Genomic DNA, 55,348 nt, shown 5'->3' with positions numbered 1-55,348 from the left:
TTAGGCATTTCTTTTCGACATGAGATTTAAGAAAGTTGTGTTTAGTAAATTAAATAAAATAGAAGAGAGAATAAAGTAAGAGAGAGGAGAGAGGGTTAAGAGAGAATAAAGTAAGAGAGAGGAGAGAGGATTAAGTAAAAGAAAGAATAAAGTAAGTGATTAGATGTTTTATTTTTAGTCAAAAGGAGAAATGATTCAAGTAAGTTGGGACAACCCAAAATGGAATACGACTCAAATAACTTGAGACGGAGTGGGTAATAAAATGTAAGTAAGGATGATTTAGTAAAATGTGTGATCCATTGTCACAAATAATAATAGTGAAAGGTGACAAAATTTTAGAAATGGATAAAAATGAAAATAATTGATGAATTTTCAGGTATTGAGGGAGTTTTCATTTATTACTTATTTTCATTTTCATCCATCTCTAAAAATTTATCACCTTTTATTTTTATTTATGCATTTATTTATTTATTTTTATAGTAGATCACGCATTTCACTAAAAATTGGTCAATTTTCCAAGAATGGAGGGAGTATTTTTTTTCAATATTTTTTATATTCAAAATCCGAATATCTGATGTTATTTCCCAATACGTGTCAACTGTTAATGAATTGACACAGACAATTGAAGGAAAGTGATGAAGGAAAAACAAAGTTGAAATGAATGAAGACGGCTCCGAAGATTCGGGGTTGATTAAAGCGTGGAGTGGAAGGACCAGCTATCTTTGAATCGAATCGAATCGAATCGAATTGAATTGAATTGAATTGAATTGAATTGAATTGAATTGAATTGAATTATCACGTTTTGAAATTTCCTTGAGCTTTACTCATGCCTATCATGTTTCACAATATTCCCATGCATCCCATTATATAAAAAAATGTAATAAAGTCCATTTAATTAATTGGATAGTTTCTACTTACCAAATAATTTAACTCGGGTTATTTTCTTAACATATTTAGAACACATCTCAATATTTAATGCAGAATAAAAATTAATTACAAAATGATACATGAGAATCTAATTCACGCATAGTAAACACAATAAGATCAAAATTACGAATCACGGCTAACATTTATTCGTAAATGTGACGAAAAGAAAGATTTTTATGTATGGTACAAATATATAAGTGAGTTATAATTACTCATAGACTTACTAATTGCATATTATAAAGCAATGTAAAAAAATTTTAAACCCGTAATCCGACCAACCGATTTGTCTTGCTCAATTTAATTTATTACCAAAAAAATTAATATAAATAAAATACCTAATTTAGCATTTTCCGTTGGCTGCCTACATTGGTAATAGGTTTATAGCCAATGTTGGCGTCGAAAAGTAGGCATTCCCATGTCCATGTGCAATGTATGATCATCTCCTCTCCTCTTTGCATAAACCCTACAAATATTTATATATACACGTATTTATAAGCATACATTTTGTATTAGCACCTTCGAAGAATACATACGGACACACATATAGCTGATCTGCCTTCGCCTAGTAGATCTAACTAATTGTGTGTTTTAGTGTGTGCGTTTCTGGCTTATTGTTTCGTTTATCTGACTGTTTTAGTCGATTAGATTGCTACATCTGAGAAATCATAGATACTAGTATATGTTTTACTCGCAGATCATAACTAGTTTTGTATTTTCTTGAGCAATCCTCTGTTGATGTGTAGATGAAATTGGTTTTGAATTAGTCTTTCTGCTAGAAACAAAAAGGATTGAAATTATAAAGAGATTGACAGCATTTTGTATTTGTCTTTTTAGATCATTGTCTTTACTTCTCCACATTCTTTGGAGATTAGTATTATCATTTGGTTTTCTTCCCTTTTATTAATTGGTTCTTAAACATTTTGTGCAGTGAAAACTTGTACAGATTTCTGTTCCACTTCAATTAACAGCATTAGTCTTTGCCCTCCAAAATGGCATTGGCGAGAATTGCTAGAAACGGTTGCCAACAATCTGGAGGTGCCACGGGTAGATATGCTAGAATACGGGACATGATCCGTGAGGAATCATCATCTGTGAACAAGTCTCACTCACCGTTCAATGGGAGCTTCACAGCTTTCCAGCAACATGTTAAACCACGCAGCAATCTTCCGTTTTTCTCGAGCATTGGCAGGTTTCCTGCAGCAAGTTTTGGCAGTAGGGGGGTGAGGATGACCCCTCATTATGAATATGCTCATGCACAAGCGGCAGTCGAGGAATCTGATTCAGAATATGAGAATCTAAAGTATCCTACTCTTGAAGCAACAAAGCCCGGTGAAAAGCCTCGAGTTGTTGTTATTGGCAGTGGGTGGGCTGCATGTAGGTTTCTTAAAGGCCTCAACACCAAGCTATATGACGTTGTTTGTATATCGCCAAGGAACCATATGGTGTTTACACCTTTGCTTGCCTCAACTTGTGTTGGAACCTTGGAATTCCGCTCGGTACCAGAGCCCGTTAGTCAGATACAGACAGCATTGGCGAAGGATCCGAATTCTTATTTTTTCCTTGCTTCGTGCAATGGTCTAGACACGGACAAACGTGAAGTAAGTAGCTTCAAATATTCATGTTATTTTCATTCAAGATATTCTGTCCTTTTTATGTCTTCTACATCACATCCACATTTACATAGGATTCATTATTTATAGCAATCACAGGCTAATAGTTATCAATGAGATGATGCTTCAGTATTGTTGTCATTGTTATTTGAATTGATTCAGAAGTACCATGTTGGGACATTCAATTTCCATTGTTATATCAGGTGTTCTGTGAGACTACCATTTCAAAGTTGCATATGACAAACTGGTAATTGCTTCTGGAGCTGAACCATTGACCTTCGGCATCAAGGGAGTCCACGAACATGCTTTTTTCCTGCGAGAGGTATCTCATGCCCAAGAAATAAGGAAGAGGCTTCTCCTAAACCTGATGCTCTCTGAAAATCCAGGTGATCTTTTACGTAAAATATATCCATGTGCAAGTGCAAGTGCAGGTTCAAGTGTACAACATTGCAGATGCTACAAAATGATAGGATAGGAAAAATAAGTTCCACATACAGTAGCTGAGTAGCCTATACGTTATATTCTACAAGATCATTTTTTTCTCAACTCTTAGTAAATCTCTATGTTACTCAACCCTCAGTTATAAATGATAATTTTGGTATTCCTATTGCTCTTGCACTAACTTGAAACGATTAGGGTTGAAAGACTCTAGAAGTTATGATCAATTTTTCTTTCTGTAAAAGAGAGACTATATTCACAGAATTAATGGTATCAGTGTCCCTCTCTCTCTCTCGTCCTCAGTCTCCGACTTACTTTCATGGACGTTTGTGCAGGCATGTCTGAGGAAGAAAAGGAGAGGCTACTGCACTGTGTTGTTATCGGTGGTGGACCTACCTGCGTGGAATTCAGTGGAGAATTGAGTGATTTTATTATGAGAGATGTCCGCCAGAGGTATGCTCATGTCAAGAACTACATAAAAGTGACCCTCATTGAGGTATGCCACTCTTTTCTCAGCTCATTAAATTTGGCGTGGATCATATTGTTTATAACCATTTTCTATGCTTATTACACTTCCTTTACCCGAAGAATGAGATTCTATCATCATTTGATGTGGGATTAAGGCAATAACATCCCAAAAAAAAAAAATTTTTGACCTTTATTTAATATATGTCTTTTGGAAATTTTATTTATGAGTTTTAAATTTATTTGCTACGTGATTGAGTTTGATTATGTGGAATAAATCGTCATAGGGGAATTGGAATAAAGTGCTATTTATATTTAATGTGGGGAAGATCGACTCTTTAGTGTTGTTTTTCGTATCTAATCTCTTTTACCTCGCGTTGTGATCGAGTGTTATGTTTAAAGTAAGTATCATGTAGTTCTTTTAGCATTGAAGAACTAATAGCTAGTTTGTGAGGTTCTTTTTGCACATAAAAGTCCAAAAGCGTTTTTACAACGAGTTCGATACTAGAATAGAATAAGAACACGATTTCGGACATCACAAGAGTCGTGCCGGGACGGACTCGCGCCGGGCAGCCGTGCCAAGTGCCGGGCAGCCCGGGACAGCCGTCTTCCGTCCTTCGGGTCTTGCTCGATCACCACTTTTTGCACTCCCGATACCTACACGAAAGAATAGACCACGTATCAAATACACTTTCGACATCAAATCAAGACGAAAAGTGGATAAGAACCGCATCACATCAAGCACGTTTTCCTAACAACGGCCGCATTAATTAGTTGTCGTATCGAAACGAAAAGACGTGAATTTTTGTCTTTTGTGAAAAATAATTTTCATTTCCATTTTTTTTACAATCTCTTTTGTCAAACACCTCTTAACCAAATAACTAGAGAACAAATCATAGCCACAAGATCAAAAAAATCAATGGCTAGTATTAATTTTCGAATTTAATGAGATCTTAGCTCCCTCAATCACAAATTTACTCAATAATAACAAGGCAGGGGTATTATGGTCTTTGCACATACAAAATTAAGTTACGTCATTGGCAAATTCAATTCATTTGAAAAAGAAACATTGTTCTCCTTCGTCTACGCCGTTGTTGTCGGTTTTCCTCCAGGATTCCGCCTCCTCCTTCGTCTACGCCGCTTTCGGACTGCTCTCAGCCGCTGAATTCATGCTTTGGATTCGCCGGAGACTCATCGAGGAGGATGCTGCCGCTGAGCGTTAGATTCGGAGATGGCGGATACTCCGTTTCTTCAACACTGTCTATGGAGATTTGGGGGGCAAAGGATTTTGCCGAGATTGCCAGTTTGAACGTGTATGGCAGTAGAAACAGATTTTGTTATTTTTTTTAGTATAGTTTATAACTCTTACGTTCTGATTAAATAAATATTCCACTGAATTTTATTTTATTTTCTTGTAAGTCTTACTACTATAGTTAATGATGTGTTGTGTACTCCATTTTATCTTGTAAATCATGCTAAGAGTGATGTGTTTTGTAAACAAGAGTGAAGTAAAATCAGAATAAGAGTGATTGTTTTGTGAACAACACTGAAGTAAAATCAAAGTAAGAGTGATGTGTTCTGTGAATAAGAGTGAAGTAAAATCAGAATAAGAGTGATGTGTTCTGTGAACAAGAGTGAAGTAAAATCACAGTAAGAGTGATGTGTTTTGTGAATAAGAGTGAAGTAAAATCAGAATAAGAAGAGTGATGTGTTTTGTGAACAAGAGTGAAGTAAAATCAGAATAAGAGTGATGTGTTTTGTAAACGAGAGTGAAGTAAAATAATGCTTTTGTGGGGCAGAAAAATGAATTTAAAAAAATGAAACGGCATCTTCGCCAATTCCTCCACATCATTTCCGAGTACACTTCACTCTTATTCAGAAAACACTTCACTCTTGTTCACAAAACACATCACTCTTATTCTGATTTTACTTCACTCTTGTTCACAAAACACATCACTCTTATTCTAATTTTACTTTACTCTTGTTCACAAAACACATCACTCTTATTCTGATTTTACTTCACTCTTGTTCACAAAACACATCACTCTTATTCTGATTTTACTTCACTCTTGTTCACAAAACACATCACTCTTATTCTGATTTTACTTTACTCTTGTTCACAAAACACTTCACTCTTGTTCAGAAAACACTTCACTCTTGTTCACAAAACACATCACTCTTATTCTGATTTTACTCCACTCTTGTTCACAAAACACATCACTCTTATTCTGATTTTACTTCACTCTTGTTCAGAAAACACTTCACTCTTGTTCACAAAACACATCACTCTTATTCTGATTTTACTTCACTCTTGTTCACAAAACACATCACTCTTATTCTGATTTTACTTCACTCTTGTTCACAAAACACTTCACTCTTGTTCAGAAAACACTTCACTCTTGTTCACAAAACACATCACTCTTATTCTGATTTTACTTCACTCTTGTTCACAAAACACTTCACTCTTATTCTGATTTTACTTCACTCTTGTTCATAAAACGCTTCACTCTTGTTCACAAAACACATCACTCTTATTCTGATTTTACTTCACTCTTGTTCACAAAACACATCACTCTTATTCTGATTTTACTTCACTCTTGTTCACAAAACACATCACTCTTATTCTGATTTTACTTCACTCTTGTTCACAAAACGCTTCACTCTTGTTCACAAAACACATCACTCTTATTCTGATTTTACTTCACTCTTGTTCACAAAACACATCACTCTTATTCTGATTTTACTTCACTCTTGTTCACAAAACACATCACTCTTATTCTGATTTTACTTTACTCTTGTTCACAAAACACTTCACTCTTGTTCAGAAAACACTCCACTCTTGTTCACAAAACACATCACTCTTATTCTGATTTTACTTCACTCTTGTTCACAAAACACATCACTCTTATTCTGATTTTACTTCACTCTTGTTCAGAAAACGCTTCACCCTTGTTCACAAAACACATCACTCTTATTCTGATTTTACTTCACTCTTGTTCACAAAACACATCACTCTTATTCTGATTTTACTTCACTTTTGTTCACAAAACGCTTCACTCTTGTTCACAAAACGCACCACTCTTATTTTTTGAAAATCTCTTCAAACTAAACAATTTACATTTCATAAAATGAATAATTGATCAAGCTTGGGACCAAGGGCCACCTACCAATATACATACATGATACATCCCCTTTCATCACCACATTCTGATACCACAAACCTTACTTCCAACAATGCCATCCAAAAAACACAAGCCCAAGAAATCATCCATCACTAACACACCGCAGCCGCTGCCGTATCGCTCTCAACAACAGTGTCCTTGGACGGAGTTTCTCTCAACTAACATCACCGCCGCACACAATCCGTGGCGCACCAACGCAGCTCCGCTCCCGCTGTCACCAAATCACGGCTACCACCACCAACATCAACACGATGCGACGCCCATCACAACCAACCGCCCTAACTCTGCCACGTCGCCAGTGCCTGCATCAGCGCCGCCCCAAATCGAAGGAGATTTGATCGCAGATTTGGAAGGAGAAAGAAAGGAAATCACGTAAATTTGAATTTGATAATGTAATTTCCAAAAATACCCTTGGCCTATTTTATATTATTAAAATAAATAATATTTGTTCCATTAAGATGTGTGGCTGAGATTTGTTCTCTAGTTATACACTTAAGATTAGTTATATCTTGATCACTCCCCTATATATATATATAGGGATGTATTCATTTCCTTTTCCTATATTTCCTCCTTTTTCCTTCTTAATATAAGCCATTAGATTAGAGAAATGGACGGTCAAGATCAACATTGGGTAATTAATCTCGTGTTGCATTATTTGTCCTATTTTGTGCATTATGAGGGTACAATAGTAATCTAATAATGGCTGGAAACCGCTACGAATAATGCACCACATGGTCACGAGTAATGCATATAATTGTCTATATAATGCACAATATGTGAACTGCAATGCATACGAACAAGATGTGTTGTGTTATGATGTTTGACACACGTTTCTTGTTTCCCCTAAGGGTTTAATAAGCTTAGGGGCTAGGGTATAGTACGTAGACATGTATGTAATCTTCACATGGTAACGAGTAATGGATATAATTGACTATATAATGCACAATTTGTGAACTGCAATGCATACGAACAAGATGTGCGGTGTTATGATGTTTGACACACGTTTCTTGTTTCCCCTAAGGGTTTAATAAGCTTAGGGGCTAGGGTATAGTACGTACGCATTAATAACAAATTATAAAACGATACGAATAATTCACCAAATTGTCACGAGTAATGGATGTTATTAACTATATAATGCACAATATGTGAACTGCAATGCATACGAATAAGATGTACCATGTTATGATGTTTGACACACGTTTCTTGTTCCCCCTAAGGGTTTAATAAGCTTAGGGGCTAGGGTATAGTACGTAGACATTACTAAATGCACGTATGTAATCTTCAATCCGTTGATTAACTCATATACACAATACCTCTAATAATGCATAATATACTGAGATAATGACAATTAACAGCTACATAATGCACTACCTAAACCAAATAATGCACATACGTATATTCCAATAGCAACAATTTGTTAGTAATGTCTACGTACTATACCCTAGCCCCTAAGCTTATTAAACCCTTAGGGGAAACAAGAAACGTGTGTCAAACATCATAACATGGTACATCTTATTCGTATGCATTGCAGTTCACATCTTGTGCATTATATAGTTAATAACATCCATTACTCGTGACAATTTGGTGAATTATTCGTATCGTTTTATAATTTGTTATTAATGCGTACGTACTATACCCTAGCCCCTAAGCTTATTAAACCCTTAGGAGAAACAAGAAACGTGTGTCAAACATCATAACACATCACATCTTGTTCGTATGCATTGCAGTTCACAAATTGTGCATTATATAGTCAATTATATCCATTACTCGTTACCATGTGAAGATTACATACGTGTCTACGTATTATACCCTAGCCCCTAAGCTTATTAAACCCTTAGGGGAAACAAGAAACGTGTGTCCAAACATCCTAACATGGTACATCTTATTCGTATGCATTGCAGTTCACATATTGTGCATTATATAGTCAATTATATGCATTACTCGTGACCACGTGGTGCATTATTCGCAGATACCAAAATGCGGCAGTTACTTTTCCGTCAAATGTCAATAATAACCCTGTAATGCATACAAACACCTTCTATAATGCAACACGGAACCAGTTTTATAGAATCAATCTGATCCGTTGATACCTTAGATCTAACGCGTAATATTAAGAAGGAAAAAAGATCTAAGATGTGAAAAGGAGAATAACGCTCCCCTATATATATATATATATATATATAACTTCCATCCTCTCCCTCTCTTCATCCTCTCCAAAAAATTTCTACCATCCTTGTTCTTGCATCCATTGGAGTTGGATTTTCAAGAGTTCCCGACGAATTGCATCAATCCTTGCTTCTACCGTTTGATTTTTGATTCGAGAAGGTATAACTAAAATCTTTTCCTCGTCTTCACCATTGAAAACCTTGTTCTTGATTCCTTCATGCATATAGTGAGTGTAGGAATCTTAGATCGCATAATTAATCGGTGGGAATTTGTGTTTGTATGAGAACAATTGTGAATATGCGATTTTGAATGAATATGTGTGAAGTTTGAATGAATCATTGGTGAATGATGTGTGAATATATGAGAACATGATTGTGAGAACCTTTTAAAGCATGATTGTGTGTTGGAAGCATGAAAAAATTGTGTTTGGATGAATGAGGAAGAAACCCTGATCTCGAAATTGTGAAATCTCAAAACTGTGGTGTTCGGACAGTGGATTCCGACGTGTATTTGACTGACCAAACGATCTTATTTTGGTGCGAATTTTTGACTGAGTAAACTTCAAGGTGGTTTCTGTGTTTTGAGTGAATTTCAGCCCCTTTCGACGAAAGATGAGTTTTTAATAAATTTTTGAAGTCGACTGCGCAATTCTGTCGGCCAGAAAGTTTCGTATTCTGTTTGACCGACCAAATGACCTCCGTTTGATGTGATTCTTGAACTAGATGAAAATTTAAAGTGTCTTCTGAGTCTTGTAAAAATTTCAGCCTTATTAAAAATTGGATGAATGTTTGGCGAATTTTTTAAATGAACTGCGCAGTGCTGCCAGGATTTTTATGTTCCGATCAGAGAGTTGCATAAATGTTTTGACTGACCAAATGATATGATTTTGGTGTGAAATTTTAACTGGGTGAACTTGAATGTGTCTAATGTGTTGTGACCAAATTTTAGCGTCATATGAGGACGGATGGATTTTTGGTGATTTTTACAAACCAACCGCGCAGTTCTGCCATATTCGTTGTTTTGTGGAAATATCACTTGTTGTCAAGTTGAGTGAATTATACGATGCATGTATGTTTTAGAAATGTATCCTATGACGTGATGCATGTGTGATTTGAGAAAAGTATTATGACATGTCTGTCTTGTGTTGGTGAAAGTTGGGATGGGTAAGAGAACGATAAAAAAAATGGAACAATAGGACATGCATGATAATATAAGTTTACGAAAGGCTGATTTGTGTTGTCGTTGGCAAGGTTGATTGGGTATACGTGAGTTCAAAGAACGAGGGTTGCCTTAAATGGATATTGAATGGTTTAAGCAAACGAGGTGGGCTTTCTTTTACTAAACTCTTTTACGCTTTCAAAAGTATGATTATGGAGAAATAAGGGTGGTTTAAAGTGTTATGTCATGCCATGATGTTTTGTTTATGAGATTGTTGCCTGATGCCTAGTTCGTCTGAGCTTGCTCCGTTAGGCTATATGGCTGTAATGAATGAATGAAACGAATTCGGGTCTGAGTAGGGCCGCAAACCCTATCAGGCTGTGTACACAGGTGGGATCGTGAGCCGTCCTTGTTAGTCGGCCGGTCTCGTGGGCGAATAGTGTGGCCACACTTTCGTCGCACTATGGAAAGAGAATGTGATTGAATGATTGATGAGAAAGTGGGGAGATTGATTGTCTGGCCAGACTTTGAAATGTTTTTGTGTTCTCGTGATATTTCTTAACTACACATAAAACTCGAGATCACTGGTATGTATGACTAGGGATGTCAATCGGGCCAACCCGTTCGGGTTCGGGCCAACCCGTTCTGGTTGTCGGGCCATTCGGGTACGGGCTATTCGGGTTATGATTTTTTCGGGTTATAAAAGTTCGACCCTAACCCTAACCCTTCGGGTTTCGGGCTAACCCACCGGGTTATTCGGGCCAATGCGTATTTTTAATTCTTTTAATATTTTCAAAAAATAATCCGTATTTTAGATTTTCTTTATTTATATACATATTTTTAATTAATCATTCAACAATGAAATACATATTTTTAATTTTCTTTAATATTTTTAAAAAAGATTAAGTTATTTAAATTTAAATAACTTATTCATTACATAATTATTTACAAAATATCTATCAATAGTATGTTTATGTTTATGTATTTAAAACATAAATCAACACTTTGTTTCAAAATTCAAACATAAATCAATTCGTAGAAAATTAAATAAAATTTTCATAACGTGAGAGGTGCATCGTAAATGTAACAAAAATATTTTGAATTGTTAAAGAGTGAATTATCAAGATGCTAGCTAATTGGAGTAACTCTAAGTTTTCTTGAATTATGATTGGTCAAATTTAATTTATTCCAGCTGTAAATAAGTCAAATAATAATTTATCTTTGTTTTAAGAATCATCAAAGTACGCATAATTCAATGACGAAGTGGCGTCAAAACACTTTGCACTATTATATTGGAAATATACTAAAAGAAAGCTTTTATATACGAGTATTTATGAATCCATGAACCACAAGGTGATTTTTTTCGTGATCTTATATAGTCGGTTGGCGTATTTGGATTTTGCATGGTTTTAGAGGGTTGTCTTGGATGATTTTGATTATATTTCTATATTTTGGTATGTTTACATGTTTGTTGAGAAATGATAGAAAATTGATTAGAAAATGTACACAAAATATGTGGATGTGCAGCAGCCTTGTTTGAGTCAATGTTTCTCGCGATTTTGAAGTCTGATAAACCTCTAATACATATCATTCTCTTCGTCTTCGAAAGAGCTTCGCGTGGATATATTGCACGCCTCAATCAGAGCTTTGTAGAGAAAGTTATGACCGTTACAAAAACTACTCGCTGTGCAGAAGCCTTCAACCCGACGGGCCGACCCGTAACCCGAACGGGTCAGCCCGCCTAACCCGACAACCCGAACGGGTAAATTCGGGTTGCGAAATTACAACCCTAACCCTGTATTTTTATCGGGTTATTCGGGCCGGCCCGCGGGTTCGGGTTACATTGACATCCCTATGTATGACATAACTGTTTTTATTAAAATGTTTTCGGCATGAGCCCATTGAGTACAACAAGTACTCAGCCCTGCATGTGTTTTCCCTATGTGCAGGTTGAGCGGGATGTTGCTGTGGATGTTGAGTCGGCATAGGGAATATGGATGCATTGTGTCTTCATACATAGACGTCATCCTTGACTCTCTTTGAAACCTAATTTCCGCTGCTATATATTTTTTTGAACTAAAATACTATACTTTTAAGCTAATTGAGTCTTTCTTATGAACTGTTATCCTTAAATGCTATTCTTAAATGTTTGTCCCTTGGTCACGATCGCCTCGTTTGTAACACCCCTAGTATGGGCGTTCGTGACAGAGTGGTATCAGAGCTTCGTTCTTTCACTCTGGTCCGAGAGTCTTCTTTTACCTTAAGTCTAGATTAGTGAACCTTAGACTGTAAGTGTCACGAAGGCTCAACATCCAAAGCATCACGCTCAACCAAAGAAAGTGAGGTATGTTTTAAGTTGTTGAAAGAATGTGAGATCGATGTATGAAATTGATGATGATATGATGAGGATGTTTTGGCAAGTGTACGCATGTAAATGAATGTTATACGTGAAGATGAATTGTGATGATATGATTATGTGGAATATGAGTACGATTGACATGATAATTTAAGCACGTGTTATATATGTGAACACGATGTTGTGATAGTATGATTATGTGAAGTATGCGCATGATTGACAAGATGATCTAAGAAATGTTGATCATGATATTGTTATGATGTGATTATATGGAGCATGAGCAAGACTAGTATGATGACTAAAAATGTTTTATATGTGTGAAAGTACTACGACGTGAGCATGTGAACATAAGATGATGGAGTGTTTTACATGAAGGACGAAAGTTGATGAGTTGTTTTGAGAATGTTAAAACTTTTTAGAAAATAAATGAGTAATCTAAGAATGGTGTTTCAAACATATATGTGAAGTGCATGAGTGTTTTGTTTGGAATACAAATGTGTTGAGTTTTGAAAGATTTGCATGGTTTGATATGTAAAAAAAAATATCTTTGAACTTTAAATGAAAACATGTTAGTTCTTTCTTTTGGGAAAATTAATTGATCAATGGAAAATGTTGTGTTTATGATTTGTTAAAAAAAATAAAAAATAAATAAAAATTTAATTTACCTTTTCGATTGGAAAATTGAGCCATGGAAATATGATGTTATATATGTTATGAGGTGCGAAGTATGAAGCGTTATTCTATGGAGTGTTTTATACGAGTGATGAAAGTTGATGTGAAAGTACGTTTTAGTTTGAGTCAAAACTTTTACTTTAAAAATGAGATGTGGAAATTTTTTTTTTGGAAGGTGTGAAAGTGTAAAGAAATTTTGTTTCAAAAGTTTTGAATATAATTGTGAAGTTCGAAAGTGTTTTGCTATGGATGTGAAAATGTTGTGTGTTTATCTTGAGGTCTGAATGACGTAAATTGTGGTAGATGATGATGATTGAGATGACGAATTGTGTTGTGAACTTAGAGTACCTAAAATATAAGCCTAGTTGACCGCGCGAATCGTAGTTCTAAGTTGAAAACTTAACTATTGCTTCTCTGAGCAATGAAACATACGAGAACATGAAAGTTGAGGCAAACTCTTAAGTCAAGATGCGAGACAAGAAGAGCTGAAGCTAAGTGATATTTTCATGCAACGACAAGCGGTCATACTCGCGATTTAAATTAGTATAGTGTAATCTTGCGTAAGTGGCAAAACGATGGAGATGATCTTCATACCATGCTAAGGAGCACGAGGATGACAACAATATCCTACGAGGATAATCATTATGACATGCAGAGAATTTTATTAAGATATGGATTCCGACTATCATTATTAGAGGCATTGACACGAAGAATCTCAGCGTGGAATCCGCAGTTTCGTAGAACGATGTTACCATGTTCTGCCTCAGAAAGATGAACGTGAGAGCGATACCCTCGTAGCTAGAATGAATGATTTTAATCAACTGTACTTACTTGGATTATAAGAAATTCTTTTTGGAATCTTTCAATTAACGGTGAGCCACTTGTCTATTTACGACCATGGTTGACTCACAATTCGCAATTATTGCACTTTATTTCTTTTCCTATATCGAGTCATGACTCACTTTCAGTTCTTGAAAATTGTGTTTGCCTTCGTCATTTTTGGACATCTTGATTAGAAGTCTTCTTTGATTCATCTTTTGTAAGGACAATTTTTGACTTTATGAACTTCCGCCTTTGAACTTCATTTCTAAAGTTGTTTGTAGTTATGACCTTCAGTACGATCTCATTCCCAAGCATGTTTCTTCAAAGGAGGGAATATTCTTCTTGGAACTTTTGTACACCTTTTTATTTCGTAACTATGCATGCGGCAAGTTCTTCCTTGCAGAAGTGAAATTTTTAGCTCAGTTTCACTACATATATTGTTTCATGCTCAATGATTTTCTTTCTGCAACACCAAGTTAAGGCTATTGTGTCTCTTTTTCCTTAACGTGGTTGATCTAGCTGATCTTCCTAAAAAGTTCACTTCACGTTGGTTGCAACCCTGTGAATCTATTGATGTGACATCATTATTCAGTAACATGATGTCGTCGAACCATGATCAGTGCTACCTCATGACATTTGTCTATGCTTCTAAATCCTCCCATGATTGATCATCTCATGTCATGACATGTTTGAACCATCATTCATTGATGCCAAAATTTTGCAAATTTTATTTGACAATTGAAATATCTTATTTGGCAGTCTACTATGGAATTTGAGACCTGATTCAGTTTCATCCTGTTTTCAAGGCCTATCTCATATTCTTTCGAGCTCTCGTCAAAAGTAAAGTCTCAACCTTTATGAGTTTATTTGAAACCTTAACTTCCAGAATGAACATGATCAAGATCAATGAAACTTAGACCCTGCCTTATTTTTTTTCAAACCAATTTATGCAAGTTGGTAATGAGATCTAAAAGAGTCGAACTAGAAGTGTTGTTCTTGTTTTCTTGATTAATTCTATAACCTTTATGATTAAGACACCTTCAGCAGTGTTGCTACAATTTTGAATTCAGTTCATATCCAAGTAAGACTGCTTGATCAATTTTCGAGTTCTTGATACTAGACTTGGAGAAAAGGGTGGGGTTGAGCTTTTCGAATACACACGGGGGAATAAGTTTCTATACTAAGACATGCGTAAAAGTGATGCACCAGCTAGAGGTAAATTTCTTTTCAAACCCCTGGCGACGAGCCGACCATTTTGTATGGGATTTCTTTAAATAGACAAACCTCTATAATCTCCGCATTGCAAGCAACCATGATGATAAGGAAAGGGCGTCCGGCGTATCTTGTGTACGTGAACGGAGAGGAAAAGAAGGATTTGAGAGTGGAAGACGTGGCAGTAGTACGAGTTTTTCTCGAAGTGTTTTCCCGAAGCTTTGCCTGGACCGCCACCCGATAGACAATTAGAGTTCACTATTGATTTGGAACCATGGTCTGCGCCAGTATCGTAGGCGCCATACCGAATGGCCCCTAAAGAGTTGGCAGAGTTGAAGATTCAGTTGCAAGAATTGTTAGACTTGGGTTTTATCCGATCTAGTGTGACACCGTGGGGAGCGCCGGTGTTGTCCTTAAAGAAAAAGGATGGAACGATGAGGATGTGCATCGACTACCGTGAGCTCAACAAGATGACCTTGAAGAATAAGTACCCACTGCCGAGGATTGATGATTTGTTTGACCAACTTCGAGGAGCGGGCATATTTTCAAAAATGGACTTGAGGTCGGGATATCATCAACTAAAGGTCCGACGAGAGGATGTACTTAAGACTGCTTTTCGCACTCATTATGGCCATTATGAATTCGTCGTGATGCCATTTGGGCTGACCAACGCCCCGGCCGTCTTCATGGACTTGATGAACCGAGTTTTCCACGAGCATCTCGACAAGTTCGTGTTAGTCTTCATCGACGATGTTTTAGTATACTCGAAGAACGAGGAGGAACATGGAGGGCATCTGTAAACTGTGTTGGAAACGTTACGAAGGGAGAAGCTTTATGCCAAGTTTAGTAAGTGTGAATTTTGGTTGACTCGAGTGAACTTTCTTGGTCATATCGTGACGGAAAATGGGATTCAAGTAGATTCCGCAAGGGTCGAGGCTATGCAAAATTGGAAATCGCCGAAAACGCCGAGTGAAATCTGCAGTTTCTTGGGATTGGCGGGATACTACCGACGCTTCATCGAGGGATTCTCTAAAATCGCGAGACCAATGACACAATTGTTGAAGAAAGGAATCAAAGTGGTTTGGACGCCGGAATGCGAGGCGAGTTTCCAACTGTTGAAAGAAAAGTTGACCACAACACTTGTTCTAGCGGTGCCGGCAGCCGACAAGGACTTCGCCGGCTATACTGATGCATCAAAAGTAGGACTTGGATGCGTGTTAATGCAAGATGGGAAGGTGATAGCATATGCTTCCCGACAGTTGAGACCGAATGAGCTGAATTTTCCGACCCATGATTTGGAACTAGCAGCAGTAGTGCACGCACTGAAAATTTGGAGACACCATCTCTATGGAGTGTGATGTGAGATTTATACGGATCATAAGAGTCTCAAGTACTTCGAGCAGAAGAAGCTAAACATGCGACAACGACGTTGGTTAGAAGTCGTGAAAGACTATGACTGTGGTATTCACTATCATCCAGGCAAGGCGAACGTAGTGGCAGATGCTTTGAGTAGGAAGGACCAACCTCAATTGGCTTTGTTGCTAACTCAGGAGGAAGCATTGATCCGTGAGTTCGATAAGATGCAGTTGGAAGTAGTAAAAGCGTCCGAGACAGTAGGAGGAAGAATAACGACGCTAGTGATCGAGCCAGACTTAAGAACCAAGATCATAGAAGCTCAGCGACGTGATGAGAAATTGGAAGAGACACGCGTGAAGGTGAGAACCGAGAAACATGACCATTTTCGTGAAGAGGCGGACAATGCTTTGACTTTCGATGGACGATTATGTGTGCCGAACGACGAGGCACTGAAAAATGAGATTTTGAGTGAAGCACATGACACACCTTACACTGCTCACACTGGAAGCACGAAGATGTACCTAGATTTGAAGCAACATTTTTGGTGGAACGCAATGAAAGGAGACGTGGTATCGTTCGTGGAACGATGTCTAGCTTGTCAACAAGTGAAAGCCTTACACCAAAGGCCATATGGGAAATTGCAACCGCTCGAGATTCCCGAATGGAAGTGGGAGCATATAGCCATGGACTTCGTGATGAGTTTGCCAAAGTCACAAAAGGGCAACACTGCGATTTGGGTGATTATCGATCGACTGACTAAAAGCGCGCACTTCTTACCGATTAAGATTTCTTATGGATCGGACAAATTAGCTAAGATCTACGTGAGTGAGATTGTACGTTTGCATGGAGTGCCAAAAACTATTGTATCCGACCGCGATATGAAGTTCACATCAAAGTTTTTGATGAGTTTGCAACGAGATTTGGGCACGCAATTGAACTTCAGCACTGCTTATACTTCAGTCAGAGAGGACGATTCAAAAACTTGAGGATATACTTCGAGCCGTTGTCTTAGATCAAGGGGAAAGTTGGGATACTGTTCTGCCGCTGGTTAAATTCACCTACAACAATAGCTACCAAGCGACGATCGATATGGCTCCGTATGAAGCTCTATATGGCAGGAAGTGTCAATCCCCACTATATTGGGATGAAGTTGGCGAGAGAAAGATGTTAGGACCCGACGCTATAAAGGAAATGACCGAAATTGTGCATCAAATCCGCGCAAGGATCAAGGAAGCTCAAGATAGGCAGAAGTCGTATGCTGACGTGCGTCGAACGGAAATCAAATTCGACGTTGGTGACAAAGTGTTCTTGAAAGTATCCCCGATGAAAGGAGTTGTGAGATTTGGAGTGAAGGGCATGCTGAAACCGCGCTTTGTAGGACCGTACGAGATTATCGATGAAGTAGGTCCTGTAGCGTATCGTTTGGCGTTACCTCCCAGTTTTGGGAACGTGCACAACGTGTTCCATGTGTCGCAGTTGCGCAAGTACGTGTTCGACCCCAAACATGTGAATCATCAAGAGGAAGTGATCCTAACCCTCGACATGAGCTACGAGGAAATGCCAGAGGCAATCCTAGATCTGAAGGTGCAAGAGTTTCGAAATAAGTCGATAGCATTCGTGAAAGTGCTGTGGAAACGCCATGGTTCCGAGGAAGCCACGTGGGAGTTAGAAGATAGAATGAAAGAAAAGTAGCCCGGGATGTTAAGAAGGGAAGAATGTAACATCCCAAAAAAAAAAAAATTTGTGACCTTTATTTAATATATGTCTTTTGGAAATTTCATTTATGAGTTTTAAATTTATTTGCTACGTGATTGAGTTTGATTATGTGGAATAAATCATCATGGGGGAATTGGAATAAAGTGCTATTTATATTTAATGTGGGGAAGATCGACTCTTTAGTGTTGTTTTTCGTATCTAATCTCTTTTACCTCTCGTTGTGATCGAGTGTTATGTTTAAAGTAAGTATCATGTAGTTCTTTTAGCATTGAAGAACGAATAGCTAGTTTGTGAGGTTCTTTTTACACATAAAAGTCCAAAAGCGTTTTTACAACGAGTTCGATACTAGAATAGAATAAGAACACGATTTCGGACATCACAAGAGTCGTGCCGGGACGGACTCGCGCCGGGCAGCCGTGCCAAGTGCCGGGAAGCCCGGGACAGCCGTCTTCCGTCCTCCGGGTCTTGCTCGATCACCACTTTTTGCACTCCCGATACCTACACGAAAGAATAGACCACGTATCAAATACACTTTCGACATCAAATCAAGACGAAAAGTGGATAAGAACCGCATCACATCAAGCACGTTTTCCTAACAACGGCCGCATTAATTAGTTGTCGTATCGAAACGAAAAGACGTGAATTTTTGTCTTTTGTGAAAAATAATTTTCATTTCCATTTTTTTTTACTATCTCTTTTGTCTATATATATATATATATATATATATATATATATATATATAACTTCCATCCTCTCCCTCTCTTCATCCTCTCCAAAAAATTTCTTCCATCCTTGTTCTTGCATCCATTGGAGTTGGATTTTCAAGAGTTCCCGACGAATTGCATCAATCCTTGCTTCTACCGTTTGATTCTTGATTCGAGAAGGTATAACTAAAATCTTTTCCTCGTCTTCACCATTGAAAACCTTGTTCTTGATTCCTTCATGCATATAGTGAGTGTAGGAATCTTAGATCGCATAATTAATCGGTGGGAATTTGTGTTTGTATGAGAACAATTGTGAATATGCGATTTTGAATGAATATGTGTGAAGTTTGAATGAATCATTGGTGAATGATGTGTGAATATATGAGAACATGATTGTGAGAACCTTTTAAAGCATGATTGTGTGTTGGAAGCATGAAAAAATTGTGTTTGGATGAATGAGGAAGAAACCCTGATCTCGAAATTGTGAAATCTCAAAACTGTGGTGTTCGGACAGTGGATTCCGACGTGTATTTGACTGACCAAACGATCTTATTTTGGTGCGAAATTTTGACTGAGTAAACTTCAAGGTGGTTTCTCTGTTTTGAGTGAATTTCAGCCCCTTTCGACGAAAGATGAATTTTTAATAAATTTTTGAAGTCGACTGCGCAATTCTGTCGGCCAGAAAGTTTCGTATTCTGTTTGACCGACCAAATGACCTCCGTTTGATGTGATTCTTGAACTAGATGAAAATTTGAAGTGTCTTCTGAGTCTTGTAAAAATTTCAGCCTTATTAGACATCGGATGAATGTTTGGCGAATTTTTCAAATGAAATGCGCAGTGCTGCCAGAATTTTTATGTTCCGATCAGAGAGTTGCATAAATGTTTTGACTGACCAAATGATATGATTTCGGTGTGAAATTTTAACTGGGTGAACTTGAATGTGTCTACTGTGTTGTGACCAAATTTTAGCGACATATGAGGACGGATGGATTTTTGATGATTTTTACAAACCAACCGCGCAGTTCTGCCATATTCGTTGTTTTGTGGAAATATCACTTGTTGCCAAGTTGAGTGAATTATACGATGCATGTATGTTTTAGAAATGTATCCTATGACGTGATGCATGTGTGATTTGAGAAAAGTATTATGACATGTCTGTCTTGTGTTGGTGAAAGTTGGGATGGGTAAGAGAACGATAAAAAAATGGAACAATAGGACATGCATGATAATATAAGTTTACGAAAGGCTGATTTGTGTTGTCGTTGGCAAGGTTGATTGGGTATACGTGAGTTCGAAGAACGAGGGTTGCCTTAAATGGATATTGAATGGTTTAAGCAAACGAGGTGGGCTTTCTTTTACTAAACTCTTTTACGCTTTCAAAAGTATGATTATGGAGAAATAAGGGTGGTTTAAAGTGTTATGTCATGCCATGGTGTTTTGTTTATGAGATTGTTGTCTGATGCCTAGTTCGTTTGAGTTTGCTCCGTTAGGCTATATGGCTGTAATGAATGAATGAAACGAATTCGGGTCTGAGGAGGCCCGCAAACCCTATCAGGCTGTGTACACAGGTGGGATCGTGAGCCGTCCTTGCTAGTCGGCCGGTCTCGTGGGTGAATAGTGTGGCCACACTTTCGTCGCACTATGGAAAGAGAATGTGATTGAATGATTGATGAGAAAGTGGGGAGATTGATTGTCTGGCCAGACTTTGAAATGTTTTTATGTTCTCGTGATATTTCTTAACTACACATAAAACTCAAGATCACTGGTATGGATGACATAACTGTTTTTATTAAAATGTTTCGGCATCCCATTGAGTACAACAAGTACTCAGCCCTGCATGTGTTTTCCCTATGTGCAGGTTGAGCGGGATGTTGTTGTGGATGTTGAGTCGGCATAGAGAATATGGATGCGTTGTGTCTTCATACATAGGCGTCATCCTTGACTCTCTTTGAAACCTTATTCCTGCTTCTATATATTTTTTTGAACTAAAATACTATTCTTTTAAGCTAATTGAGTCTTTCTTATGAACTGTTATCCTTAAATGCTATTCTTAAATGTTTGTCCCTTGGTCACGATCGCCTCGTTTGTAACACCCCTAGTATGGGCGGTCGTGACAAAGGCAATATGCAACAAAGCACTTGACTAAGGTATTTTTCAAGCACTTTCCCCTTTTGGATGGCAGAGGCTTTCCTTGTCGGAATTGTACTGATACATTACGGTTGTTTCTCAAATCAGTGTGGAGTGCGCCTTGTGCGTGGTGTCGTTAAAGAGGTGCACCCGAACGAGATAGTTCTTAGTGATGGAAGTGATGTCCCATATGGCCTCCTTGTTTGGTCTACCGGAGTCGGTCCCTCAAAATTTGTAAACTCATTATCCATCCCAAAGGCTCTCGGCGGCAGGTATAACACTGAACCAAACCCTTTGTTCTGAATTCGTCGTGGACCAAACCAGATTGAATGTATTGCAGGATCGGCATTGATGAATGGCTTCGAGTCTCATCTGTGGAAGATGTGTTTGCCATTGGTGACTGCGCTGGATTTGTTGAAGGGGTAGGGCGGCCAGTGCTTCCCGCTTTAGCTCAGGTGAGACTTCAGCTTCATGTCCTCGTCTTCATTTGCTTCTTTGGTTTCAAGCGCAACAAAACCAAACTATACTATCTAATCTTGATCAGGTTGCGGAGCGGCAAGGGAAGTATCTAGTTGAGCTGTTCAACAGAATGGGGAAAGAGGGAGGTGGTAAGGCCTCATTCGGTAAAGATGATCCTCTAGGTGACCCGTTCGTCTACAAGCATCTTGGAAGCATGGCATCTGTAGGCCGCTACAAGGCCTTGGTCGATCTCCGCCAGTCCAAGGTATAACTCCACTCCGATCTATTTCAAGAAATGAGCACATAATAATTACTCTATTATCTTGGTGTGGTGGCAGGATGCAAAGGGTTTATCACTAGCTGGCTTCTTAGAGCATCCGCAGCGGTGCTCGCTGGGACAGACGGCGTCCGTGACGCTGGCGCGGCACCGCTGTCGCCGCTGGCACGGCGCTGCTCGATGCATCGAGCACGTCCCTGCCGCTGAGCAGGCTACGTGGCGCGTTTCTATTGGCCAACAGATTATCCGTTGGAAATTCATTTTGTTTTAAATCGAAAATAATACCAAAAATTAAAAAAATATATTTTCAGATTCCCAAAAATATGGCCGTTTTATTACCGTTTTTTTGAAATTTTTTTGATTTTTTTATAATTTTTTATTCCCAAAATCATCTATAAATACACACATTCATCATCCATTTTTCACATCAAATCATCTCTTATTCATATTTTTTCATATAACTCATCTACATCTTCCTCTCTCACTCAAACCCTCTCTAAAAAATGGATTTCACCGATATCATTGCGGAACCGGAGCGCGAAAAACAAGAATACTATCAACAATATCGTGGCGCCTATGAAGCTTATGTCGCCGCCACTATCCCCGCCCCTCCTCCTCGACCAACTAGATCAAGACGCCGCTACATCCCTCGTGACCGGGAGGGAGCCAACGAAAGGCTCCTTGCCGACTATTTTTCCGACAACTTGCTACTGGGCAAACAGCTAACCTCTTCGACGAGTATTTGCATGTCGGTGAGTCAACCAGAATCCTATGCCTTAAAAATTTGTGCGACGACGTTCGTTCTTCTTTCGGTGAGGAATTCCTTCGGGCACCCACCACCGATGATTGTCAACGGTTGCTTCGTCTTCACGAAACAGTCCACGGTTTTCCCGGTATGCTTGGCAGCATTGACTGCATGCATTGGAAGTGGAAGAATTGTCCGACTGCTTGGAAGGGGCAACACTTAACCGGCCACAAAGGCGGCGTGGAAGTGGAAGAATTGTCCGACTGCTTGGAAGGGGCAACACTTAACCGGCCACAAAGGCGGCGGCCCAACATTTATCCTTGAAGCTTGGCATGCATAGTTCGGTATTGCCGGATCCAACGACGAGGTGTGCACACGATGGTGGGCGAGAGGATCGAAACAAGAAACACAATGCGCGATACCCGAGCCCACACTGAGCTACAAGAAGACCTAATCAAACACATTTGGGCGAAATTCAGCCACGAGTAGTGGTTTTTTTTTTAATTTTATGAATTTAATTATGTAATTTTTAATTTTTAGGATTTTAATTATGTAATTTGTAATAGTATTACGAGTATTTTTAATACATTTTAATATTTTGGAAATATTTTATTTAAATTGAATAATAGAATGATGGGACCCTTGAGCATGTCCTTGCGGAAGAGTATGGATGTGGGTGTTGTGCTCTTGTCTAAGAGCATAGAGTAAAAAAGTAATAAAAGTGGGTCCGAGCCCACATCCGTGCTCTTTTGCAAGAGAGCAGATGGGGATGCTCTTAATCTGGTTCATCTGGCGCTCGGCCTATCCCACACGAGTAATCAGCTGGAGAAACAGATTTTATGTTGCTATCAACTGGGCGACCACACTTGTTTTTGGCAGAGACAATTCCAGGATCTAATGTTACAGCAACAACTACTACTACAGCTTGCCCTATCAGGAATAACTCTTTACCCTAATGTAAGTTGTAGAGACATATGCTACATGAATTAATTTAATGTTTCTTCTCTCTATACTATGTGCACAAGAAAACACATTGAGCATCCGAAACATAGCAGGTCATATTAACTAAATATTCACAAGTCTCATCACAGACATAGTAGATTAATTTCATTATGCCGTCACAATCTCAAATTACTGAGAATACCTCAAACTATACACGAATTTACAAATTACCAGACAACATAGGTACCATCCTCCTCTTCTTTTCTAAACCTTAAACCTCCGCCAACAATAAATCAAGGCTGGGTTGTTCCTAAACATAGCTTGAATATGGATTTTCTAAGTCTAATTCAAAAGACTCATACCATAATCCAGCACAGATGACACGACGACTTTAAATATGCATTACCTGACATGGGAATCATAGGGATCAAATAGGTTATCAGGGATAATCACTGGCAACTTATCTATATACATAAACAGCATCTTCAAATTCTCCCTTGTTATAGCAGCCATGTCTACCACGTCCTTGTTATCCAGAAGCACCCATAGATCACCAGAGTTTACCCTCTTTAAGCTGTCACGACAGAAAGGGCACGATTGTGATCTTGAATGCCTGCAATAGACAATGTTAAGTTGTTTAGTGGGGAGAAATCAAAACCTTCGACATTATACAGCTATGGATGTTGCACAGTCTCACATCATTGCATATGTTCCTCTCCATATAGGGCCAACATAAAGAATATACAAATCTTTAAACCTGCCTAGTTTCACCTAGAAGAAACCCCGAGCAGACGAGCGCAACTCAACCTAACAGAAGACTGATAGCAACATGCAACGCATAGAGAAACAAAAGCACCTTAACAGAAGATCCAAGCATACATTATAAATTAGGAATCCACACTTCAATGTATGCGTAACCAAACTTAAAAGAAAGGACGTGAACGACAGAGAATCTCATAAGATACAAGAGAAGGATAAAATACTTCTACCAATAAAACAGCTGAATAATGTATGGAATATTTCAGACAAAGATCAATAATGGGCCACAAAAGCAACAATCACAGCCAGCAATTTTATAAAGAACTTAAGAAAATGTTTAAAAAGGAGCAATAGCATACCATTCTCTGTAGCATTTGAGGCAAATGGCATGATTACAGTTGGGCAAGACAATCTTGCTATTCGTCTCCATGCAAATACCACATTCTTCCTCCCTCTCGACATCCAGTTCCGAGCAATGCCTGAGATCATCGTCATCCTTCCTTCTGTATCTCTCCAGACACACAGCTTTCTGTTTCTTATCTTCTGAATCCAGAACACCTTTCTCAAGTTGCATTAAAGATGGATATATAACAGCTGGCCACAAGATATATTTCTTTTTCAGAAAAAGAGTTGATTATTAACCACCTTAGAAGAAATGTGATGAAACTAGGAAGTTTACCGTAGAACTCTCGAATGCTCGCTTTTCTCTCATGAGTGGACATAGTGGTGGTGCCATCAATATACACCTGTGCAGTGATAAAATTTCAATATCCAGCATTTATCAGTTCCACAAACAAGGTAGTCACATTATACAGAACAATATAAGACAGACCGACCGACCTTATAAATTAAGATCCGCAACAGTCCAAGAGCTCCGGCAAGGTGGCAATCAGTCCATTGAACTAGAAAGAGTAAAAAGTGAGCAGCTGGACTATATGACATTCTCATTTGTAGACACACCCCATCATACTCCCTTGGAAAATCGGATGCCCTGGAAGGATGTTACCACATTAATTATACTTATCCAACAGATGAAATGGATAATCTTCAATTAACAAATTCACCTAATTGAGGGGGGAAATCTAGCTCAGAGAGTCAAAATCCAAATGCACCATAAATTTGTGTAGATCATTTCGAAATTAATGATATTTTTGGCATTTGCAGGGCAGAGTTCCTCATATGTTTTAACATACTCACTGAGTTACTGTATTTTGTAACCCTTGAAAATCCAATCAATATGAATCGAATTTACCCAAATTTTAACCTAAAAGAGGGGAAAAACAATTCAATTTTTAGTACTCCACTTCAAGAGAAATTACTTTATTTTGAGAAGTTGAATAAAAGGTTTAGCATTCACTTGAAACCTGAAAATTATATCTTTACGACAAACTGAAGCAGCAGATAAAGTGAAGGCCAAACTATCATCAATTACAAAAATTTCCAGATCAATATGCAGAATCTGGATTCTCATCATGATACCAGCACAAAGAGCGACTTGGATAAAAATAAATAAATAAAATAAAATAAAAGTAAAGGACACAGAAACCGCTACTAACAATTTTCCGATGAAAAAGTTTAACCAAAAAAAATCGAAAAAATCGCGGTAATTGAAAAAAACAGAGAAAAAACAAAAAGAAAATAGCTATACTCGATCGATCAACGAGAAGCTCCAGAAAAATCTAAACTATAAAAACTAAAAAAAAATGGTGGAGAAAAAGGAGTTAAAACTCACAGAGTATTAGCATGCTGAATATCGGCTTCAAGAACTTTGAGCGAGTCTCGGAAAGACTTCCGTATTGGACTTCCGCCGCTTACATACATCTCTCTTTAGAAAAATTTCCTTTTCCCCAAATATTTTTGGAGGATCAAACAATCATAAATGGAAACTTTCAACTCCGTCGAGAATTGAAGATTAAACTCCGAAAATTGGACTTGGATAGGATGGATTAGATATTTCTGGAGATGTTGATTTTGTTGTGATGAATTTGAAAAGAAATTTCTCTGACTAAAACTGACACTCTCTCCCTCAAATTTAGAGTTGTCTACTTTGGATATTGAAAAGAGATGAGATAAAGGTGACACGTGGAGGGGGAGCAGGTGAGGTGAGTTAAAGCATCCACGACAGGAATAGCTCAACAATAATTCAGCCATAGATTAACCACAAACTCCTCCTACAACATCATCAATACTAAAAATCCACCTGTCACATCATAAATAGCCCAGCAATAGCCTAGTCACATCATAAATAGCCCAGCAATAGCCTAGCCACATCACTAATAACAATTATATAAAAATGAAATAATTACCAATCACACAATACACGGAATTTAATTTACGAGACATATACGGGAAACATTACTAATACTATTAAAATTTTAAAAAGTACAATAATTTAAAAAAAAGTACAATAATTTAAAAAAATTGCAATAATTAACAAAAAAGTACAATAATTCACTCCTCTGCCCCGTCGTCGTCTCCTCCGTCATTGTCGGCACCATCGCCTCCGCCTCCGTTGCCACCATCGCCTCCACCTCCGTTGCCACCATCGCCTCCGCCTCCGTCGCCGCCGCCGCCTCTACTCCCGGCGGCTTCCCTACGTGCCGCCTCCAAATCCTCTTGCATGCTCAGGAGCAATGTTTGAAGCAAACTCTTCTCCACGGGGTCCACCGCCGCCCGCCATGGCCATCGTCTTGACCATCTGAGTGCGCGTTTGTTGACGCGCGAAGAATTTGAGATCCGCTGTGGATTGGCCAAGGGGGATGCCGACTGGACCTCCTGGGAACCCCCGGCGACCCCCCTCGCCTCCCGTTAGACGAGCGAACGAACGAGGGGTCGGGACCTCCTGGGCCGTCTCGGGGAGGTCGTGGGAACCACCGCTGCTGCCGTTAAAATCAACGGTATAGTTCAGTCGTTGCTTCTTCGGCCAACCAGCGTCGACACCTACTCAGAACTTCTCGGAGTCGTTCAGCACAAGATAGCAGTTCCAGTAGGTGAAGTCCTTATACACCCCCTTTAGGGGAAGGCTTTCTCCGCTATCCTCCTGCAGTCTTCCTCCGTTTGGCCACTGCTCATCATGCGGAGGGCGTTGGTGTACAAGCCCGAAAATCGGGAGACCGCAGCCCTGATTCGGTCCCAACCCTTCCGGCAATCCTCCCCGGTGCATCGCCTCCCCTCCGGGCAAAACCTCTGGTAGGCTGCTGCTATCTTTCCCCACAAGTTGACGATTCTCTGGTTGTTCGAAACGAGAGGATCGTCGCAAACACTCACCCACGCCTTGGCCAGCGCGACGTTCTCCGCGTCCGTCCACCTCCTCCGTACCGAGCTGTCGTCCTCACCCGGCTGCGAGGACTCGCCAACCCTCTTCCCCTTGTTTTTCTTCTTTGGGGCGCCACGCCCCCGCCCTGCGCCCCCCGTTTGAACGGAAGCATCCGGAACACCGAGAAGATCTAACCCCAATTCATCGAAGGAGAAAGTGTCAAATTGGGGCAACGGCTGCGCCTCCGTTGGGGTCGATGTGTGCGACGAACCAGTCGAAAAATCAAAACTGGGGCGATAGACGTCCCCCGGCATCCCCTGTGTCGCCGGGGATCCCCCCGTCGCCGGTACCCCCCCGGCGCCCCCTGCGTCGGGCATCATCTGCATCCCGTGTGCCCACCCCGGCATCATCTGGGCACTGGGTGCCCACCCCGGCATCGCCTGAAACCCCCCCGGCGGACTCCCCCCGGTTGGCATCCCGGACATCATCTGCTGCCACTGGTACATGTTGTAGTATGGTGGCATCTGACTCCATCCACTTCCCACGGGGACCGGGGGAGTTTGAGCTTGAGACCCGCTACTCCCTGAAGTAGGCTCATTGTTGAGATCCATTTACCGTTGTTGATCTTATACAGAAATTTAGATAGAGAGAATACTCGTTAAAACAAGTGGTGCGAATGAAAATGACGTGCAAGGCGCGTATATATAGTGTTTCGGAAAAAAAAATTCGCGCTAGGCGGTGCGCTAGGCGATCCAGACGCTGCAATAGCGCCGAGCGGATCGCCCAGCGCACCGCCTAGCGCCACGGAACCGCCGAGCGCTAGGCAGTTTTTAATCCGGAAACCGCTAGGCGGTTGCAATAGATCGCCTAGCGCACCGCCTAGCGCCGGCGCTCGGCTAAGCGGTGCGCTAGGCGCTATTGTGGATGCTCTTAGAGCATGAATAATGTTAATTATGGAGCCTAATTTATCTCCTACCATGTTTAGGATTTGTTTCCTTCAAGTATTTTTTCCTTGTGATATATGTTTCCTAGTTTGACTAGAATTAGGGCTATCTAGTTGCTTATAAATAGAGGTGCTCCCTCTCCATCTCAAATCAACCCAAACTAATTGATCCTTTTGAGCAAATGCGTCAAATAATGGAACAATCACTTGAAGAATATCGACGACGGGGGGCGGAGGAAGCCGCGCCACCCCCACGACGCTCCCGCACGTACATCCATCGTAACCGGGAGGAAGCCACCGCAAGGTTAGTACGCGACTACTTCTGCGATAACCCAATTTGGGGAGATACCTACTTCCGTCTCCGTTTCCGCATGAGTAAACCGCTATTTCTCCACATCGCGAATATTTTGGCGGCCCGGGAAGAGTTCTTCCGAGAAGGGTTCGACGCGGTCGGCCGTCCTAGCCACACGACGCTGCAGAAATGTACTGTAGCAATCCGTCCGCTTGCGACTGGACAAACGGCCGACATGTTCGACGAATACCTCCACATCGGAGACACCACTGAGCGCAAGTGCTTGCTCAAATTCTGCAAAGGCGTTCGGGCAGCCTTCACCGACGAATTTATCCGGAGGCCAAGCACGACCGACTGTCAGTTCCTCCTCAACCTGCACGAACAAGTGCACGGATTCCCCGGGATGCTTGACAGTGTCGATTGCATGCACTGGCAATGGAAGAATTGTCCGGTGGCTTGGAGGGGGTCCTACACGAGCGGCCACAAAGGCACCCACCCAACTGTTGTACTCGAGGCCGTTGCCGACTACCGGCTTTGGATCTGGCACGCGTACTTCGGGGTCCCTGGCTCGAACAACGACGTAAACGTGCTCCACCAGTCCGACCTCTTTACCGAAGTTTTGGATGGTAAAGCGCCGGCCATCAACTTCGTCGCCAACAACCGGCTGTATAAAATGGGGTACTATCTCGCCGACGGCATATACCCGAAGTGGCCGACCTTCGTGAAGACGTGCAGCAGGCATGCGAACCCAAAGCAGGCTCTTTTTGCGCAGAAGCAGGAGGCTGCTCGCAAGGATGTGGAGAGGGCGTTCGGGGTTCTCCAAGCGCACTTCAACATCATCAAAGCCCCGGCTCGTTCGTGGTTCATGGAGAGCATGGTCGACATCATGTATACGTGCATAATCTTGCACAACATGATTGTCCGAGATGAAGGACCCGAGGCGGGAAATTGGTTCGACCCCGAATCCCCCGAAAGCTCAACCGCAAGTAGTCTGCCGCGAAGTGGAGCGCATCCGTCTATACAAGAACGTTTGGCTATTCGGGCAAGGACACGCGACTCTAGCGCTCACGCCCAACTCCAAGAGGATCTAATTGAGCACATTTGGGAAAACTTTGGCGGAGAAGATTAAATTATGTCATTTTTATTTTTTTAGGATTTTAATTATGTCTTTTTTCTATTTTTTTAAATTTTAAGTTGTAATGTTGTTTTAATTTTAATGAAGTGTGTTTTTAAATTGAATTGGGTTGGAAATAAAAATAAAAAATGATATTGAATGAATAGTAATTTAAGGGACGGAGCGTTGCAGGTTACGTCCCTTAGTTAAGGGGTGGAGTAAAAAAGTACAGTGGGGCCCTCAAATAGTAGTTTAAGGGACGGTATGGAGACAGCGTAATAGATGCTCTTATGCTCCATTAGTGATAAACAGGGGCGTAGCCACCTTATGAGGATATGGGGCAATTGCCCCTCTTCATCCACTCATTCTCTTATATATTTATACATAAATTTTTAATTATGTACTTTAACTACACTAAATGTCACTTCTCAAAAACATAAAATTTTCCTATGTATTATATTTTTGCCCCTTCTCCAATAAAATCCTGGCTCCGGCTCTGGTGATAAATATATTTACAAAAATATCCACCAAAATATTAAAGTGATATGTTTGGTCAATACGCAAAACTGCAATTAGCTGTCTATTACCCTTTGTCACTATGTATGTACTAAATCTTTTTTTCCCTGTCTAAGGATACAAACAATTCTACGTAGATAAAATTAATAAGATTCCAATTCATAATCATTCAATGATTAAATTTTTATTCACCAATCATTCCCTTTTATAAGCATATACTATAACTTATCCAATTAGGATTTAAAATATGTGCCAAGTTGACAATGTATTGGCATACACTAACCGAACAAAAATATAGATTAGAACTTAGAAGTCAACAGAAGAGTACTTAGAAAACAAGAGGACAATGCATATTGTATAATTGCATGATAGAGGAGCATTAGGGTATCATCATATTTAGAGTGCCAATGTATCATCAATCTCGTGCAGCCACGTGGCACGTTATCCAGCAATATTAGGGGTGTATCCAGCAATATCATAGTAAACATTTTAGATGAATTTCTACAGATTGCATGATAGTACTACGTGGATTGATGTGTGGAGTGTTGAGTATTGTTGTATTAGCTATACAGCAAAATAACGGTATAAAAAAGCAATCTGTCTATATATATACTGCAACTGAATTATTCTATGCCTATACAACAATACTCAACAATCTACACAGCAATCCACCTATTACTATCATGCAATCTATAAACGCATACTAAATGAATATTGTTGGATATGCCTCTAATATTATTGTATAGTGTGTCACGTGGCAACACGAGATTGGTGGTACATTGTCACTTTAAAAAGGGTCGTCATCTTAACATAATCATTGTATGATATAAGCAACTTGTAGATGGATTCTTACAATATTATTAAAAGTACCACCCAATCCACTCCAACCACTTATGTTTTTAAGTTTAAAAAACCAATTCGAATATTGTTGATATCAATTTGCAAAATGATAAGTTGTATTGTTGACATAAGATATTCGAACAATTACATTTAGTCAATAGCCAATAATAATGGACATGATAGTACTAGTGGTGAAATCATAAATTGAATGATTGTAGTTTGTTCCAAATGAAATGTCAGAAAAAGAAAATTGAATGATTGTAGTTTGTTCCAAATGAAATGTCAGAAAAAGAAAGTGTCATAGAAATAAATCATATCCAAATTCCAAGGGAACAAATGATAGTAATCAATTGAATTAATAAAGTAATTTTTACACCTGTTAATACACTTGTGCCAATAGACAAGTCCACGATATTATTACTAATAAGTTAAATTGTTAAACCAAACGGATAGGGATATGCGTAGCGCTTATGGATATGTTTAGCATTTGATTAAACTTTAAAATTGGAATTAATCAAATAAACATTCTTATTCCCGAATTCCTTACTGTAACTGAAACACAAGTAATAACTAATTAAAATTTCAAGTTTAAAAGGATGAAAGGGATAATTATACTAATATTTTTAATTGATATTCAATTTGTGGGCAGAGGTAATATGTTTGGTGGGTGGGCGTGGGACCTAAGAAAATGACTAAAATAAATGAGCCATTAGGTAAGAAGACCGACGTTGACCCCTCCTACATTAAAACTGTAGTTTAGTAAGATATTTAATTTATCTAAAAATAGTAGTATTCAACTTTTTATAAAATAATTTAATTTGTTTTATAACCTTACTATTTGCATCAAAAAAACACAAGTGATACATATTTAGATTAATACCAGAACAAAATCCAAACATATTTAGAAGGGGCTTTTTAAAGAAAACTAATAACGGCATGTGCTAGAGTAATGTATTTTTATAATAATTTGTTATAATACGTATTATAACATTAAAATTTTATAAGATCGTAAAGTGGAAAACGAAGCCATTTCAAATTTCAAACACATTTTAATGCAACTTAGGTGCATATTCAAATTTATAGATGCAAGCAACTTTTGTTGCCTACATCTTATCTTCTCTTTAATTTTTATGGTTTTTACTTTATAGCAGCAGTTGCACAGCTGTGTTCGCCGCCATATTTATTTCATACAGTAGTATTTAATTCTAGAAAATAAATATAGTATTTAATTCTAGAAAATAAATATAGTATTATCAGCAAGGACGCCTGACGTGATGAGTAAATGTATAACACATTATCATCTCTAGCATGATCATTTTTTAAGTACAGTATTAATTTATAGTAAAAAAATATAAAATGAGAGATAGGTGTATACTATGCATAAGCATAAAATAGAAAACTTTCATAATGGGCCATTCTTTTAAAAAACATTTATTTCATAAATAAGACATGTTGAAATTCCCAATTTTGTTTGCTAAACGAAAAAAAAATCGTAAAAGAGAAACCTTAAGAATATTAATGTAGATTGTGAAGTGTGTTGGGTTTATCATTGTTTACCAAAGTGCGAATATGTTGGGATTAAAGTTAAGAGGTTAAGAGGACCCAGGCCCAATTCAAATACTAGCTACACTACTTTTGGGGGAGAGGAAATTCTATTCTCAAGCCCAGTTCTTTCCTTTCGTTTTATTTTAATAATATGATGATTTTTTTTATATATTTTAATAATATGATGATATCTCCAACCTAATTGTTTTTGTTCGATTTCATATGACATCTTAGAAGATATACAAACAGAAGATAGAATTCATAAAATGATTGCTTAATTCTCAATTCTATTTTAAAAATGCTAGTAATAATTTTTGAAGTATAACTTACTTAAAGAGATACTCATACTTTTTACTTCAGTTAACTTTGTAGTTACACTTTTAATAGGACACTGTATACAGTCTATTTAATTAATTTTAGCTTCGATTAAAATGTTGAGATTATGTCCAAAACCAATGTTTATGCCCATATTGGTAGGTACTATACACACTTGCCTTATGTCCCTCTTGATTTGAAGTGTCTTCATGTTGCTATTCTATAGAGCAACCTAAAACCCACTTCATCAACTAGGAAAAACTTACACAGTTTTTACTTGTTCCTTTAAAATTACTCTGCACATCCCCGACTACGACAAGCCCTGTCGTCGTTGGGCTATTCGTATTTAAGTATCCTTGAACATGAAGGTATGGACATTGAAATATGAGGGCAATGAATATGGTCCGTTAATATCATTTTTGTGCAAACTCTGTGCTCCTCCTTCTGTTATACGTTGCTTTCATCAAAGAATAACAAATGCCAACAAAATAAATTTTAGTGGACCACATTATGTAATTCAAATTTTTCTATATTTTTGAATCATATTACCCCCTAAGAGGACCCTCTTTCGAGTTTTCTGGTAACCCATTATTATTCACATTTCGGTGAATATTGTGATTTCTCAATATTTGTTGGTTCACTTTTAGGTGAATACTGTCATTTCTCCATATTTGTTGATTCACATTTAGGTGAATACTGTGATTTCTCAATATTTGTTCAATTGTTGTATAGTCTTCTCATAGGCCGTGTCTGTTTCTGTTTCCCAGGAATCTTTTTTTTTTTGGTACTATACTATGCAAAATATCAAACTGATATTTGTTTTTTTTATCATGTTTACATTATAAATACTACTCCTTATTAAATATCCAAATCATTGGTTCAAATAGATTATCATTTTCGTTCATAAGTCGATATAAATGTGGAAATACCGAAAATTGAAAATATAACGAAACAGTACATATTTTGTTTAAATTAAGAAGGCTAGCAAGAATTGAAATAGGTTACACTTGAACTACAATGATATTGAATCCCATCTACATAAAATGTAAATTAGGACAGGCTGAAAATTTGAAAGTCCTATGATTGCTAGATTAAATAGATTCATCCGTCTACGGTTTACTATGCATTCCATCAGCAACACTGAGAAAAACACTCAAAATTCCGGCTAACGTGACGGTCCCGACCAAGGTATGATCTTCTTCAACAACCCAGACACAACTAACACGATACGCCAGCGCCTGCATCATCACAGCCAGCAAGGAACTCCTTGGGCTGCAGACGAGCGGCTCACACCTACCGGCTGCATAGTGTCGACTTGAACCTCTACTCGACCCTTTACTCATGCCAGATACGAAGTCGTCGTCTGAGGATAAGCTCGAGGAGGAGGAGCAATACAGCAATGAGGGGTGGATCGACTCATCCATCATATCCACCATGCCACCTAAATTTCTCTCCTCCAGCCTAGTCTTCACCAGCTGCACCAGGTCCTCCGGTGGTGGGCTGCCACAGTCGACATAAGCCATGAGATCAATGGCTGAGAGGACCATGATTGCGGAAGCAGCAGTTTCGTCACAGTAGGCTAGAGTTTGGGGGGAGATCTCACCCATCAACCTGTTCTCTTCATCAACGACTGCAACGGATTTCTGCTCAGTGATAGCACGGTGGAAATAGCCCAATGCTGAGGATGCAGGCTTGTTGTGAGTGATGGTCATGATGTCGCGATCGATGATGTTTAGCGACTCAAGGTTGTAAGTGGTGACTGGAGAGAAGGAGCCTACGGAGTTGAGAATGAAGCGTAGCACATCTTCTTGCGTTAGCCAACAGCATTCGTGTTGTTCGTGGCAGCTGGAAGAGAGCTGTTGCCGGTTGTCCAACCTCTTTCTTGCATAGTTGAAGCGCTGGTTTTGAATCGGAACCACCAGATTTTGGGTGCCATCTAGCATGTAATCCATGGCTTCCAGCAGGCTGCATATAAGAAAATGCAGCAAAGTTGAGACTGATGCAAAACAGAGTGGATTTAGTGATTGAAACACTCCAAGTAACTGCAAATGCCAAATATGGTTCACTAATAGCTTGCACAATCTCAACATGAGTCACTGCGGAGCTATCACAATTAGGACTCGGACTCGCCAATTTCGTTTATTAATTCTAAAATATAATTTATTCATCTATAAATAAATATTGATCAAATTTAGATTTACTTCAAATTAAAAACAGAGAGGATTTAGGAGTCATCCACCCTAACGTTCTCCTTTCCTCTTTTTTGATGAATCAGAAATTAAACAGGGGGCTGGGATAATATTAGAGAGAGAGAATTAACAAGCGGTAGCTGTCGCAATTGATTCCCCCGGAAAAGTATAATTATTGAAGCCGTTAAAATTGGAAAAATCTTAATCACACACAGATGCAGAATTGAGCCAAACAATTCCCCCAATTAAACAGTAACAGAAATCCATAATCACCCCCTCTCCACATACAATGATTCAATCATGCAATTCAATCGCAAATCATACAACAATTCAATCATGCAATCCAATCGCAAACTTGCTCAAAAAAAATCAGTGAAACGAACCTGGAATTAGGTGTGACGCACCTGACGATGGGGATTCCTTTCGGCAAAATGTCACAAACAGGAGTCTGAAGAGCTTTGAAAGGATCCGCCAGATTCTCCTCCCGGCAGAGGAAGAGGATCACATCTGCGGCGCTGAATTTTCCGACGCAGACGCAGGAACCTCCGGCGGCGTTCTGACTACATATCCAAACGCTAATGTATATCTCACCGGACGCTTTGAGCGCCGCCAATGCTTCTGCGATGGAGGCGGTGGCGGCGATCCACTTGAGCTCCGGCTTCCCTATGCACAAGTCCGACACCTCTGCGGATAGAGATCTCAATGCCATACAATGATCGGATCTGCAGGAGATGGATGGGGTAGATGGAATGGAAGACGAAGGATTGACTGTACGGAGAAATGTTGTTGTAGTAGTTGGAGAGAGGTAGCTGAGAGATGTGGCTGTGGAATATATAATGGAATCTTGTATATATACGTCTCTTTTTACAACTAGGTAGAGGAGACTAAATGTTTTTGGAAATTAAATAATTCAACTTTACTTGTGGTATCGCGCTATTTTTCTATACTTATAATTACTGCGTATATTTCTAGTTATATTTCTATTTATTAAAATAAATACGATGGGATATATAGATCACAGTCGTTGAAGGTAAGATTAATCAACCAATAACTGTAAATATTATTTTAATCTATTTAGTCAATGATATATACTAGAACTAGTAATTGCGCTCTATAATGAGGTGTGGTTTGTGTGTGGTAAATACAAGAGCTATTACATAGCAAAGATTAAATTGTTCTACAAGTATCCAAAGAAGTCAAATTTTGTAAAATCATTTTACTGTAAAATGACTTGAATACCATTTTTTTCTAGACTTAATATTATACTGATATTTATTGAATTATTTTCATGACTGAATATAAAAGATTATAAAAGAATAAAATCATTTTGTCGTCACAATACATGAATTCGATAGTCTTCCGATGTAAACCAAGCAAAAGAACACGACACAAAAATCCATTATCCCAAAAGAATAAATCCAAGTAAGTTATTACTTTAATTAACAAACATCAGCATAAATTAATTAAATAATAGGTGAACCTCTTTCTTAACGGCGAGGGAGCACAAGATTGAAGGGGTATCATTTAACAAACTTCTTTACGATTTACGTTAGTGCATCCACAACCGTGCTCTTGTGTGGGCCCGGCCCCACTTTTTTTGCCTACTCTTAGGCAAAATCACAACACCCACAGTCAGGCTCTTCCGCAAGGACGAGCACAAGGGTCCCACCATCCATTATTCAATTTAAATAAAAACATTTCCACAAAATTAAAATACATTAAACATACCCTGAATAATATTACAAAATACAGTAAAAATTAAAAATTACAAAATTAAAATCTTAAAAATTACATAATTAAAATCTTAAAAATTAAAAATTACATAATTAAACTCCTAAAAAATAAAAATTGCATAATTAAATTCATAAAATTAAAAAACCCACTACTCGTAGCCGAATTTCACCCACATGTGTTTGATTAGGTCTTCTTGTAGCTCAACGTGGGTTCGGGTATCGCGCTTTGTGTGCCTTGTTTCGATGCTCTCACCCACCGTCGTATGCACACCTCTGTGTGGGGGAGACTTCATCCTCGTCGTAAAAGCTAGCCGCCATCGGTCCTTCATCGGCTATAGTCATGTTGTGTAAGATAATACACGTGTACATGATGTCGGTGATATTTTTCACGTACCAGAGCCGAGACGGGGCCTTCACAATGTTGAATCGGGCTTGAAGGACCCCAAAGGCTCTTTCGACGTCTTTCCGCGCGGACTCTTGACGCTGCGCAAAAAGAACCCGTCTCGTGTCTTGCGGGTTGCTGAGCGTCTTCACGAAAGTCGACCACCTTGGGTAGATACCATCGGCGAGATAGTAACCCATGTAGTATACATTTCCGTTGACGGTAAAGTCGATCGCCGGTGCTACACCATTCAACACATCATTGAAGAGGGGTGAAGAATAGAGCACGTTCAAGTCGTTGTTGGATCCGGCAACACCGAAATATGCATGCCAAATCCATAGGCGGTAGTCGGCGACCGCTTCAAGGATAAATGTTGGCCCGCCGCCTTTGTGGCCGCTTAAGTGTTGCCCCCTCCAAACAGTCGGACAATTCTTCCACATCCAATGCATGCAGTCAATGCTGCCAAGCATACCGGGAAAGCCATGTACTGATTCGTGAAGATGAAGCAACCGTTGGCAATCATCGGTGGTGGGTGCCCGAAGGAATTCATCACCGAAAGCTGCACGAACGCCCTCGCAAAAATTTTTAAGATAAAGGATTCCAATGGACTTACCGACATGCAAATACTTGTCGAAGAGGTCGGCCGTTTGCCCAGTAGCGAGTTGTCGGATGGCACACGTACACTTCTGCAACGCCGAGAGACTTTGCTGACAGGCTGCATCTAGATCTGTTTAGAAGAATTCAACACGGGCGGACAATGTGTTGACAATACGCATAAACAAGCGCTTTGACATGCGAAAACGGCACCTAAAGTAATCTTCCGAAAACCGCAGCGGGTCGGCAAAATAGTCGACAACGAGCCTTTCGTGGGCTCCCTCCCGGTCACGATGGATGTAGCGGCGAGTTGATCTAGTTGGTTGAGGAGGAGGGGCGGGGGTTTCGCTGCGACATATGCTTCATAAACGGCACGATGTTGTTCGTAGTATTCTTGTTCTTCGCGCTCCGCTTCCGCAATGAGATGAGTGAAATCCATTTGAGGTTTTGAGTGAGAGATGAAGGTGTAGATAAGTTGTATGAAAAATATGAATGAAAGATGAATGAGAGATGATTTGATGTGAAAAATGGATGACGAATGTGTGTATTTATAGATGATTTTGGGGGGAAAAAATAAAAAAATACAGAAAAATGGCCATTTTTTTGGGATTGGAAAAATATTTTTTTTATTTTTTGGTATTATTTTCGATTTTTAAAAAAAATTAAAAATAATAATTTTTCAACAGATATGCCGTTGGTCAATCACACGCTGGCACGGACGTGCTCGATGCATCGAGCAGCGCTGTGCCAGCGGCAAGAGCGCAGCAGTGGACAGTGGTACCGCGCCGCTGACACTGACGGACGGACTAACGCGTGCTCTTTGTTGTGGAGGCTCTTAATACTACAAAAACTGCATTTGACACAGAGTTAAAATACCGCTTTACATTATATAATGTGAAAAACTGACATCTATCACAGAGTTAAAATACCATGGGAGAAAAGAATTTGAGAAATTGTTAAGCTTTAAAATAAGTAACTTAAAAAATTATACTTATTTTAATAATTTTCGAGGGATACAAGAGAAAAACCAAGATGTTGAATGTTTAACTTCAAAATTATATTGTGTTATCAAAAATTACGGATACATGAGAAAAAATCAAGGATCATAAACCAAAGACTTTAAACTTGTTATAAGTAGACTTATTTAAATTTAGACTCGTCCCATTTAAAATGTAAGATTTTTTTGGAACTTAAAGAAATATATTTCTAAATTATAAATATTATATTTAAATAATGGAAATGTCATCATTTCTATTTTATTCTGTTTTATGGAATACTACTTTATTTTTATAATTTAACATGCTTAACAACACTTCCTAAAATTTGTAATGAATAAACGGAAGAGAATATAAAATGTACTCCAATATTTTCTCAATCCACCAGAATTTAAGGAGTACTAAAATTAAAAGGTTAACATTTTATCATTTTATTATTATTTTGTCCATAATTTCATTTATTTCTATACTTATATTTTTTATATCTTTATTTCTCTTAATCAATGAAATTATTTTAGTAATAGGAGGCAATTAAAATTATTTATAAAATGTAGATCTTCTATGTGGGTATGTGGCATATATGAGCATGTGTTGAAGTGGTGGAGGTGGGGCCATAGAGATTTGTAGATTTTGGGAAGAGTTTAGGGTCAAGTCAAGCTTCCCGACTCGTTTAAGTACATGTGAATTACATTAACAAAATACTAGTCCTGTACCCAAAAAATTGATAAAGTAAATAAGAGGTAGAGAGAAAAATTGATAAAGTAAGTGAGAGATAGAGAGAAACATTAATTAAATTATTGTTAGTGAAGAATTAGTGAAGAATTAGTCTCACCTTATTAGAGATAAAAAAAACTTTTCAAAATTAGAAAATGTATATTCTTGTAGGAAGGAGGGAATACTAACCTAACATATAGTTTTTACTTTTTATTTTTATTTTTTTTTTATAAACGTGACATATAGATTTATGGAGCAGGATTTGCATACAAAATTTAGTTTCATAGGGGAAGGGGCGTGCCATCCATTTTATTACGTATAATAATAGTTTTATTGGGAATTCTTTTTCTCTAAACGCGTTTGTTTATTTAATTAAAAAGACGTCCTAGAAAGACAGGTGTTTATATATCTCTGTAATGATATATACCGTCGGATTAGATTGATACTTTTATAGGAGTCAAATCCGATTTGCAAATGAGCAAAAGAAGAATGGTGAATGGCGTTTAACCAATTTTATGAAGTGTTGAATGAGATTTATAACTAATTAATGGATGGATTTGAATGTGAGTGGCTAACTTTACTTTAAATGACCAATTTAATGCGTGTATTAAATTTTTCTTAGCTCGAAATGTTTGACATTAATGACTTACGTTAAATTCTTGAAATGTATTCCTATATTGTTCATGAATATATTTGAAGAAAATTGATTGCAATTTTTCTCTACCCTCTTCGGTGGTAGATCCAAAATTTTGAGTTTAACGATACAAAGAGCTCGAAAAGGAAAACGTCACCTCTCTTCCCTTTCTCTCAGCATTTTTGTCCGACTCTCTCTCTGTATCTCAAATTGTTAGCTCTCTATCTCTCTAATCACAAATACGAGAATAAAACAGGGTTACGATAAAGGTAGAACTTATTCTTAATGTTGAACCGTCAAACTAAAATATAGTAGTTCATTATTAGACAACACATTCATTTTAAGATCGTTTTAGTTCACTCTTCTGCACTGAAGTAAAACGATCAAATAATGAAGTTTGTATAAAATAAAGTAGAACGATCTAAAAATGAATTATATAATTTGCTTGATTTATTTTATCCATTAGATTAGAAAAATGGATGGCTGAGGTTTGGTGTCTAGTTTAATTTTTAATAAAAAGTAGTAGTAATAAAAATTTGGGGGATCCAACTAATGCTCTAAATTTACATGAGTCGAACTCATTACAGATCAATTAATTAAAAGAGAAACATTTTAACTCTCCCTGATTTTTCAAATTATCAGTTAAGGTGTTGACTACTTAAAAAGTTTATGCAAGATTGTGGAAACTAACACTTGTTATAAGTAACTGTACAAGTTAAGAGCACCCACAATCGTGCTCTTGCCAGCGAGTACGGTTGTGGGTCCGGCCCCACTTTTTATGTCTGCTCTTCGGCAAGAGCACAACACCCACAGCTGTGCTCTTCCGCAAGGACGAGCACAATTCAATTTAAAATTCAATTAAACAAAAACATTTCCATAATATTAAAATTTATTAAATAACCGAAATAATAATACAAATTACAAATAAAATAAAAAAAAAGACATAATTAAAATCATAAAAATTAAAAATTACATAATTAAAATCCTAAAGATTAAAAATTACATAATTAAATTCGTAAAATTAAAAAAAAACTACTCGTTGCCGAATTTCGTCCACATGTGTTTGATTAAGTCTTCTTGTAGCTCAATGTGGGTTCGGGTATCGCGCATTGTGTGCCTTGTTTCGAGCCTCTCCCCCACCGTCGTATGCCGACCTCGGCATGGGGGAGACCTCGCGGTTGAGCTTCCGGATTCATCCTCGTCGTAGAAGCTAGCCGCCCTCGGTCCTTCGTCGGCTATAATCATGTTGTGTAAGATAATACACGTGTACATGATGTCAGCGATATTATTCACGTACCAGAGCCGAGCCGGGGCCTTCACAATGTTGAATCAGGCTTGAAGGTCCCCAAAGGCTCTTTCGACGTCTTTCTGCGTGGACTCTTGACGCTGCGCAAAAAGAATCCGTCTCGAGTCTTGCGGGTTGCTGAGCGTCTTCACGAAAGTCGACCACCTTGGGTAGATACCATCGGTGAGATAGTAACCCATGTGGTATGTATTTCCGTTAATGGTGAAGTCGATCGCCGGTGCTACACCATTCATCACATCATTGACGAGTGGTGAAGAATAGAGCACGTTCAAGTCGTTGTTGGATCCGGCAACGCTGAAATATGCATGCCAAATCCATAGGCGGTAGTCGGCGACCGCCTCAAGGATAAGTGTTGGGCCGCCGCCTTTGTGACCGCTTAAGTGTTGCCCCCTCCAAGCAGTCTAGCAATTCTTCCACCTCCAATGCATGCAGTCAATGCTGCCAAGCATTCCGGGAAAGCCATGGACTGATTCGTGAAGACGAAGCAACCGTTGGCAATCATCGGTGGTGGGTACCCGAAGGAATTCATCACCGAAAGTTGTACGAACGCCCTCGCAAAAGTTTTTTAGACAAAGGATTCCAGTGGACTCACAGACATGCAAATACTCGTCGAAGAGGTCGGCCGTTTGCCCAGTAGCGAGTTGTTGGATGGCACACGTACACTTCTGCAACGGCGCGATACTTTGCCGGCCGGCTGCATCTGGACCTGTTTGGAAGAATTCAACACGTGCGGGCAATGTGTTGACAATTCGCATAAACAAGCGCTTTGACATGCAAAAACGGCGCCTGAAGTAATCTGCCGGAAACCGCGGCTAGTCGGCAAAATAGTCGGCAACGAGCCTTTCGTGGGCTCCCTCCCGGTCACGATGGATGTAGCGGCGAGTTGATCTAGTTGGTTGAGGAGGAGGGGCGGGGATATTCGCTGCGACATATGCTTCATAAGCGGCACGATGTTGTTCGTAGTATTCTTGTTCTTCGCGCTCCGCTTCCGCAATGAGATGGGTGAAATCCATTTGAGGTTTTGAGTGAGAGATGAAGGTGAAGATAGGTTGTATGAAAATTATGAATGAGAGATGAATGAGGGATGATTTGATGTGATAAATGGATGATGAATGTGTGTATTTATAGATGATTTTGAGGGGGGGAATCAAAAAAATACAGAAAAAGGGCAAAAAAACGGACATATTTTTGAGATTTGGAAAATATATTTTTTTATCAATTTTTATAATTAAATACCGATTTTTTTAAAAAAATAAAAATATTCAAAGTCGTTGCCCAGTCGTAGCACGCCACGTCAGCTGCTCGCTGGCACGGACGTGCTCGATGCATCGAGCAGCGCCGTGCCAGAGGCGCGAGCGCAGCGGCGGACGACCTCCTCCGTGCCGCTGGCACGGACGGACGGACTCCGCCCGTCCACCGTTGCAGATGCCAGTGACGGACACAGTAAGGAGCAGTGAGGGGCTTAAGCCCTTCCCAAAAGTTTTTTTAAAATGTTTTTCTTCTTCTAAATTTCTTAAAATTTTCAAAATTTATCCATAGCCCTTCCTAAAATTTGGACAGATAAAGTAAGAGTATAGCCCCCGCCAAAATAAATTTCTGCGTCCGCCACTGGCAGATGCTCTAAGTCCACTTTTACGCATCAATTTTGCAATTAATCCAAAAATAGTACTTCCTTCGTTTTGCAATTTTGCAATTTTAATGTATGGTTGGAAAAGTAAGAGAGAAATAGAAAGATAAAGTTTTTAAAATATTGTTAGTGGAAAATGAGTCTCACCTTATTAGAGATAAAAAAGTTTCTAAAATTAGAAAGTTCATTATTTGTAGAAACGACTAAAAAGAAAATAGTTTGGGGTACTTTTTAGGGACGGAGGAGTACTAATATATCGAGTTGTGATTGAACTTTCTATAATGTACTTGAAAATACTAAATCTAAATCTAAATCTAAATCAAAACATTAAATGACAAATTCGTGCGTTATGTGTTGAACACACATCAGCAATATATTCAGTGGGGACACAATCAAATAATTTTGCATTTGAGTATCATTCAATTAATACATTCAACAATTGTCTGTTGTAAAGAGATCATGATACCGATGGATGGATTTTTCTCGAATGTGCTAAACCATTACTGTTCCACCCCAGTCATCAATCTATTATTGGTACTATCATATTTATTATTACTAACTGTCACTTGAATTTTGATTGAATATTATGATTATTTCATAAGTAAGGCTGTAGTTTTAGAATCTTCAATCATATTAACGATAAATATCAATCTAGCTAGCTTGAATCATTGTATTTGTATTAAAATTCAATTTTGATGAGAGTATTATGATTACAAAAGAGATTATGGGACAACTGTTCTAACTCAATGATACGAACCTATATTATTATTATTTAGTTTAGTTATTATTATTATTATTTAGTTTAGATATTATAGGGATTTAGCATATCTCTTTCTATATCTTTGTTTTCTTGTTCATTAAGTCAGTAGCATTATAAATAGGATAGACTGTTATCTTTTTTAATCATTCAATGAAATACAATATTATTTTGGCCAAGTCCACTTGTGATTCTTTGAATCCCTAATTCCTTACGCTACCTGCTGCCCGACGGAAGGTCTCCGCGCACAGCCGGAACGTATATCTGATCTGTAGCCGTTGCCCGACGGGTTGGAACCCGTGCACAGCCGCCCAGATCTTTATCTCCGCTGACCCTCACGGGCGCCGGATTATCTTTATCTCGTTATTGTCCGTTTTATCGGATCGTTAGGGATTTAGGTCCTTAACAACTGGTGCTTTCATCGTGATCTCACCCTCCCACCATCTCGAACTGAAGCTACACCGCTGCCCGACGGAAAACATTCCGCGCACAACAACTGCTTTGGTTGCCGAGTCCCGCCTGTCCGTCGAGCTCTAGCCGTCGGACAACTCTCCTTCTGCAACGCCCGACGGGAAGGATTCCTGCGGGCAGCGTCGAAGTCAGACGATCATCATCCACCACAGCCACGCTTCAGTCCGTCGACATGTCATACGACTACGTCGGCTATCGTCGTCGTCAATACGACGTCCCTCAGGCCACACAGCCATTGTGTCCCTACCAGCCGGCCCAACCTCGCCGTGTAACTTGTTGGGACCCTCCGAGCAGTCGGGTGGAAGTACTATGTTCGCCGTCGTGGCCCGATCCAGAATCACCCTACGTCTCACACCACTTGGATCCACCTAATCGTCGCCCACGACCGAGATACCAACTCCAGGATTTCGATCCCTATGACCCTCCACCGACGCGACAACCCTCTTGTTGGGAACCACCGCCACACCGGGCATCGCAGGGATACTCGGATTATGATCAGCCACCGCCGTGTCCACCTAGTTGCTGGGATCCGCCCAGACATCGAACCAATCGCCGCTGTCTACCGGCGCAACAGCAGGACCGCGACTACCTGCCCTTTGACCGGCCCCGAAGCTCGGAGACCAGCTGGGACCGACCTCGCCCTCGGGAGGAGGTGAGAGCGCGAGTCCAGCCCGCCTCCCACCAGCCTCGCTACTCCACCGAAAAGCCAACGCGGAACCTGTACAGTCAGCCCACACGTGTGACCAGTCAAACTTCGGAGCAGCCACGCCTGCCTCTAATACGGGTCTCCCAGGCGGAGAAGTCAGAACGGTCCAGGTTGGGTCTCTGCTGGCACTGTCCCGAGAAATGGGTGATGGGACATGTGTGTAAACAACGCATTCTCTGTTATGCGGATGATGGGGATGAGTTTGAGGAGAACATTCAAGATGAGAATTTAGCCGAAGAGAAAACTGATAATACTCCCACGATAGTATTCGGTGATGATGTTCTCAATGACATTACCGATGTTCACAATGATGGCGCTCATCTTGATGTTCCAAACAACGAGTCCCCTGGAGAGTTCCTCAAGAACAAAGGGATTGTCAAGAACGACAATGAGCCACCGCAAGTGCTCGTTGGGGTATCTGATGAGAAGATTGGTGAAAAGGAGGAGACATTGCTAGAAGATAAAGAGGAGGATGGTTCTATTGGTGAAGTGGAGAAGATAATCGCCTCACTCAATGTTGTTCAAGTGTCATCCCAAAATGTTATTGGAAATTGTTGGGGCAAGAAAGGAGATGGTGCTTACACCGATTTGCCCGTAATTGCTTGGGTCTATGTGGATTTGAATGTCGGTGATGTTCCAAGTATGAATCATCGATCAACATCGCTCGACAAAGATGCAAGGTTGATCCCTCCGAGTAAGGACATGCCATGCTTGGGCATTCTGGGAAACGTGGACAAGCTTTTCGATTTGGCAAGGAATTTTTCCGACAAAGTTGGGTCTCCTTTGTTGATTTTTTATGGAAGTGAAGACTCATCTGTTCGGTGCGTGTTTGATCCAGGAGGAGTTGCCTCGCCGAAGCTTTTGCTTTCATCTCTCCTTTTTGCTTCGTGGTTCCCACCTTGAGGACAAGGTGAATTTTAACCGTGGGGGAGTTGATACGAACCTATATTATTATTATTTAGTTTAGTTATTATTATTATTATTTAGTTTAGATATTATAGGGATTTAGCATATCTCTTTCTATATCTTTGTTTTCTTGTTCATTAAGTCAGTAGCATTATAAATAGGATAGACTGTTATCTTTTTTAATCATTCAATGAAATACAATATTATTTTGGCCAAGTCCACTTGTGATTCTTTGAATCCCTAATTCCTTACGCTACCTGCTGCCCGACGGAAGGTCTCCGCGCACAGCCGGAATGTATATCTGATCTGTAGCCGTTGCCCGACGGGTTGGAACCCGTGCACAGCCGCCCAGATCTTTATCTCCGCTGACCCTCACGGGCGCCGGATTATCTTTATCTCGTTATTGTCCGTTTTATCGGATCGTTAGGGATTTAGGTCCTTAACACTCAACCTAACAGTACGATTATTAGAGTGTCACAGTCGGAGGAATTTGTGGATAGAAAAGATACACACGAAATTGTGAAATATCACATTCTACCTTCCCTTCCAAGTCGGTGCATCCAGTCCTGCCAACATAATAAATCCGACGGAAATCGCACCTTAATTAATCTTAAATTAATGGGAGAGAACATATGAAAATTTTCCTCCACATATAAAACGTTTGAGTTATTATTCTTTTAAATTTAGACGCATTGAAAAACAATATATATAATCAAAATATGTATAGTTCATTTATTTATAAATTAATACTATATTTTATATTTCAAAATTTAGTAAATAGAATACGATTGGAATAATATCATCGAGGTGGTAATATTGTTTATACGGCTTGCGAATATGCGTGAAAGTAGACAATCCAATAAATTGGAGCGATTCAATGATCGATATTAATTAATTTCATTGTGACAAAGCCAACAACGGACCACTTGAAATTTAGATATTAGGTACGAGTCTTAATCTATGGCATCACATCATAGTATTCATATTTATAGTAATACTGAACATCTGGTTCTTTAATTTAATTTAAAAAAGCGAATGAAACAGAAAAGAATATACTTGAACTCCAGACATCCATAAAAATATGAGGCAACATGAACTAATTTTAATAGGATACATAACATTTAACAATTTGATGTGTTCAACGGTATAATATTTCCAATCACGATATAAATAATTGTACACGATTTCTAGAAATTTGTGTTCGACGATTTCTTCTTATAATTATGAACGAAAGTAGCAGTATTTGATCTCAGGTTCCAGGATTTTTGGATCTATTGCACATGAACGAAAGTTTTGTGTCTGCCTATATTTGAGATATCATGTTTCAGAAAGAAAAAAAAGGCTACAATAAATGCATTTATTTATTGCGTCATTGCGTGCATCTTTTTTATTCTAAGTTTACACGTTAGATATTGTAAAAAGTGGAAGACCAATAGCATGCCGCTGATTTTGATCATCGTTGCAACTTTTTATGCTTTGTTTTTCCGTTTCTGTGGTCAAACACTCAAATGCAAGTGGTTATATACATAATTATTAAGAAAAATGTGACGCAGTTGTTGAATTTTATATTGTTAGAACCAATCTAATTTGAAGATTGCATGCTATTCTAGAATAATCTAGTTCGAAAATAACCGTTTTTCCAAATAAAAAAGAGAGAGAAAAAATATTAAAATAAACCTTTTGTGAAAAAGTTAGGAAGAGTACTTTACAAGACATTACAGGCATTTGGATCTCTCAAGAAATATTATAATCCTTCCCTAAGAAATAGAAATAGAAGCGATTGGGTGGGCCTTGTTGTGGGCCGATCCCAGGCTTTTCACAGTATATTTTAGCTTAGTGCAATACATACAGGAATTTTCACCAATTAGGTATATCAACATTGTATTATTTGTATGTTAATTTCAAAAACTCATTTGTATTGTAAATTCTTATGATCTGTAAAGCGCTATTTGAACTTATAGAAAATTGAAAATTTGTTTTTTTGCACACTTTCAGCATAAACTTTTAGTGAAACTACAAAGTTTAAATATTTGTAACCGGATTACTCATATAAAAGTAGGTTATTTCTTAAATAAAAAAAATAGCTTCCGATTTTTAAGTATAAACCATAAGATGAAACTACAGTATTATTATCAGATAATTGGGCTTGATATAGGATTGAGGAGGGCCAACTTAACAAATCATTCGGTTATAGGACCAGCTGCATCGGCCCATCCAATGGAAAACTTTTAATTGGAGCCATTTTGCAATAATATCACGATTTCTTAGTTTCTCCATCGAAATATCCATAATATAGATAAGGACAAGATAACGGGGGAGAAATCAATTGCTAATTAATTAGCCATAAGATCAAATCGTAACCATTAGTGTTTGAAATAATGGCATATGAATTATATTTTAAATTAAAAAAATTATTAAATAAATTTAAAGGGTATTAATGTCAATTCTCTCTCATCAAAATCATCTTAAAACTTTTAATTTATGTAACTCTCTCTATTTAAATTATTTTTTCACAAAAAATATATCAAATTAAAGATAATTTTAAATGGATTCCAACGAGATCTCAATTGCATATGTTCCGACGATGTTTGGGTGATGAAATTTGATAAATTATATTTCAATTTTCGTACGTGTTGATAATCAGATTTTATCAACAAATGTAAAAAAATCTCAATATAGTGTATACAAAATCTCAATATAATGTAGGTAAAATATCACTAAAATGTGTTGCTATTTTCTTGTACTTGTGTTGATATTCTCATGTCATATTGTTGATATTTGTAATACACTGTGTTGATATAAAAAAACACCCACGAAAATTATCATATGAGACGGTATTACCCTTTTGTTGATATTTTGTCTACTATTTATTAAAATTTGTGAGTTTTAATCTCATCCACTCATTTTAAAATCTAAGAGTGTAGATTTAGTTTTAATTTTATATTATGATGTTATAAGCATTAGAAGATAGCCCTAAAAAGCTATAATATAAATGTTATTGTGGATTGCATATGGCCCTGTTAGTAATTCCAAATTTATGTTAAATACTATTTGTTACCATCACTCTTATTTAATCCTCATTTAGTACGAAGTACAGTATAATTTAATTTGTTTTATTCATTTAATTTGGTTTTAATCACTTAAATATTGTTCACAGTTGGTATCAAGTTAATATAACATGGAGTTTTGTTCTACTGAGCGCGACTTGTGGGCGACATGACACGCCATCCACCCTTTTCTTTTTATATTTTTAAAAATAATTTAGTTTATTTTCTCTAATCAATTTCTGACTTAGTTCTAAATTGTCGAATATCACATTTTTTTTTCTTCTCCGAGTAAACGAATTCTGATTTTTAAGTAATTTGCATAATTGATTATGTTAATGATAATTTTGGTGATGCTAAAATTAAAATAAATACTCCATAAAATAAAATAAATAATACTATTAATGTATTCTAAATATTTCTCATTTCCATTTCCTGGTTTTACAACCGAATTTGCCGCTCCAACGCATCAAATTTCATCCATGCATTTCCCATCGCTCTATGCATATGCATTCATCCATCTGCTTTTATTTATACCATTTCCGTCTCTAGAGAGAGAAATTAAATTGGTAAAAATGCTGTCTATATTCAGGAACGGCGTGATTGATCCACCGCGCGAGCTACACAGCCCAGCCCCAATGGCAGCCTCTGTCAGATCCAAAACTCCAGATGATACTCTAAAGGATTTCTTAGATTCAAACCCCAAAAATGGCTACTCCGTTCAATTCGTCGACAAGGCCGCCCTAGCTCACGCCTCACCTCAGCTTACCCGCTATCGAAGGTAAAATCGGCACAATCGCCTTACAATTGAATGAATTTTGGTTGGTTGATTTGAATTTTGAAATGTGACGACGATTGCAGTTTGTTCTCGGGGGTGGATGACGTGTACTGCATTTTCATGGGGGATTTGAAGAACCTGTGCCTCCTGAACAAGCAGTACGGGCTGACAAAGTGTGGAAATGAGGCGCTGTTCGTGATCGAGGCGTACCGGACTCTCCGCGACCGCAGCCCCATGCCCGCGCATCAGGTGATCAATGAGCTCGAAGGCAGCTTCGCTTTTGTCATCTACGATCACAAATATGGCACTGTCTTCGCCGCCCTCGTAAGCAGTCGAATGCATTTTCTCGATTTCTCATAATCGTCTTGTTCAATTGATTTGACGAATTGGTGTGTGTGTGTGTGTTTTTTTAATTTGAAATGTAGGGTAGTGATAAGGCGTTGAATTTGTTTTGGGGAGTGTCATCTGATGGATCGGTGATGATATCGGACAATGTTGGCCTTATAAAAGCAAGCTGCAGAAAATCGTATGCTCCATTTCCACCTGGTATGTATATATGTGTGTGGATAAATCAAATCTAGGATTAATTAGTAAATTGGTTAGTAAGGTGAGAAATTGGAAAATGCAGGATGCTTGTACCATAGCGATAAAGGATTGACAAGCTTCGAGCACCCGATGCATAAGATGAAGGCGATGCCGAGAATCGACAGCGAAGGCGCAATGTGCGGATCGTATTTCGCTGTGGATGCCTATTCTAAGGTTAACAGCATGCCCCGCGTTGGCAGTTCTGCTAACTGGGCAACCTGGGGCTGATCCTTTCAATCCTCATCATCATTCTTTTCAACTCACCACACATAATTTCTTTCTTTTTTTCTTTTACTTTTTTAATAATTCGATCTTGATTGTATCTTTGATTATTAATCCCCTGTTGTCGGAACCTAAATTTGGGTTTTGGTTCTAGTTTTTATTATTATAATTATTATTATTATTACAAATGTAAATATGGTGTCAGTTCTGGAGTTTTTACTTTTTATGACATTATTATTAGTATTAGTATTAGTATTAGTGTTGTTGATATAAGAATGAGATGGCTGATTATCACAAAACCAGAGTTAAAAAAAATGCTAAAATCTTGTTCACAAAATTGATGTGAAAGCAGATTACAATTCTATCCTACATTATATACAGAAAAATGTGAAGCAAACCATTACCAGATGTTCTACATTGAAAGAGAGAAGGTTGTTTATCTAGACGACCCGAACCCATGTTCCGCCGCACATTGGGCACCCGTATGCCCAGCGGCTGATCCACCATATTTCTTTCTCATTCTGATTTGAGGGAGTAGCAGCTGAACCAAATGCACACGTCTGCCGCAAGCATCTTATGCACTGCAACCAAATAGGATATTCAGAAACAACAGACGAAGAAGATATTACATGAGAGGTCAAGCTCAATGATAAATGGCAACCTACTTTGTACCATGTTCCTTCAAGCCCTGTTTTCCAGACAGCAGTTATAACATCTCTCCGGGATCCCATGATCCCGTAGTATGCTCCAAGGCCCACTGAGGTATTCAATCCAAAAGCTGCATCTCGTTCTGACATCCTACGCTTTCTCGGCCACAGGGTGTGAGTTCCATTATGAGCATCTACATTTTCAGATGAGCTGCTGTATTTAGTGCCCTCATCTGATACACTTGTGCCATCTCGATCTGACCAGGGTCCTCCAAACATATTCCTCTTGTGCCATTCTTCAGCTGGGGGGTGGAGTTCCAACTCACGAAGAAGCAGACCTGCAGCATCTGCACCTCTAGGCCGGGGCATATTCTGCAGTACAGCATAAGTGGAAGACCATTATATCAGTGATTAATAGGCCTTTTATTAGTTTAAAATGCTCAGGCTACAGAACCACAGACAACAAGTATAACTTCATCTACCATAATGTACCTGCATATGAGGGCCAAGTGAAGCTTCAACAACCTCTGGTAGAACTGTGTAGTTACCATCAATGTAATGAAGGCGGACTTGGATGTTGCTGCTCCCCACCTGTGAAAGTGGCAGTTGATGTTGCAATCCTGATGTCCTTCGACAGAGATCCATAAGTATAAGGAAGAGGACTTTCACCTGCATGGATATCATATAAACCGAAGATATAAACAAGGCAACTCAGGGTAAATTGCAAACAAAATTATCTAAGAGAGTTACTCCATGTGTCATCCCAATGAGTAAATAAGTACTTTAGTAGCAAGTAAAGGTGTAGGATGATGATGTAATGCTACATTTATAGTATTAAGAAGTTCAGATTGAAAAAGATTATTGATTCAAAACTGCTCATGCAAAACTGAGAATTTCTAGTTAATTTCCCTATCTTGAAAATAAATAGTTGCAACAACTGTACCTCCTCAAACGTATATCCTTGACCAGCATTACCGGAACCTAATCTTGACCGGCTAGTTGGACCTTCTTCGGGTGCCTTCACACTATTTCCTACCTGCCCAGTCCTTGGCTGTGTTTCTTCTGAACTGATAGCAGTCGATGCGGGCTTTACAGTTATTGAGTTGGTTTCTTCTGATTTGCTCAAAATACCAATCTGAGGCTTTTGGACCGACGAATCGTTATTTCTTTGAGCAGCTCCAATAAAGCGGGGAAGTTGTGTTCGCCGAAAGAAAAAACAAAATAGCAGAAGTTGGCATAATCGATGAAGGAAATGGCAGTCTCCAATGAGCCGAACAGCTGGAGTTCCTGGAAATGTTCCTGTGTTGATACTTATTGGCATAAATGTTGAATGGCCACTTATGGGGTTCGGAGCTGTGCTTGGAACAGCGGTATCATTTGTACTACTGATCTTTGCAATAGCCCCTTGTACCCAGGCTTGCATCTGAGTACTACCTGTGGAGCTTGTGGTTCCACCTTGTGAAGCTGAAGATGAAGCGCAAAGGATATTCAAAAGTCAGGAGAACATAAAAGACGAGGACACCCAATTATAACTCAAGCTGAGGGCAGTAAAATTCTTTTGTGCGGACAAGAATCTTGAAACCATATCTGGAACTAACATTGCATACTTACCCTGAGTTGTTGCAGGAGCAGTAGTACTTTGTGTAGGGCTCGTCACCAAATTACGACTCCCACCTGTACCTGAGGTAGCGGCATGACTTGCCAGTGTACGACAGAAGCTTGCATATCGTCGCAAACGTGTAATGAAGTGTGAAGCCAGATCAAGGACCGCATCAACATAAGCCTGGATCATCACACAGTACACTAAGGTTGGCACTATTAATGAAACATATACATGTCAATTGCACATGCGAAATGCAAGAAATATAAAAATATCATGAAGGTAAGGCAAGACAAGCTAAAAGTGACAAACCTGGATACTTAGAACAAGCGCTGGATCAACAGCCATTGCATCAGCATCAATATTAGATAGTGTCTCACCAGATGCTTGCCAAGGTTCTTGCACCAGAGCTGAAGGATTTATTAAAGCTGATTCAATTCCTTTACCGAGCATGTCCAACAATAACCTTGCTTGCATGTCAAGGACCATGGCTCTAACCTCTTGAGCACTTGTGCCTTCAAGAAGCCTACATTTTATTCTGTCCAAACTCTGCATTTCCAGATAAATATGATGTAAGTTTTGAATCATGTCTCCAGGTGTGTCATACAAAGATTTACACTCAGCTTTCTATCATATAATCAAAACAAGAAATTGAAAATGAGCACCAACTAACATACAGGTCCATACTGCTGCCTGTGTTGAGTTGAGGGAAGGGAGTGGAAGTCAGCATCCAGTACAGCAATGACACTGTTCAGCGATACTGGAATGTATAGGTGCACAAATCAGCAAGAAGCAAAACCATATTTGAACATAAAATATCCAACGAACGTGAACTGCTTGTTTACTCACTCCAGTTATTCTTGCCCTATCCAGATTAGTATGAGGCATGAAGGGGTGTTTGCTTTATGTGATAGGTTGCATATATAAAAATAATAGTGGCTAACCCATCACATACTTTGAGCTTATTAGATCATGTAATTTTTCAAAACTCGATCCTATGCATTGTTAATCTAAGCTATCATCCAAAAGTAAAAGCCCCCCTATGGGGATGTGCGTATCAATTCTGCAATGACAATTAAATTAGGTCTTATACATAATGGAAATTGATATGAATTTTCTTCTCCCTTTTTGTTTTGGTTTTTTGGGGCTGAGTGCAAAATGACCAGTTTCTATTCCAGACCCACACGCTTATCAGTTTACATGCCAAATTTTGCAGCATCCTACCACTGAGACATGATTACATGAGAATGCTTTTGTTCCACTATCAGCCTATGATGCTGCCGTATACTAGGACAGTATAACTTTACAACCTGAATAGAGGAACTAAGCTCTCTTACCAATGCCATCCTCTGCAGCACTCTGTGTGCAGCCAACTGCATCCCACCAATCAACTCCTACCAAAAGACTCCACCAAAACCTACACAGGCATGAAGTCAAAAGAGGTGTGACATGCAGAATCACAAAACCAATCCGCACTCAATATATACAGGCAGAGTCAAAATATATCAGCCAATGTAGGATTAGGCTCAACAGAACAACCTTTCAACTATCTACTCAACATACCTCTCAGCAATAGCTCGCTCCCACATTGCAGAGTTGGCTTTTGCTTGACTACTAGGAACAGGAGGAAGCACCCGTATAATTTTCAATATAGTACAATCCTTGCTACCATCATGCCAAACAGATGCTGAACAGCAACTGGTAGAAGAGAATGCCGGAGCAGCAATGGCGGAGCCAACATTAATCTGGTAGCTATCAACAGCTGCGAAGTTTGCACCAGAGAAAACATGAACCCCACCTTGAAGAAAAGAAACAGCAATCTCACCACCATGAGCAGAGTACACTATCCGAGCAAGCGTTCTTATATCACTAGGCAGATCAAAAGGATCAAAACTGACTCTTTTCTCAACACCAGATTCAGGAGTTACTTTTCCATCCCGGATTGGTGGTATGGCCACTCCTCCAGGACATTTGAACTCACTAGGTGCTGGTACGCATTTATTCACTTTACTCACCCAAACTGTTTGCTTAGGTGTATGGCCACCAAAATTAGAGCTAGGATTCCCAAAAATCTGATGGATCACTACATTCTCTACAGATGATTCCCAACGTTGAACTCTCCAGCCATTGACAGAAGGACCTTCGTCAGGATCATAGGGGGACATGTACTGCCCTGCACAGAGACTCAAAGCCATTACATTTTGATAAACAGTTAAACACACAACAACTTGACAAATAACTTCCACCTCTACAGTAAAAACGACAAAACGTATTCTGTCTGTCACTCTCAAATGTGTTCTCTTTCTTGTATTTTGTTGCTAATGTAGAGGTGAGTGACAGGGGCCCAAACCCTCTCATCCCCGAAAAATGTCGTTATAGAAAGAACGCATGCATATGAATAATGAATAATGTTACTCAAAGTGGATGTAACAAGCATAAATCAGTCAATATGTAGGCCCCAGCTGATGAGAATTCAAGTAAATGGTAAAGGCAAAAAAAAGATGTGGGCCTGTTAGTATCAAAGTAAATACCTTCAACTATCAC

The 55,348-nt window shown here is 38.9% G+C and overlaps 4 protein-coding genes and 1 pseudogene across 5 annotated transcripts in view; 2 read left to right on the top strand and 3 right to left on the bottom strand.

Annotated features, from left to right (window-relative positions):
* The first annotated feature begins 1,916 nt into the window (after positions 1-1,916).
* On the top strand, positions 1,917-23,382 carry LOC121810724 (annotated as a pseudogene).
* A 43-nt stretch (positions 23,383-23,425) lies between these two features.
* LOC121811447 (E3 ubiquitin-protein ligase AIRP2-like) lies at positions 23,426-26,127 on the bottom strand. Its single transcript, XM_042212304.1, has 5 exons — positions 25,826-26,127; positions 24,934-25,084; positions 24,773-24,839; positions 24,453-24,687; positions 23,426-23,947 (listed from the first exon to the last, which is right to left on the bottom strand). The coding sequence occupies exons 1-5, from the start codon at positions 25,912-25,914 to the stop codon at positions 23,737-23,739; spliced, it is 753 nt and encodes a 250-aa protein (XP_042068238.1). The 5' UTR covers positions 25,915-26,127; the 3' UTR covers positions 23,426-23,736.
* Positions 26,128-33,856: 7,729 nt separating this feature from the next.
* On the bottom strand, positions 33,857-35,922 carry LOC121742616 (CBS domain-containing protein CBSX5-like). Of its 2 annotated transcripts, none has more exons than XM_042135812.1 (2): positions 35,487-35,922; positions 33,857-34,879 (listed from the first exon to the last, which is right to left on the bottom strand). In XM_042135812.1, exons 1-2 carry the CDS (start codon positions 35,810-35,812, stop codon positions 34,024-34,026), a joined length of 1,182 nt encoding a protein of 393 aa, XP_041991746.1. In that variant the 5' UTR covers positions 35,813-35,922; the 3' UTR covers positions 33,857-34,023. The 2 variants fall into 2 exon arrangements, with proteins under 2 accessions (XP_041991746.1, XP_041991747.1); XM_042135813.1 differs by having other exon boundaries at positions 35,508-35,922.
* A 13,496-nt stretch (positions 35,923-49,418) lies between these two features.
* Positions 49,419-50,751, top strand: LOC121741807 (stem-specific protein TSJT1-like). The gene is made up of 4 exons (XM_042134726.1): positions 49,419-49,753; positions 49,834-50,074; positions 50,176-50,296; positions 50,379-50,751. Exons 1-4 carry the CDS (start codon positions 49,455-49,457, stop codon positions 50,561-50,563), a joined length of 846 nt encoding a protein of 281 aa, XP_041990660.1. The 5' UTR covers positions 49,419-49,454; the 3' UTR covers positions 50,564-50,751.
* A 94-nt stretch (positions 50,752-50,845) lies between these two features.
* LOC121810723 (mediator of RNA polymerase II transcription subunit 16-like) overlaps positions 50,846-55,348 on the bottom strand; it is a 6,602-nt gene continuing 2,099 nt past the window's right edge. The window contains 10 exon segments of the mRNA XM_042211472.1: positions 50,846-51,138; positions 51,223-51,576; positions 51,697-51,873; positions 52,148-52,668; positions 52,816-52,987; positions 53,117-53,353; positions 53,482-53,564; positions 54,142-54,221; positions 54,368-54,977; positions 55,336-55,348. The exon segment at positions 55,336-55,348 is cut by the window's right edge and continues 473 nt beyond it. Of these exon segments, the coding sequence (XP_042067406.1) occupies positions 50,998-51,138; positions 51,223-51,576; positions 51,697-51,873; positions 52,148-52,668; positions 52,816-52,987; positions 53,117-53,353; positions 53,482-53,564; positions 54,142-54,221; positions 54,368-54,977; positions 55,336-55,348 (2,388 nt within the window). The 3' untranslated portion in view covers positions 50,846-50,997.

This window comes from Salvia splendens, chromosome 7 (genome assembly GCF_004379255.2).
Source record: "Salvia splendens isolate huo1 chromosome 7, SspV2, whole genome shotgun sequence".
Lineage (NCBI taxonomy): Eukaryota > Viridiplantae > Streptophyta > Magnoliopsida > Lamiales > Lamiaceae > Salvia > Salvia splendens.
This window is presented reverse-complemented; position numbering and strand designations above follow the sequence as displayed.

Excerpts from the sequence above, each read along its gene's own strand:
- LOC121811447 (XM_042212304.1), bottom strand. The coding sequence starts at position 25,914 with ATGTATGTAAGCGGCGGAAGTCCAATACGGAAGTCTTTCCGAGACTCG. Across the intron at positions 24,840-24,933 it reads TGCGGATCTTAATTTATAAG|GTGTATATTGATGGCACCAC; the intron begins GTCGGTCGGTCT and ends ATCACTGCACAG. Across the intron at positions 24,688-24,772 it reads GAGCATTCGAGAGTTCTACG|CTGTTATATATCCATCTTTA; the intron begins GTAAACTTCCTA and ends TCTTGTGGCCAG.
- LOC121741807 (XM_042134726.1), top strand. The coding sequence starts at position 49,455 with ATGCATTTCCCATCGCTCTATGCATATGCATTCATCCATCTGCTTTTA. Across the intron at positions 49,754-49,833 it reads CAGCTTACCCGCTATCGAAG|TTTGTTCTCGGGGGTGGATG; the intron begins GTAAAATCGGCA and ends CGACGATTGCAG. Across the intron at positions 50,075-50,175 it reads GCACTGTCTTCGCCGCCCTC|GGTAGTGATAAGGCGTTGAA; the intron begins GTAAGCAGTCGA and ends TTTGAAATGTAG.
- LOC121742616 (XM_042135812.1), bottom strand. The coding sequence starts at position 35,812 with ATGGCATTGAGATCTCTATCCGCAGAGGTGTCGGACTTGTGCATAGGG. Across the intron at positions 34,880-35,486 it reads TGCGTCACACCTAATTCCAG|CCTGCTGGAAGCCATGGATT; the intron begins GTTCGTTTCACT and ends TCTTATATGCAG.